General features: G+C 42.7%; 1 protein-coding gene across 2 annotated transcripts; it reads left to right on the top strand.

Moving 5' to 3' along the window:
* The first annotated feature begins 44,618 nt into the window (after nucleotides 1–44,618).
* CHRDL1 (chordin like 1) lies at nucleotides 44,619–71,870 on the top strand. 2 transcript variants are annotated; one of them, XM_066334042.1, is made up of 11 exons: nucleotides 44,619–44,792; nucleotides 46,488–46,600; nucleotides 50,434–50,527; nucleotides 60,276–60,418; nucleotides 61,168–61,261; nucleotides 62,695–62,762; nucleotides 63,476–63,650; nucleotides 66,917–67,111; nucleotides 68,747–68,914; nucleotides 70,021–70,110; nucleotides 71,359–71,870. In XM_066334042.1, exons 1-11 carry the CDS (start codon nucleotides 44,696–44,698, stop codon nucleotides 71,487–71,489), a joined length of 1,368 nt encoding a protein of 455 aa, XP_066190139.1. In that variant the 5' UTR covers nucleotides 44,619–44,695; the 3' UTR covers nucleotides 71,490–71,870. The 2 variants fall into 2 exon arrangements, with proteins under 2 accessions (XP_066190139.1, XP_066190138.1); XM_066334041.1 differs by having other exon boundaries at nucleotides 60,273–60,418.
* Nucleotides 71,871–72,089: the final 219 nt, after the last annotated feature.

Raw genomic sequence — 72,089 nt, 5'->3', positions numbered from 1 at the left:
GTCAGCTCTTCCACCAGTTCCTGGGACAGAAAAGTCAACTCTGCCTTTCGAATTCCAATCTGCAAAACAAAGCCACCCCAGCAAAAATAAAAAAAAAAAAAAATCCAAACCAACAAAGAGAAATAAAGGACTGAAAACAAGGAATATTCACCTTGTTCTTCCACTCTCCTTACCAGAAAAGAACAAAAATCACAACTGGTTTTGATCAAGGCCCTGTGGCTGAAAGTAGTACATTTGAGGGAAGGAAAAGGCAGGCAGATAAATGGTTCTAATTTTGGCATATCCTGCTTACAAATGCACCACACAGTGCATCACTCCAACCAAAGCAGACCCGGACCTGGATCATGAGAGCAACCCTGAATCCAGAGCTGGTTTCAGCACCTCCAGCAGAACAAACATGGCTCACAGATGTCCACACCAGTTCCCTGCTTGGGCTGTGCCCACCTTCCTTTCACCTTCCCCTTGCTCGTGTTTCCTGGCAAATTCCATTCCTCACCAAAAACCCCAGCCTGCTGAACCAGAAAACTGGAATGTTTGCTGAATGTGAGACAGAGAGCAAGTGTTGCCTCTGCAAAGATGAGCACTTCCCAGCAGAACTAATTCCAGAAGCCATTTTGATCCAATTAAGGGGGTGAAACAAAGTGTTGCTAGGCCAAAGGAATCTGCTCAGCCAATCCATTTGGACTTGGTTTCCGCAGCTTTCAGGACAAGGAGCTGGCAACACCAGTTCTTTTTCCTGAAATCAGGAGGCTGGCACAAGAAATAGCCTCTCCTGGATCAAAACCACACGATGGCAACTGTTACTATCCAAATTACACAGAGCTGGACAAATACAGTCAAGCAAATGATGAAACTAAACCTGCTTTTAAAAATAATGGGGTTTGCTGGATGCAATCCTGTTCAGATTACAAATCCTTAAGAATTTGTCACAAGCTCCATCACACTTTAAAAATAATAAAATTGAGGGAAAACACTCGACAGAAACAACAACAATAAAAAAAAGAGAATGGAGAACTAATGTCTTAAATAATAAGAGTTCTTCTTTTAAATAATAAGACATGTTCAGCTTGCTTGCTTGCTTGCTCCAGTCACAGCTTAGCATGTGACAGGCAAATCTTGTTGATAAGCAATGGACAGAACCTAGACCAACCATTTCTATCTGAAGTAAAGTTGCTTTCCACATCACAAGTATACTAAATTTAAAAACCCTGGCCATGAAGCTCAGCAGGGAGATCCCATTCCTGCTAGTGCTTTTCCTGCTACAATTTGTAAAGGCCTAGGAGAGTCCCAAAAAGGATAACAAATCTCTTCTCACTCACCTATGCATTATAAGGAAATGCTTAACAGTCTGGGGTGTGTGTATGTGATTGTATCACAGAACAGAGCAAGAGCTTGCCAGAGGAATGTTGTGATTCCCTGTGGTGGTTCACTCAGCCCAGCATTAAGGAACAAAAGTCCATTTGCACTGATCCCTTGCAAAGTTTGAAGATTTAGCTGAGTATCTCTTTTGCACCAAGCAATCCAGGTGGATCTTGAACCCTTCCCACATCTCACAACAGAGAACAACCAGCCCTAAGCAGCAGGGACTTCTGCTCCTAGAGAAACTCTTCCCTCAGCTTTTACACCCCTCCACCCTGTAAGGACACAGAGAGTCTGAAAGATGAGCCTTGTAATTAGCAACCCAGTGAAATGAGATTCCCACTGCCTCTCCTCCAGCTCAGCTCTGCCTGCAGTGCTCTCTGCAGCTCTGGTTAACCAGTTTGTCAGTGTCCAGCACTCAGAGGAAACCCCAGCAGCCTCTTCCCTGGTGGCACCATCAGCCTGGATGCTGCTGGAGGAGCCAAGGAGACAAAAACACCCAAGGTGCCTCTCAGCAGAGCTTTCTGAAACTCACACCCTTCTCTCGTCTTCCAGCCTCCCTCCCTGAAAGCATCCAGAATACAAAACATATGAAAAGCACGTGGGGAGACAGGAGTGGAAGTTAACATTGCTATAATGAACAATTTTTCAAAGCTCCTTCTCTTTCTGTTCCTAAATACAAAAAAATGGGAGTAAGGAGATTGATTTTCTTGCTTTTTATTGTCCTCTCCCCTTTTTTATTTTCTACCTTTCCAAGCCTCTCTAATTTTGGCAAAGTTACAGAGTGACAAAATTACACAGCTGCTTTCTTCTTCTCAGTTTCACTCCGGAAATTTTAAATAGAATGGGTTTCTTTGGGTTTGGGTTTTTGGGGATTTTTTTCCCAAAGGATGGGGAAAGGAAAATGCAAAAGAAAATACCTATACCTAAAATGATCCTAAGCTTTCTTTGTGCAATTGTATTAGGAGTTCTGAAATGCTGTGGGTGGTGGAAAGGAGCATTCAAAAAAGCCCAAAGGAAGGGAAAAAAAAAAAAAAAAGTCAAACACAAAAGAAACATTTTCTTTCCAAATAAAACTAGAGTTTCGATTGCTTTCCACCTCTCTGTCAAAGAATAGGCAAGTATTTCATTTCAATTATGCATAATTTTTCTACCGAAACCTTTTGGAGGGTAATAAAAAGTAATTTTCATTCTATTTTTCAAAGCACAACTTGACATGCCTCATGAAAGGTGCCTGGTAAGCCACTGCCATGGCTGTCCACTGTGTTACATGTTAAATGTCTGTCCAGTGCACTCCTGGCTGGAGACAGCCTCCAGTTTTCTTGTGTCTTGTGAAAATCATGGGACTAACAAACTGCAAACATCCCTGTCCTTCTCAGGTACACAGAAGTGACCAGTGAAAAATATTGATGCATTAACAGTCTTTGCCCAAGTGCCTGAACTCCAGTGAAATAACCAGTTCTGCACTGGACTGCTGAGCACACAGGTTGTATCAGACTTTGTAACCAAGTCAAGATTTTCAAACAATCCAGGGAGCCACTACGGAAGGCAAAAAGCAGATTGAATTTTTAGATCAAAAAATCCTGCTCTACACAGGAAAAACTTTATTAGAAACATACTGACTTCCCTAAAGGAGCCCACACATGCCCTGACAGTCCACCCTGAGTTAGGAAATTCCCTTTCACCAGCACCCTGAGCACATGTGCTGCTTGTTCTCATCAAAAGAAAACTCAGCAGCCAGGAAAGGAGGGGGAAAGTGTTGGTGTTAGGGGAGTTTGTCAGCTGCAGAATCAGAGTAATTTCTAAAAGCTCAACACTTGAGCAATAAATGTGCATTCCCCAGGAGGTGGAGGCCCTGCCACGGCCTCTCCATCAGCAGGGAGGCCTCAGGAGGATAAAGCCACGCTTGCTGAGGACAACCAGCAATGGGAATTCACCTGGCAGAGAGCACCAAACACTGCAGCTACACAGGACTGGCTGTGGGGACAGCCTGGGGGTGATGTCCTCACCTGGGCACTCTGTCAGCCCCAGCAGCCAGGGGCAGGGCAGGGCTGGCCCCACTCTTGGGCCACAGCCCAGACTCTTCCAAGGCAAGCAGCCTCCCTGCAGCACTCACACAGGGCAAGGCACAGAGTAAAAAGCCTTGCCAAGTGAAGAGTCCAACAGGGAGAGCTGGAAATGGAAAGCAAAAGCCAGGCTCCCACTGAGGATTTGTTTGTGATGTGGCAAGCCCAAGGCAACCCTCATCCCCTGCTGCTGCCCCTGTTCCCACACCTCACCTCCTGCCTCATCTCTGCTGGAAGAGCATGGATTGCACAGTGGAGACACCTCTGCTTTTCCTGCCTCTGCCACAGCACAACAGCCTCCTGAAAGGCAGCAGAGAACCAAGCAGAGAGAAACGAGCTTTACTTTGCCCCAGTCCTCACTGCCAGCATCTCCTGCAGCTTCACACTCCACCCTGGGCTGATCCCAAGTACCTCAGCCTCAGCCAAACCCCCCTTGGCTCTGGGAGCAGCCTAAAGCTTCATCCTCAGGGAGTTTTCAGCTGAAGACCTGATCCAAGCCTTTCTACACAGGCAAAATCAGATCCAAATGAACCCCCAAAGTCAGCCCCACAGCCTGTGCTGGTGCGTGGGAGATGGATTTGCAGAGAATTTTTAAAGCTGCTGTGGCATCCAGGTGTGACAGGGGCTGTTTGGGTCCAGGCTGCCTCAGCAGCTCCTCTGATGCCACAAGTGACAAGTCCACAACTCTGAGGAGTTGGTCTGAGGACTTCCCTTCGCTGACCAGAGGGGGTTTGCAGCAGGTTAAGGGGTCAGAAAACAAGGACCTGGACAAAGGAAAATGAAAATCAAATGACAGTGAAACATAGAAAGATGGGAAGAAGGGAGACATGGGATGCATGACTAGCATTTTATAATCTCCACCTCAGTTTGCTGTCCCCAAAGCGCCCCAGTATGGCAACAAAGCCTTTATGGCCCACTCCAAAGCTACCAAGAGCAGTGGGAATCCTCCCACTGGGTTTCAGGGTTCAGGTTCCCCAGGCAGCTCAGAGATGCCTTTCCCTGAGGCTGTGGGCAGCACTGCTGCCACATCTCAGAACCTCACCCATTCCCCCACTGGGGTGCTGGAGGCACAACTCCCCAGCAGAAGCCTCATTATAAGGTTCTCCTGGGATTGGCAGATCCATCCCTGAGGATGCCCTGGAGCATGGACTACCCTGCTAACAAAGACATGTGTTTCTGCTTGAGACATCCATGGCATTTCCCAGCAGTCCCTGTGTGGCTCAGAGCAGTTACCTTTCCAAGTAATATCTTTTTAATTTGCTCGAGAACACTTTGTGGTGCCATTAAAGTTTCTCTCCAGCAAACAGGCTATTATACAGCTTGGAAACTTAATTAATCAAACAACATGTAGGATTTCTTTCAGCAGGTAATGCAGCACTGAGGAAGATGATCTGCCACACTCTTGGTTACTTCAGTGCCACTTCCAAGAAGCTCTAAAGTCTCTGGGCAGAGAAACAGCCTGGCCCTGACCTCTATTACACCTCTTATCACCATGCAGAAAGATGCTGTGCAAAAGGAGAGCCTCTCAAATAGCAGATGCTGCAGCCTACAAGCCTCACAACTGACTGCCCTCCACATCATCTTTGCTTCAGAGCTGCCAAAGCTGTTAGCACTGGTAAAATTTTACTGTGTCCTCAAATCCCATTATGTGGTTTTGCTTTGTGAAAATGCCTCTTGGCAGATAATTCTCATAGTCCAGGCCCTTGTATGCAATAAGGTCTTTCCATTGTTACTCATGGCACACTTTTCAGTTTGAATTCCCCCCTTCTTTCTCAAGATAAAACAGAGAAGGAAAGAACTGATCAGGTTTTCTAATGGGATTCTTCAGACCTCTATTTCTCTGTGAGTTTTAAAAGCAGGCAATGAAAAAATGAAAAATTAGCAAACTGTAGTTAATTTGCCACATTTTTCTGAGACTCTAAATACCAATTTCCATTTTATCCTCATTTGGATTTCTCATAACATTACTACAAACAAAGGGTTAAACTAAGTCACAGTTCAATCCATTCCCAATTAGATTGCTGAACAAAAAAAAATGGTCAGTCTTGGAGGATCAATGCTTTGCTTCTGCAGCACAAACAACTCCACTCAGTGGTTTGCTAATTTATCATCATTCATTTAAAAAGAAGCTTTATTGGAAGTGGAACAATACCTTTCAAACAAGGGCTTGCCTTGCCTCTCCTACACAGAGTGAGAGAGAAGAGAGAACAAATCCACCCAAAGTGATCTGACTGCATCAGTGTTACTAATAATACTTCAATACAAGCAGCTCCCTGATTGTATCACCAGCAGAAGTCACTGATAAAAACACCAAGAGGAAATATTCCCTGTGGAGATTGGGAGCATCAGGTAAATTCCTTCATTGTGCTCTTAAGTGCCACGGGTTTATCAGCAAAGCTCTGAGGACTGTGTTACCTTGTCAGGAAGAGTCTGGAGCAGCAAGGGCAAAAAGACAAGAGAACCATCAGAACTGAGCTAAGTCATGAACCAGGAGCACAGTGAGTTGCACTCCATCAGTCACACAGGAGGCTTTCCTCTCACTGCTGGAGCTGCTGGAGAACTCACCAGTGCAGGATCTCTGCTGGGATCACACAGCTGCACCTCACACCACACACAGCCACCAAGGCAGATGGATTTAGCAGTCACCTTCGCCCACCTGATGAGATGAATCCAAAGAAAAGTTTAAAGTCCTTAAGGCTCCATCTCTCCCAGCATCCTCCCTCGAGTTTAAACAATGCTGTAGTTCAGCAAAAGGCACAGCACAAACCGTGTCTGTCGTGAGCAGGAGCAGCTCCCATGTGCCAGGAGCAGTCCCCAGCTGTCCTCCCCACCCTCAGAGGGGCTGGCAAAGCAAGAAATCTTCCTTCCTCTTCTGGCAACAAGCTCTCTGCCACAAACCCATATTCCAAGGACCAGGGGGAACAGTAATTAAAGGAGCAAATATGCCCTGGTTTAGAATGTGCAGGGGGCTCAGGGACACAGGCTGGGTTTCCAACCAGCTGGCTCCTTGTGGGGCAAACAGCTGCTTGATTTTTCAGGCTTCATTGCCTGTCCAGCCCAGCACACTGAGAGCCTTCCACCAACACATGTGAGACTCCAACTTCTCCCTCAAGCAGGCACATAAGCCATCCCTTTAAATGGGGTCAGTGTTAATTAACCCACTTTAAGCCCCTTTATGCAGGAAAAAAAAGAGAATACTTTTCACTTTCTGTGGACACAGAGTTTCATCTGCCAGCCACCATTATGTTGTAATAACAGCCCTCTGCTTCCACTTGCAGGGAGAGGGGCTTTGTGCACCCTCCACATTCAGGAAGATCCCCAGCAAAGAGAGAAAGGACTTCTGCAACAGCAGAACACAGAGGTGGAACTATCAGCTTATTTCACTGGAGAGCATGAGGACAACTGTGGAGGGAAAAGCACTTCTTCAGAGTACTCTGTTAGTAAGGTTTTGGTTTGGTGCTGTTCACAAAGGGACTTCTGGGTTTGGTGTATATATATTAATTAGAAAAATGAGCAGGTGGAACATACAGCATGCACCCACAGTAAGGACTCTCTTTACTGCTATTTACACACATTTCTATTGTCTTCACTCAAAAACCAAGTCATTTTCTTTACCCCTCAAAAGACCTGAAATGCCCAGGGAACATGCTGGAAAAAAATTTCTATTGCAGCATCTTTTAAACATAAAAAGTAACTCAAAGCAAAGACTAACCATGTGACTTACTAATTTGTTGCCAAAACCAGGCTTACCTGTAAAAAAATACAGAGAAACAAAATACCCAAATTCCCAAAAATTTCTGTTGGGAAATTTCTCCCCTTTTACTTCTGTTTTATGATTTTAGGTTATTTTAAAACTACAGAACATTCAGAGCTTTGAGTGCTTCTGTTATCTCTGGTTATTTATTGGCCTTGAACCTGCACTTTCAAAAAAGCCTACTTTCACTGTAAGAAGAACAAAAAGTGTAATTACAGGGAAGTGTTATCCTCAGATGAAAGTGTAGCAGAGATGCAGCACTGCCATCCCAGCCTGGAGTAAACTCCACTGGGAAGGTTCAATCAGTGACCTTGGGATAAAAGCTGGAATATCACCGACCCCAGCCACTTGAAAATCAACAGTCAGGATTAAAAATAAATACACCCAAACAGCAGTCTTGGGGTTGGGGACAGGGAAAGGTGTCTTCTCTTTGGTTCAAATCTCCACTTACTCTTCCATGGATGGAGAGTACAGGAAATCACTTCCTTATGGATGCTGAGAGATACCCCTGAATCCAAGAGCTGAGGCCTTAAGGACCAGCAACATTTGCAATGAAATAACACTCCAAGATGCAAAATTAGGACTTTGCACGAGTATCCACACACTCCCTTTTCCAAACAAAGATAAAATTCCCAATTCCCCCAGTTTTACTTCAGAATATTTCCTGGAGAAAAATCCTCCTGACTTTGCTATCATGTTGTTTTCCTCTGCTTCCCCCTCCCTTTCACCTAATTTGTTCCTTAGATGTAAATCTCAGCTCTGCTGATTTCATAACCAGTTCATAACATTTCACATTAATATTTTACATTCTGAAAGACTGTATGAAGAGGCCTCTACTGTTATTTCTAGTTTCTGCCTAAGAGACAACAGTGCTGCTCAGCACAGTGTACATTTCCCACACTGCAGGGCAGGTATGGTACAGCTCTGCATGTGCCCTGCATCTGCATTTCTCCTCTCCAGGGATGTCTGACTGCTGGACCCCAGGCATGATTTTAATGGGTGATTTTTTTATAGGAGTGACAGCTGGAGTAAAGTACTTAGCACTTGAGAAAATCAGGTCTCTTGGCTCTAAAGCCAACCTGAGCAATCAAAAATCATTACTCAGATCCTAAAAAATAATGAGATTGGCTTACCAATAAAGATGGGCTTAGATATTAAAGGTTTTATTTGCCTTATGGTACATCTGCCTTTTGCATCTTCTAACCTCCTTTTTACTTTTTTTTTTTTTTTTCCCTCTCAGCAAAGAGAATTAGAAACTATTTTAAATGAAAACAGAGAATCTTCCCATAAATCACCTGACTTCTGGAGCTTGGATCTTAGGAAAAATATACAACCTCATCAGACTGACAGTTCACAGAAGTGATTAGCAGCATCTATCCCCATTAGAAGCACATTTTCTTGTACAGGTTCCTTCCAGGCAGAAAAGCTGTCAGAATTATCTTCTTCCCTTGTGGATAATGTTGCCCAGTCTCTCCCAGTTATCACAAAGGGGACATCTACATTCAATAAACAGACATTTGCATTTGGACTTACAGACCTACACAAAATATTTTTCAGAGGAAACCACTTCTATCATCAGAATTGTCACACTCACTTCATATTAGATATGAAGATATTAGAGGATATCTGTGCCCTTTGGCTGGATGGGAGAGACATCTAGGCTCTCCTAAAAGCACATCTGCCCAAGTTTGGGAGGCAATTGATCATCAAGAAGTCTGAAGCCTGGCTCTTCATGAGGCCTTGATCCAAAAATTTCCAACGCTCTGGGGAAAGTCTAAGGCAAGATTTTGCTTTGTGTCTTACTCATTCTGAGGGTGGGAGATGAGGGAGTAGAACATTAACTGTTATGTATCCCAACCCAGCAGCAAGTCTAAACCAACTTTGTCCTCCAACACTCCCGCACAAAGCAGGACAAAGTAACCCTAAGCTGATAAAAGCCCGTCAGACATCAGAGGGGCTGAGGAGTGGCACAGTATGGATGGACTTGCAAGCTCCCTCTGGCATTAAAAAATGCAAATAATCCTAGAGAGAGGGGGAGATTTTAACATACATTCATATATTTCAGACTTGCCACATCCTTTGAGTTCTGTTGTTGAATTCTTTCCTGGGAGAAGGGGATGGCAAGGTGTACAGTGGTGTATATAATCAAATACAGGCTTGCCATGAGGCAAGAACTCCATCCACACCCTCGAGATCTCAAACTGGAAGGAAGGTCACACTTCCATCTCCTCACTTACCCTTCAGAAGTGACAGCTCTGCACTGCTCAGCAGTAGCCTGGCCAAATGGCAAGATTTGGTGCTGCCACATCACCCAGCAATGAGCACCCAACAGGTAACTGACCTGAAAGCTTTCAAGAGCCATCATGGATGTTTCCAAGCCATTCTTCCAAATTTACCTCCTTTTCCAAGAAGTTTTCCAGGAAGGAGAGCAGCAATGTACCATTACCATGATGATGCAGAGGCCCACAGACCAGGCATCAGGACTTGGCAGCTCTTTTTTGATGCTTCACTTCCAAAACTATAACCAGAGTCAGTTTTGGCTGGAGGTGGTAGAGCTAAGGATTAATCATGGTCCTACTGAAGGCCATGGAAATGAATTTCCCCACCATTTCCAGCTGTGCTGGATCACTTAAGGACATCCAGCTATCAGCGCAATCAGTGATGGAGTCATAGAAAGGTGGAGGAAATGGGATGTACGGCCACTCTGAAAAAGAAATAAATTCAGGAGCAAAGACCATCACAATCCATCCTGCTTAAGATAATTTGAGAGGCCTACATTTATGTAACCTGCTTTGGGAAGAGAGAGATGCACTCCCTTTCCTCCCTGCAAAATCCCCATGCTGCTCTACGGAGAGTATCCCAACAAACTAAACACACACAGCTCTTCCAAGAAGGCATCAATGCCCTAAAATAAATAATCCTTTAAACCCTCGTGCATTGCAGCACTTGCTGGGCCTTAGGCAGGGAGAAAACAAGACAAACTGCAGCTGTGAAATGTGAAGTGGGACAGGAATGAGAAAACATTCCTTTCTCCTGGGGAAGCAAGTGTTTTGATCTACCAGTCGAAATGAGGCCTTGCAAATCAAGGTCCTTGTACCCGCACAGGGTGAGGAGGAGTCTTGCTGAGCACATGCAGTATGGGCAGGAGATGAACAGAACCAGCAGCAGGTAAACAGCAGCACTGCTCTTCCCAGCTCCTCCTGTTCCTGTTTTATTCAGCTTTTTCCTTGCCTGCATTCTGCCATGATCTTTTCTGCTCAGAAAGGAACCATGACTGTGCACAAAATGCAAGATTATAAATCACTTTACAAGATGTTTCTTGAGGTTTAAATAGGTTTTAATCTGCAGGTATAAGGTGAGAATTATATACTTGTGAGAATTCTGGGAAAAGAGAAGCTGGTGATTTGAGAGCACATAGTTTAGCTCTCATTTTCCAGCCAACTCATCCCAACATGGCCAGGTACACCCAGCTCAGGTGCTCTATTGGAAGCACTGGTTTTGCAAGGTAGGAGGAAGGCACTGCCATTGCTGTTATAATTAGTAGCTTCCAAAGCCCACCCACTGTATCTACTTCTATGTGATGCCTGAAAAAAGGTGCAAGAACAAGATCCAGCTTCCTCGTGCCAGTTCCTGGTTAACTGTGAGGCTTTGAGTCCCAGCTGGGACACTGCACCCAGCGGCAGCAAATGTCACTGTGATTAGAGAGAAGGAGAAAAAGACCATTTTTCAAAATATTTGTGTACCACTGATATCTCAGCATATCCAAATACCTACCTAGGAACCAAGTATCTTGTTCAGTTTCAATCAAGTCAGAGATCCAAAAACAATTGTAAGCAAAACTGAGGCAGTGTCAGCATTCAGTGTCTCTGAGAGCCATCCCTGTCCTCTGGCCTCCCCAACTGTCCTTCCTGTAACAAGGGGAACAGAGGACAGCCAGTATCTGCTGCCAAGGGAACAAATGGAATATACTGTGGCACTAAGATAACTCAGCTCGAAGGAAACAATATTAAGCATTCCAAAAGCAAACAATTACATTCTCCCTAACTAAAGCTGTCACTCCAGAGAGTCTTGCACAGAAGAATGAAGACTTGCTCACTGCAGTAATGTCATCTCTGAATAGATCTCTCTTCACAATTTATTTTTAACTTCTTTGGAGACAAACTTTCCCTTGCTGTTGTTGTGTCCAAGTATAAACAGGGCCTTTTTGAAGATGGAGACTTCCAGGCTGTGATAAAAGCTTGGAAGGTTGTCTAGCACTGCTGCAGTCTCTCCAAGAGCTTATGCATCCTTTGCAGACATGTTACTTCACAGCTTTTCAAAGAACCTCAATAGATTTTGACAGATCTCCCTACACCTCACCAGCATGCTAACAGGACTGTTCTTCCCACCCAGTCAACAATGAAAACATAAGGAACACTGCACTGACATGTGCAGACACCAACTCTTAATTTCTAACAATAGTTGCTTCTGGTCATTTCTGATTTCCCTCACTCATCAGAACCTGGTTGTTGCTGTAACTTATCTTCCAGTGGAGCGGCACATGTTATTTCTAGGGAAGAGACTAAAAACATATTTCTAAAGTGTTCAGTCAACCTTGTCAGTCTCATATCTGTCTGAGAAGAACCAAGTGGGAACACCAGAACTTCACTTGAAAGGTTTACTGTTTCACACCATGTGCTGCTGTAATTATCAGAGTGTACAGGCAAGGTACAAACAGAGCAGAATTTTTTTGCCAACCACTAAACCACTAAGAGATTGGCATTCCAGATGATAAACATTTCTTTAAGTCCTCTCTGCTGTGCATTTACACATGCCCTGCAGGTACTCTTCAGTCCCACCTTGTGTGACCTGAAGGGATTACATACAAGACTTGAGAAGAACACAACTATTTTGCTTCATGGCACTTTCTGAAGCTTCAGTAATTCAGTGCCTCTTACAATGAGCTGAAAACATATTCGGGTATTTTAATGCAGCAAAATAATTCTGAAGCATCATCCACTTTTAAATGGGAATCTTTCCAATGAGGACAGGCAAACCCAGTGATTATTGTACTAAGCTGAGATGTGACAGGTCCAAACACTGGTCCCTGATGTGAGATGATAGTGTCCTGACAGAGGAGGGACTCTGAACCTCTCACACCTGGTTCAGTGCTTGCAATAGCTCTGCATGGCTCTACAGGACCACACTCATAAGCAGGTGCACCTATGTGCTGAACCACTTCCATGTGTGCAGATGCCAGAGCACAGCTCTTGGAGCAGCCTGGCAATGCTCCTCTGGTCAGCAGGGCTCTGCCTCACAAGGATTTGATCATCCTCAATCACTGAGGAACTGAACAGTATCTGTGAGCATGTCTGATGTACTCAGATCTCTGCCCAAGTTCAGCACTTCAGCTGAGGAGAGCCTAAGGGGACATCGTTGTCAGCTTGCCCCTCATCATTCTGTAGAATGCCACATCTCCCCTTTCTCCATCTCTGTTTTATTCCACTCAGTGTCCTAAACAAGAACTCAGAAAGTGAGGAAGATGGATTCTGTGATTGTTACCCAGAGTGATTTCTAGGACAACCTTCCATATCCCAAATGTTCAACTTAGTCCTCAAGATACATTTTTTTTTTCCTCTATGCATGTGTCAGGGACTTCCTTCGAGATTTTACAGCAAAAACTATTGAAATACAGATTCACCCAGAAACTTTCTGGAGTGCAAACACACACTCCTTTCTAAAATACACACATAATATGAGATCCACCTCTGCTGAATTACACTTGATCTTGGCACAACTTACACAAATGCTGACGCCAAAAAGAATCCTACTCCTCATTGCCTTCATTTAAGGGAAAGAGGTCCAGCTTTGTATTTTCAAAATAAGCAAAGGCTAGCACTAAAGAACTCTGGTGGCTCTGCTGTACTCTCAAGCCCCTGAGACAGGGATGGGAAAGAACCAGCACTGTGCAACAATCTCATCCCACAGTGTAATTAACTCTCATTTTCCCTGGCCCTGGAGTGCTTGTCTCCTTCAGCCATAACTGAAAGAAACAACAGAAAGCTCTGCAGGCAAGGGAGGGGACAGAAGTAGCTGCTGAAAGTTGTTCTCCCTGTTGGCTGTATTGCTTATTAGGTAAGTGGTTAATTTTTTTTCATCACAGAGGTCATAATAAATAAATTATGCACACAGATCAAGCTGAAACAGAGCAATCAGGAGAATTAGGAGAGTGAGCCCCCAAAATTACACTCTCACTGGATCATCCAACAGCTTTGGGGGACTTGTTCCAGACCCATTCTGCCACAAAATCCTCTTTCAATGGGATACCACATCAGCTGAGACCACAGCCAGTCACAATGTTCTCCATGGCCTCCCCACCTCCCCACACCCCAAACAGCTCCAGTTCCCCCTGCATCCCCACTGTGGGCATTTGGGGCTGAATCTGGCACAGCCCCAATGCTCCCAGTGCACACAGAGCACAGCATTGGCCATACCCACTTCTCTCACCTGGAAAAGGGAAGGAAGCCAAGAATTTATTTCCTAGAGAAGGCTGGGGAGTGGATGTCACCTCAGGAACATCCCCTGACAGGGATGGAGCAGGAGGAGGGCAGGTTCTCTGCCTCTCAGGACCATGGGCCCAAGCAGCAGGGCGGAGCACGTGGCCACCAGCTGAACTGTCCTGACTTTTACCTGGGGAACTTGGCAACGAGCAACGTTAGGTACTCACAGGAATTGTCTTCTAATTTCTAATTAGCCATGCACACCAAATGAAGAGCCATAGAGCTAATAAGCACAAACAGAATCATCATTTGATGAGACTTTATTAGGTACTTGCAACTGAGATTGTAGCTGTTTGTCCTGACAATAAGCTTAGGCAAAACTGATGCATGGTGTCCTTTAAATCTCAACTGATTTAATTAGACTAGTTGAGGATATTTGATAACCCAGCCCTTTAGCCCCTCTAAAAATAATCACCTTGTATGTCCTATTTATTAATATTTATTTATATCAAGATACTCTGTTTCTCTAGAGAGCATTTGCAAAAGTTAAAATGCAGAGCCAGCCAATAAATCCATCCAATAAATTTACCGAATGAAATGACCTTCCAAGGAATTAAAACCTCATCCCCCTAAAAAGCCGGAGAGGCCTTTGTTGGATTTGCTGAAGGTAACTCCAGCTTGGAAGATGGCATCTCTGCCTGAGAGGTTGGAAAAAGTGGTGGCTATCATGTTTGAGCGAATTATTGAAAGTGACAGTTATCTCTGTACGCTTACAATTGGAACTTCTGATTTCACAGACTACAACAAATGCACTGCTGCTGCTCTGAATGGCCCAGCATTAATAAAGCAAACCAATTTGGAGTGCTCAAGGCTGGAAGCTCAGGGACAGCAGATGGTGCCCAGGATACCCATTCTCACATTAACACAGGGACAGCATGGAGTGGGTCACAGATTGCCTTTAAGCAAGCTTTCAGTTGTCCACACAGGCTCTGCTTCCTACCAAATGAGACACCACCATTGTTTGGGATTTTTAATGTAGGTAATCAGTGCTTCATGACATTAAATGGATTTCACAAACGCGGCAAGAAATAAAGAAATTTATCTCCTTTGCAGCTACTTGCACTCCATAAGCTCCTTAAACAAACTTTGCACGTGCAACAAAAGGAAATGAACACTCCTTGTTCACATGTGTTATAACACTTGGGACAAATCACTTAAGAGATCCTAAAATTAGACTTTTTTCTTCCTAAAATTGCTTCTAATTTTGTGTGCAATTACAGCTGTAATTTCGTGTAAGCACAAATGGCAAATACATTGATTTCCAACTTGATGCTCTCATTGAGAATCAGAGCAAATCCCAAATAGAGAATTGGAAACTGTGCCTCAAATGCTTTTAAAAGAGTATGAAACCCATACTCTTACTTGGATTAAAATTAAGACTGTCCTGATTTCAAAAGAGGCAAAACTTCACCCCATTCCTAATTTTTAAGCCTCAGAGTTAACTAAAAAGACTGGAAGAAGACTGGACTCCAGAGAGAAGCTCAGAGTGAAGCTCAGGGTATCACATGCAAACCTTCATGAGATGTTTTGTCCTTTCTGGACAACAGAGGTAAGTTCCACTTTAAATACAATCTCACAGAATATGTGTTTGATATCTTAACATCAATAACGAACAAAGCCTTGGTGTTTACATGTCTGTCTTCTTGGCTGAGTTAATGCAGATTTCTGAAATAATAAATTAATAATTAACTTCTGATTTCTGAAAATATAACTCTGTAGTCCTCATATTTTGTGCTACTTGGACAGGGATCCTCAGCTGAGTTTGTCTCCTGGCTGTTTATTAACCGGCAAGAGAATGCTTCAAGTCTGCTCATCATACACATCAGTCAAATCAAATCTGGAAAACCTTGAGGAAGAGCCCCATTTTTGAAAAAACAACACAATAATTGAGAGATTTTTTACTACCTCACAAGCTCTCTGCAAGAAAGATACAGAAGGGCAGAGATATTTCTTTTTTTTTTCTTTTCCTCCGTCCAAGAAACAGGAAGGAAAAAAAAAGGGGTGTTACTTCCACTGCCAAACCTGAAGGATTAAAGATGAGTTCAAACAATCCACACACGTTTTGTGTGCCCACACACCTCTTCCTTAGCACTTGCTCTGGAAAATTGCAATCATTGCAATCAAACCTGCTTGGACCCCCCTTGAAATCCTCATGATGGGAACTTTTGAAGCCAAGACTGGCATTAAAAATCTGCAGGGTGTCCAATGGATGGCCAACCTCATTCCAAGTCCAGAGTGCAGAGCTCCAGCGGTGCCAGAGCCATGGATTCCCCGGAATGGATCTTGGCAGCTCAGCAAACCTTCAGCTGCCCAAGCTGCTCTCCCAACCAGGAGGCAGCAAAGGCAAGTCACTCCTCACCACAGGCACAGCCCAGATTCCACACATGGCTGATGGGAAGGCAGCTGAGAATTACAGATTTACACACAACACAGACTGGCACAAGGAACAGACGAAAATCTTTTGTTGATGTTGCTGTTCTTGTTGCTCGTGGAACACAGTTTTCATTCCCTAAAGCCAATGTACTGATTGCCAACTGAAAATAACTCATCTCATCATCTTACTTGAATAAATAGCAGTAGTTCTGGAGCTTGACTGGAAAACTCAAGAAGCCATATCTGAACATTAAAGCAAATAATTATTTCTGTATCTTGATCAGCACCATTTCCTTCTCTATGAATGACTTGAAAATGATGATTCCTCTAGAAATTTCATAGAACTAAGGAAAATTTTTGAATAAACTGGAGGATATTTTGGGTCACAAGATCACTGGACTCCACTGAATTATGAGGTTTTTTGCCTGCAAATCTGCTCTCCATCATATTTCTCATCTTTCACTCCTCAGTTCCCAAGATACTAGAATTTCCTCAGTTCTGTGGTTACCTGGAGTTTTCTCAAGGAGAGGAGCCTCGAACACATAATGAAGGAAATAAACAATTATTAGAAATCCCCTAAAAATAATCTTTCAGTTTATTATTCCCTTATTCTTCCTGTCCAGGCTCAGAGCCAAAGACACTCAAGCCACTGCTGAGGAGATCACTGGTAAACATCATTAGCTGTTAGCAGAAAAAAAATTTAAAATAAACAGGTCTTCAAAGGTATATTTTTTCCCCTGATAAACATTAAAGAGGGGTGAAGCCAACAGACCTCCTTATCCCCCTCATCATTAATTAATAATATAAGCACTAATCTGAAAATGAAAATGGACAGTTTCTTTAATCCTATGAGAAAGCCCCACAAAAGAACCAAAAGGCTCCTGCCCCATTTGTCACATGGCTCCACGACTCACAGGTGGCATGGCAGAAATGAAACCCCACACTCTGATAAAATCTCATGTGAGGATGTGCTCTCCCAGTGCACTCTGTGCTGGACAATGGCCTGGGCAGACACCTGTCTGAAGTGCCTTTCTGAATATGCAAGAGAAGGATATTCCATTTCAGTTCTTGCAGCTATTAAGGAGTCCCAGTGAAATGGTTATTAAAGACCTGTCAGGCCAAAATGTGCTGCACTTACAGAGTTTTTATATGATTTGCCTCTAGCTGACTGTGAGTGAGGATGATACATAGCATCCTTTTTATAGAGATCTCAAAGAGATAAATAAGAACAGTTTTCTATCTGGAAGATGCAAAGTGCAGGTGGGTTAAGTGAAAAACCCAGTCTCACACAGCAGGGCAAGATGAGAATTGGGGACAGTCCTGTGACCTCAGCACTAAATGGGGATCTTCCTGTATTTACAGCCTCTTTCTCAGAGAAGTTTGGTCCTGCCAAGATCTCCCAAGATCTGGGAGTCCTCCTGCAGGAGTTTGTGTGGATGAGCAGAGAAAGGTCCTTCAGTAACAGCCTTTGCAGGGCTTCTTCCAGAGCTCAGGGATCTTACTGCCTTCTTTGGTTTGGGGCTCTTCCTGCCTTTTAATTTCATCTGAAGGCTGTGATTCATTGTCACTCAGCAATAAACTGTTTTCCTTAAAACGGCTAATCAAACTTTGATGAGGCCCTTGAGCAATGGAAGATTGATGAGCTACATTAAAGGTTAGGTGTAGAGCAAAACTGAAGACCAGAGCACAACCTCCTATTGAGTTCAACAGAATTATGAACTGCTATTTCTACACATATCTTTTCCCACTGCTCTATCCCCTATTTTTATGTATTTGTGTAACTACCCCAGCATCCTGCAAGAGGGAAATGGTCACCTCTACCATGCTTTGCTTAGCTCCACACCCTACACCCTGTGACTAGTGAACGTGGCAGAAGAGCTGCAGCACCACAGGCTCTGCCCTGTGCTCCACATTCACCCTTAGGTGGGATGAAAGGGATATTTTTGATGGCAAGGGCTGGGAGGTCAGCAAGGAAAAGAGTTTGCCCTGCAGACATTCAGCAGTGACCACCTATGTGTGAAATAGAAGCTGTCAGCAATGTTGAACTGATGGTGCAGACCTGAATCTCCCACCAGAACACTTCTGTCCTCAGCAATGCTTGCTTTCTTCCTCCCTAAAATCTTCAGCTGCATCCTCCCTAGGCAGCCTGTTGTAGAATTTACTGTCCCTGTTGCTGGAAAGTGTCCTTAAATTGATAAGGATAAACTTCTGGAAAACATATTAATTTATATGCTGATCTATGAAGGCAAGAAAATGAGCTACAATGTGGGGAAATGAACTGACAGCAAGTTCCTGTTGCATGGTCTTTCTACTGTCACCTGAGCCACACAGGACAAGTCATACCAGGCTAGAACAGCAGAGCAGGTGACCTTCAGAACTACTCTAATACTGCAGTCCTTATGCTACCACAAAAATAAAACATTCACACCAACCACCAGACAGCAGGTCAGTTCTTCCAGCTGATCCTCTGTCTTATTATGTAAGAGATCATTGTTTGATTATTGCTCTCTGCTAACCTCGGCATAAATCAGCCCATAAGGAATAGAACAGAAATTGTGACTGAAAATTCAATCAGTGTTTCACTGACTTTTTAGTGCACCACCATCAAAGTGTACATCAAAGTGCATTAACCTGCTTGAGCCTATTGGAAAAGATTTTTTTCACTAACTCTGTACTACCTAACAACAACATATGAGAAAGGAGAAGTGGTCCAGGACTTGGGAGGGATGGCAGAAGTTAAATACAAATTTCTCAACTTCAGAACACATAAATGGTATATTTAGGAGAGGCCGTTATCCATTATTTCACTTACAAAGGTGTTTTTATTTCCTACACAGTTTAATTTCCATTTTGCTTTGGCTGACACATGTTCATGGAATCACAGAACCACAGAACATCCTGAGCTGAAAGAACCCACAAGGATCATCAAGTCCAACTGGCCCTGCCAGGACAATCCCAGTAATCCCACCACATGTCTGAGAACATTGTCCAAATGCTTCTTGAGCTCTGTCAGCCTGAGCCTGTGACCATTCCCCTGAGGAGCCTGTTCCAGTGCCCAACCCCCTGGTGAAGAACCTCTTCCTAATATCCAGCCTAAACCTCTCCTGACACAGCTTCAGGCTGTTTCAAAGTCCCTGTTTATGAGGTCTAGTGACATGTGAGCACAGGTAATCCACACCTTCCCTTTCCCTTTCCCTTCCCTTTCCTTTTCCCTTTCCCTTTCCCTTCTCCTTTCCCACAGAAATTTATAACTCCCACTGTGTTTGATGTTCATGGTCACAAGCTGCCTTGCAGATAATGCTGCCACTTGATGGTAGCCAAGGCTTAAAATTTGGGAAGCTGCTGACACTGGTCAGTGACTTTGCTTGGGGCACATTTGGTGTCAGGGAAGGAAATGTCTTACACCATACAAAATGCGACAGGAGGGATCCACCCCAAAATCAAATTCATCCCTTGGGGGAAAAACATGCCAACAAATGGGTTTCATTACTGAAACGGCAAGAAGCTCCTGGAAAACCCCACAGGTAGAAAAAGGGACAAATTAATTCAGCACTTCATCCAGTCCAGTGACACAGTCCCCAGTCTGTCACATAATGCTGCACTCAAAGGCAGGATTTAGGAGACAGGTTCATTGCAAGGCTACAGCTGTGACAACCTTAACTTCACATCAGAGTAAACCACATGGAAGATCTTAGCCTTAGGAAAGCTGCCTGTAATGAAAAGCAGCTATGAAAAGGCCCTTTTCACATCTCTTCTATCCTCACTCTATATATCAACCTATTCATGTATATACTTTTACCTACCAAGAAGGTATAGAAGAGGTGAACAGCGAAAGGTAACAGACACAAACTGAAACATGGGGAATTCTGATTGGATTCTTTTTTTTTTCACGAGGATGGTGAAACACTGAAATTGCATCAGAGAGGCTGTAGGATCTTTGGTTTTGGAGGCATTGCTGATTTAACTGAACCAAGCCCTGAGGAAAAAAAATTGGTTCTGCTTTCAGCAGCAGGTTGGACTATATCAACCTCACAAGTCACATTCATCCTAAATCGTACTGTGATTTTTCTCAGGTAAAGTTGGAACCAGACTGTAGGTCCTTAGTAAATATTAATATATTTCTATTATATTAATAGACCCTCTGCACTGATCAAGAATGGAGACAGGCTGCCAGTACTCAGCTAAAAGGAATAATAGCACTACCCACAAAATACCCACAAGGGCCAGCACCCACACTGGAGAGCTGTGTACTCAGAAACCTCCTCCAGTGCACTCAGTGAACATTTCATCCACCATGGATTCTATACATACCCTGCTGTGCTCAACAGACCTGTGACTCCAGACCCCTGGTTCCACAGTGACATCTTCCAGAATACGATGCACTGAAAGAGATTACTGGGGAGTTTAGAAAAAAAAATCCTATAGGACCTCAAAATGCATCTTATTCTATCTGAAGGGCTAAGGCTTCAATTAGGATAATTTCAAGGTACTCAGTCTTAAGACAGCACCGTGAGAGACTGAGAGTATTTACATATACTCAAACAGTTATGATCTGATGATTTAAAGTGCTATCTATTGATGCCCAAAGGTATTTTTAAGCCCATACTTTGTTCACTGACTGTTTTTATGTAGTTGTTTGCCAACTACTGACAAACTGTTTAGAAATATCAAGGAACATGAAATCTGGAGGTGTATCAGTGTGTGAGCGTCCACTCCAAAACCTCTGGGAAAATAACCTTCAGGGATGGCAATCAGCCAGAGAAGCAGTTTGAAGCCAGGCAGCTAAGATAAGAATAAATATTCATGGCAGCTAAGGATTTTGCATTTAATACCATTCTGCTAATGCAGATAAATATTCAGATTTCCCTGGCTTCTGGAGAGTAAACCCGGTTTTAAAGAGAAATCCACACAACAGTTGCATTCAAATAACATTACAACTGCTGATGAGGGTTTTGGGGGACATGTTACCCTAGTTTTTACAGCTCAAGATGAAATCTCAGCAATTTGAACATCAGACAACAGATGCAGAAGGATTCATGCTCTGCATCACTGCTGCCTGTGGCAGAGGGATGGCTCTACCTGCACCATACTGTTCACCACCATGTCATTCAGAACTGTTCTTCATTCATAGGTAAAGCACCTCTCACTTATTTTGACATCTTTGCATTGAACAGTATAATTCAAAGCTCACATTTTACTACTTTTACTCCTACCCATTTGTCTCCGTGCTGAGGCAAATCTTTCTGTGGGATAAATCCCAAGCTTGCAGTTGAGTGTAAGCGACTCTGAAGTGACAACTCCCTTCACAAGACTCAGTTTGCAGGGAAGGCACACAGCTGAGTTAAGAGTTAACCATGCTATTGCAGCTGTCAACCACGTCACAGCAGCACATCTATAGAACCACCTAACCAGGCAGCACCTTCCTCTCCAGCTGACCAAGAAGCCAGAGTTCCATCCTGTCCCCGCCACAAATTCAAGGCACATCACAGGCAGAAGAGAATTCAGAATAAATTATTCAAAGGGAAGCAGAATGAAAGAAAGTTATTTCCCATCCTCTGCAGATTCACAAGCAAAAGAATAATTGTGTTCTACAGTCCATTATTAAAACTCTTCACAACTAACCACACCATGAGACACTTGCACCCCAGCCTGGTGTTATGTGAGGCTGTGACTGCAGGGCCACTGAGAAGTCACTTCAATTTCTCACATATAAGTCAGAAGCTTAACTCACATGCTTCAGAACATGAACTTTAAACTGTTTTCAATGCACCTTCAGACTTCATGAAAGCAAATGAGCAAGATGACAGATGGACCAGTTGTTTTTTATTTTTTTCATAGATCAGCTCTCAGACTGCTTTAGCTCACTGCCTCTCATTCCTTCTGTGCCATACCTTCATTTCTGGATGTCTCTTTAGACTGAACACTCACACTTTCTCTTCTCTCTTGTGACCATAGTTCCTGTAAAAGGTTCAGAAAGAAGGGCAAGTAGCTCCTAAACAATTCTAGCTGTCACACTTATATCTGGACAAAAGGGGGCAAGAGGAATGGAATTGGAAGGGGAAGTGCAGTCACAGGGCAATAACAGGACAGTGTTTTTCTTCCCCAGTCATTCACTAGTCTTAAGCAAATCACTTCCCTTATATACTGCTATATATTAAAGTAATATTAAATTGTGCAGGCTTCTGGCAGCATTTCCAAAGCACAATGCTCAGCTTACCAGTGTACAGGTTTGAGGCATCAAAGCACTCTGGAATTCAAAGTGTTCAGCTCTCTTAGACATCAAACACAAATTTAAAAAGAATGAAGATAAATATAAACAGCATCAGCACATTTATGATCCCTAGTTAAGAAGTCACCTTCAACATCAGAACTACTGGAATAGCCCTACCTATTCAGCTTGCCTCTCTACCTTTTAAAAGTATACCAGAGATCACAGCAGTCAATCCATTTATTCTCTCATTTAACATATACTTATCCTAACCTGAATCTTTGCATGATTCTCAGAATTCTCACTCCAATGAAAATGACTTGAAGACATACAGACCACAGGTTTCACCTTTGTGAAGAAAACTATGTACATGCAGGGGTGCAATAGTTCACTTAGAGCAGTTACTTATTTAAAAATAATGGGAAAAGAGTGTTCCAGCTGCCAGTAAGTCATTCCTGCTGGGACTTCTGTCAGTGTTAGACTTTGCTGCAGCAAAATTTTTACAGGATCTCAGTGCTCACTATCTCTGTTGGACAGAGTATGCCCAGAGTCTGCCAAGAGTGAAAACCTGAATGCTGCACTGAAGTGACAGTAACAGGACAGAAGGGAGCTCTGCACCCAACCTAAGGGGAGGATGGCTAATTAACCTTCTGTCCTGTTTCAGCAGAAGTCCACAGTGCTCATCTCCACTTCTAATATTGTATTTACCATTACCAATCTCTTAAACTGCTCAGCCAGCTGATGGTGATCCCTTAAACTCGGGCATCAGACCCAAACCGGGAATGGCTAGATAGGCAGGTGGATTATGTCACTGGCAAAACAAGGAGTTTTAGGCTGTGGTTGGCTTCCAAGGCAGCCCATTCCAATTACTGTCTCCTGTGAGTCTGGAAGTGACTCGCGTAAAGCCACTCAAGACCCTCCTGCTGAGCCTTCAGATTAAAAATAACAAGTCCAAAGTTGGGAAATGTTTAACACGTGAAAAGTAACGATCTTAAGAATGAAAAGTCACTGAAGGTGCATCTGGCGTGCGCAAGTGCATCAATGGCACTGAACTTGGCCCAGCGGGCAAGCAGCCTGGCTCGCTCCCTTCCAGCCCTACGCCAGCTTTCCTGTGCCTCCTGCAGCGCCAGCCGGCAGTGCCGCATCCCGGTCCCGGGGCATCCCTGTCCCGGGGCATCCCTGGCCGAGGGCATCTCGGTCCCGGGGCATCCCTGGCCGAGGGCATCCCGGTCCCGGGGCATCCCTGGCCGAGGGCATCTCGGTCCCAGGGCATCCCGGGAACCTCGGCATCCCTGGCCGAGGGCATCCCGGTCCCAGGGCATCCCGGTCCCTCGGCATCCCGGTCCCGCAGCATCCAGGCCCAACCGGCACCGCCAGGCACACGCCAGAGCCTTTTCCAAGGAGCCAGTTCTCCCTGAAACCTCCAATAAGCAGTCTGCCAGCCCGAGGACAGGGGTCGGGGCGGTTAGAAGGCACAGATTCGGGAATTCCGGAAGACAGCCGGGCGCTGACAAAGAGCTCGGGGCTGTCCCCAGCCCGCCGCACGCCGCAGCCCCGCACGGATCCCCGGCCGGGCTTGGATGGCCGGCTGGCTGCAGGAGCCGGCCCGGGGCACGGCCTGCAGCCGGGCACGCTAGGTACAAAGGCAAAGCACAGACCTTCTCCCTGGCCTCTCCGCGGGGAGGCTGCCGTCCTGCGGCCGCGGTGCCGGCGGGGAGCTGGGGCCGGCCGCGCCGCCTCAGCGGCTCCGCATCGATCCGGCAGCCTCGCTGCTCCGCTCGGCACCCCTCCTTCCAGGGCGGCAAAACCGGGGCTGGGGGGCGTGGGGGACGGGGACCTTTCTGTTATTCTAATATATTCTGGGGGCTTGTGGTTCCTGCAGCCAGGCGGAAGTGAACCCGCTTTCGCCCCCCGCCTCCTTCCGCGATGCTGCGGGGCTGGATGCGGCCGGCGCTGCAGCCCGGGGCCGCGCTGCCCGTGCTCCCGCCCCGGCTGGAGAGGCGGTGCCGGCCCCGGCAGGCACAGGTTACTCGGGAGGCAGAAAGGAGACAATCATTCTCTCCGCCCCGGCGAAGCGCTGCCCGCTGCCCGCGGTGAGGAGCGGTCACAGCGCCCAGGAAAGGCGATACAATGCAGCGAAGTGTCAGGTGTCCGCCGGCTCCGCAGTGACATCCCGTGGAGCGGGGACACTACTGCCCATGGGGCACGGGCTCCGTGCGGAGCACCGCCGGGGGGTTCCTGCACGGCTGAAATCGGCGTCGGTGGCTGGGTTTTAAAGCCGCCTTGTGCCGCCTTGTGCTGCGGAGCCGCTCTGGGGCACTGCGGGGATTGATTTATTTGTGCCTTACGAACGCGTGGCATGTTCCGCAGAACTGCGGAGAGCAGCGAGGGCTCCGAGCTGAGCTGTGCCGCTGGCCTCGCCTCGGCTCAGGGGCAGAGACACGGAGTGAACATCCCTCTGACGAAGGGAAATGGTAATGTCTGAATTCAGCATGTGCCGTCATGTCGAATCAGACTTGCCGAACGTCTCCCCCAGCCAAGAGGCACAATAGGGATGAGGTGGTGAAACTCCGTCCCTCCCTAAGCCTTTGCTACTCTAGAGAGCTCTCCTATCCACCTTCCCTGTCACAGGCTACAGTGGGATGCTCTGATGGCCTGTGGCAGAAAAGAGAGTGAAAAAGACCTGAACTCGGGGACCAAAGCACCACAAGCTGTCCACAGACAGGAGGAAAGCGTGAAGTCAGCACTTCGGCACAGCTGAGCTGAATGGATCCCAGCTTACAGTAATGAGAACGTGGTGGCCTCAACCTCCAAATGTCCCCACAGCCCCTGGCAAGCTTGCTAAGAGCCAGGCACCGTGTTTATAAAGCTCAGGTTGCCTAGACCAGAAAGGTTAAGGCTAGCCTAGGCAGGCCTGAGCACATACAAACTGAAACTCTTGCTAATTGTTCTGTGGCCTGTGGGTGCAGGGTTGTGTGGTTGTAGGTGGGTTGTAAAAGGTTCTAAACTCTCCTGCAGGAGTAACTCACATCAGATGATGCATGTGCTCACAAGAAATGACTGGGACACTTTACTCAGGTCTCTGTTGTCCCCAGAAACCAACTGCTCTCAACATCATGGTGGAACTTAAACTCTGTCAAGTTCTGTCTTGTGGGAACAGTGAAATGGTCAATGAAGCTGGTATCTCATTGGTCTTGTTTAGGACCTGCCATTCTGGACTGTGCAGACTCACCTCTATGCTGAGTTTTGTGTTAAACATTTCCTTCACATCCCAACAGCAGCAGAGTTTCTTAGTCAGCTGCTGCATCTGCCTCGCAGCCTTAGGGTGTCTGTGTTCTCCACATCACCAGTGGATGGCTGAACAACAACGTCAGCAGAAATTCCCTTTTCCAGGTGGGACTGGCCAGAAGATTGCACCTCATCCTAAGGAGTGCACGCCTGGACACACTGGTGCATCAATTGTGTCTTGCAGCTTAATTACTGCAATTCTCTGTGCTTTGAAATAAGCCACAGCAGGTGTAAAATACAGCAGATGTCTGCATAGCAGAGGAGAGCAGTGTGGTGCTTTGCTCACCCTAGATTCTTACTAAGTGCAGACTTTGGTCTTCTTGTCTGATATTCAAAGCCTTTCGTAATCTTCCACAGCCAGCTCCTGCTGGAGCACTGCCACCATTGACCAAGGGGTGAGAAAAGACTGTGGGAGTTTCACATTTCCCAGGCAGTATTTATGCACTGTGGAACTTAGTTTGCCTCACAGAGATAGAAGTTATTTCTGAATTCAATCAGAGGCAAATGCAAAACTTCTCTCCTGAGCTTCATTTCTTCACACACAGTCATGCAAAGGAGGCTAGTAGCCAGCCCAACAAATACAATCCCTGTAGTCTAATCGAGCTGTTCCTCTTAGTGGCTAGATAGAAACCTGAAGAAAAGGCTGTTTTTCTGTTTTAAAATACTTGGGAGGAACACCAGTCCTACAGAGATGGGAACCATCTAAATACATATAAAGACAGTGAGATGAATTAACCCATCTGTTGTAATCTAATAGTTAAATAAAAGCAATTTTTAAAAAGTCAACAGTTTCATAAAGCCACGAAAGCACTATTTATGTTCTCTATTTTTTAAAATTCTTCTCCAAAATGTATGAATGCAGGAAATCAACCATCTCCTGTCAGATTCTTGAACTGCATGAAAAAGAGCATGGCTGTGCATGAAGCTGATGCAAACAAATCCTTGGTGTTATTAAAGCAAATTGCCACTAACAATCTAACACAGACTTACAAATTGCTCCTCACACCCCAAAACACATTGCTGATTTCCATGATATGTCAGCACACACATCCATCACTATCCTTCCACCCCAGGGATCTCAAAGCACCTCACAGATGGTGCTTAAATGAAGGCCTAAAACACCTTCATTCTTTTTCCACTGTGAGCACAGAGATGTGCTCATCATCCAACAGGAAAAAGTATTAAAATGACTGGAAAGATGAAAGTGTCCTATCTGTACATATGCCTTGCTCTCCTAACCAGATAGCACTTCCAGCACATCTGCTTGGAATTAGAGAAAGTTGTTCCCTGGAAGGCTGCCCTGAGCCATCCACTGACAGCTTTACAGGCTAATCAGGGCACAGGAGCAGCGTTTTGAGCATCCCAATGGATGATGCCATTCAGTTCTGTGTCTGAAGAGCCACACAGCAGCTACAGAGCAGCACTCAATAGATTGTGAATTCACACAGGCTTTTGTTGGTTTCGAATGCTCATCTTTTGGTACAGCCAGGTGACAGATGTGGGATAGAGTCAAAGGTTTTCATACATCAGGGGGTCCTAAAAAACATACAGGAAGAGAACATCAGCACCCAGTGTATCAGCCACCATCTCACAGGCCTGTTGTGTGTGCTCTGAGAGCTCCCAGCAAAGCAGGCTCAGGTGGGAAAACAAATGTGCACTGGCCAGAGAGCTGTAGAAGGCCAGTGAAGTACCCTTAGAAGTGTTTTCCAATAAATGTGCAGGCAGATGGAGCTCCCTCTCTTCCCTTTCCTCTTCAATATACACACACACCCCATCTCAATGTGATTTATGCTGTCATCTTTCTCTGGCTGAACCTCCATGGCCCGAGTACAAGCTGAGAGCAGGAGTCTGAGGAACAGGCAGCACTGGAGATTTGACAGTTCAGCCCTGAAAAAATGTCTCCAGTTAAATTACAGAGATACCCACAGACCTCAAAAGGCTACCAAAACACACTGTGCATGAAAAAGGCACCAGCTGTGTTCCTCCCTGTGTTTGGTCACTCTCTTGCTGAGAGACAAGTGAAACTACCCAACAATCAGTCCCACAGCCTCAGTGTGAGGGTTTGTGTAGAACATCACATGGAATTTGAGGCTACATGTGGCCATGGGCATCAGGAATGTCAGAACAAAAGAGAGTTGGCCAGAGCTGGTCACTTCTTGAGATCATGTCTGGGTTTCCTCTGTAACATCGTCTTCTATGTTCCTGGTTTTGAGTTTTTCTTCTAGAACTCAGTAACTGATGTCTCACTGTTAATATCAGTAATACTGTCAGTGTCTATAAAAAGTAAATATTTCAACTGATAAATGCTACAATATGAAGAAACAGTGTGCTGTTAATAAAATGCAGATGAATTCCCAAAGGAAAAGAATGGTCTTAAAACCCACAAATTTGAGATAAAAATCCCTTCTGCTGCATTTCAAGTAATTACAAGAGAAAAATGATGAAGACTGTTTCTTCTCAAAACTTGGCATTTTTTATATCATGCTACTATATTCTTATTGAAAAATGGTGCTTTTTTTTCACTACCACGTTTTTTACTTTGGCCAGTGCTGCAGCCAAACATCTGCTTGTTAATTTAGCAGAGTAAGTTAATGGTTAGTAACCCAGTAGTTTCCAGAGAAGATCCCCACAGATATTTCCTAAGGAAAATTCTTTTTTAAAGCTTTGCAAGGATGCACTTAGGAGGGGGAGAAGACTGAAGAAAGAGAAAGATCCAAACGAAGCTTCCATATGATTGTTTGGATAAGTTGGGCTCTTCTCCTAAAAAGCTTCAGTGGAGGATTTGAGACAAGTTTTCAGCTGAAGAAAATGAAAAGCTCAGTGTGCAAGTTTCACTCTGAATATGCCACTGTGACTGAAGAAGGCTGGGAGTGCAGGAAATGAGGCTAAAAGCAATAGTGAGGTATTAGCAATAGTGATAGTTCACTGCTCACAGGATTCCTTCCTTTCTGTCTTTAGAGAGCCACAGAGAAAAATTAATCATGATTATTACAGTTACACATTCTCAGCCTTTTCCTGCTCACATGTTAACCTACCTCTATACCAGGAAAATTCTTAGGAGCCAGCCCAGCTTCACCTAATACATCCCAACAGACAGAACCCTGTATATCTAGGATTTAAGAGAAAATCCCCCAAAAGCCCACTGTCTAAGCAGATACAACCTAGGCAATCATCAGCAAGCCTCCCTGGCTTACACTGCATGCTGTGCCAGGGAACTGGAGCAGTGTCAGGACTTGGCACCCTCCAGGAGCAGGTACAAAAATGGCAAATTATATTGCTGCACTTTAGCAGCAGCATTTCCACCAAATGCCCTTTTGTTCATATTGTTGACAATCAGTTATCATGTACCAGGGCTGAGACACAAAAATACTGCTGGCAAAAATAGTGTACTGACAGAATGATTTTTAAAAGATCTGAAAGAAGCTGTGCACACACGTGTGTAAATAGCCTTACTATGCTTACAAGGCAATTACATCTGTTAAACTGAACAGATAAATGCAGAAAAGTCAAGTCCTCATTTTTTTAAGTGATACTGAGTTTCTTGCAGGCAAACTACACAGCTCTGGAGACTGAATTCTCAGACTATCCATAGACCATGGCTACAGAGAGCAAAAGGAGCAAGTTTCTCCAGAGCAGTGCCTGAAGGCCAGGCATGCCTTCTCCCAAAGGCAGTGAGGAACCTGAGTGCCAAGAAGAAAAATTACATGGTTTTCTCTGCCTGTGACATACCTGCCCAAATGCACGCCAGCTTTTTTTCATCTGCACTAGGAAGTGAAGTGTTATTTTCTTACAGCGTAAGGGTGTCACACAGTGAGGTCAGGACCACTGGTGTAAAAGTGAGGCACTCACTGGGGTACCAATTACATTGGGATCAAGCTCTGTACTTTTCACCCTGTTCTGGAAATAAACAACTTCTGAGTAGTGCTGGCTTTTTTTTCAGACTCCATTAGTTAATGTACAATTCCAGGAGATAAGCAAAGGCTTTGCACACCTTATGCTGCTTTTAATTGCCAGCAAGAGACATTCACTACAATGTTCACAGCACGGTGAACAAGCAGTTGTGCAGCTATTTCCTAAGCAATACTTCCTCACCACCACTAAGGGACAGTGTTCCCTACATTTCCACTAAAAAGAATGCCATAGCTGCAAGTTCAATTTTAATTAGCAATGGTTAATGCCTCCATTTAGTGCTTGAAGAGTTTTACATTCTCTGTTAGGTTTGTTTAATCAGTTAGTTCTCCACACTGCAGTGAATTACAAGCCCATTTAATGTACTTTCACTACCATCGATACATTGAAAAATAAAGTGTATTTAGAGAAGGTAATTCCTCCTATGAGCTGCTAAGCCTAAGAGGATAGCCAGTCTAAAATAAATGATTAACATTAAGGTGTCAATCAAAAGCTTTTCAAAACACATCTACTTTTGCACAGTTTTTTTCCCCAAAATACATAATTTGTGTCTGTGAAAATCTCCTAAACTGCCCTCATCTGTGTTGGCAACGCAAATATTGGAAAATCTGCAGCATTATGCTCTTTGATAGGTACTGCTTCCTATTCCTCTACCAGAGACACTTCTGCCACTGACTTCACTCAGAGTGAAGATAATATCTACTGTATTCAAAGGCAAAACTTCACTAGCCGTCCCACTTCTCCTGGCATATTTTGCCTTTTGGAAAACAGTTTAATCAGGTTGAAAAACTCTGCTAAATAATCTTCCCTCCAACTGTGCTCCTGAAAAATACTCTGAGAGTCCCACTCTCACCAGAAAGTAATTTAAATACAGTAAGGCAGTGGCTTATTTACAAAAGGCCAAGTTTTTTCAGGACAATATAGCAGAGGTACCTGGTTATCCTTATTTTCACACTCACACAAATAAGAAATTCCCATGAAGTAGTTGTTACAGTGATAACAAATGACTGTACCAAGCCCAGTGCTGTATGATTTCAGGATCATGTTCCAGTACCTTTTTTGGTGTCTCAAACATTCAAATTTGTTGGCTACGAGATCAACAACTGTACACTAAAGCTGACAGTGTAGTGAGAGAAAGAACAAGGCACATCATATCCAATTAATAAAGGGCAATTAAAAGAAAAATCACAAGTCCCATGAACAGAAGGCTCCCTGGATTATGTGCTCTTCTGAGCAGTACATCTAACCTTATCTGTGCAGATAATCCAGTGCAATTAGCCTCCACTGCTTCTAGCAGGCAACAGTGGCATAGCCAAGAAATAGATATTTTTAGTACCCACCTTCTAACCCTGCCCTGTAATTAACTGCAGAGCCCCACAGATTTCTGCCTGATTAGCTGTTCAGCTAATGAGAGGGTCCAGGCTCAGCTACCATGAACCTTGAATTACCTGCCATTCACAGCCCACTCTGTGTGACCCCCAGAGCAAAGCACAGGTGCAGAGCTGTGCTGCAAAAGGGACACAAAGAGGAACAGGGGCCCCCATGCAAAGTGTGCACAGCTCCTCTGACTCCAGTCACACATATTGAATGTTTTGGATGGTTACACACATGGGAGCAAAACCTGGGAATTCCTGTATGGTCATTACCCAAGATATAAAATGTTTGGCTTTTAGTTAAGATCTACCATATCAATGTCACCAAATGAGTCTGAAATTACAAGAGCAGAAGCTGATCTGATTGTAAAAAAGCTCAGCTATTCAATTGAAGGCCAATGCTTGGTCATAACCAGAGAAAAGTTGAGGTCAGGAGTCCAAGTTCAGGAGTGGAGAGAATAAGAAGCTGAAGGAAACATTATATCCTCCAATAATCTTTGTAGGAGATATGATTTCAGCATGAAAGGATGCAGTCCAGCTTTCAAGTCTCCAAGCAAAAATCACTCTACTATAACTCTGCTGTGAGATAAAAGCAGACATGTGATCTAGTAATACTGGCCTTTCCCCGGTGTTTTTATTGGTGCTGCCCTACATATTAAAGAAAACAAACACTCTGCTTTTAATTTTAAAGACAACTCCAACAGGTCTGCTTTAGAGAGCTTTTCTGTTTTAATCCATGCCTTGTAATATAGTTAGCCTTGTGTAAGTTTGGAAGGTGGCCTGTTAAAATAAAAGTAAGCAGAAGACTGGCTTTTAAAAAAACTTTTACCCAGCTTTTGGGGGCTTTGGTTTGAGTTGGACGTTTTTTCAGTATCAGCTTCTTCTCCTTTCTCTTTTAAAGGGTCGTGGTAGGAGAATAAATAAGGTTGTCACCTCCTATGTGGTTCTCCCATTTCTTAACTGAGGAACAGGGAGATTTGAGTCCTCCTGAGCTCTGAAATACCGAAAGCAAAGTGAGCAATTGCTGATGTTAATGAGCTCAAGTAAGTTGAACGGATGCTTTCCTGCCTGCTTCCTCCAGCCTTGAATTTGGCCTGCAAAATGTCTCATGGCAATCAGTGGTATAATGTATCTCTGGATGCACAGAACAGGGTGGAACTCTTGGAGGATAGAATCAGGACAGAATTCTCCCCTCACAAAGCCTGAACACACACATATGTCACTTTTGTTATTGATATAATTCTGCCAAGAGTTTAAGTTGTTGAATGTTATTGAACAGAAAATGAGGAAGTCTTGTTAAGAATGCTGGATGACAGTGTCAACACAAGAAAAGAAAAGGTGTATTTGCTGAAACAGAAGTTAGAAATATCTTAATTTCTCTTTTTGGTGCATGTTTGTCAGCTGCTGGTAACAATGGGCATCACGACTTACATCAACAATGGATACTTGGATGAGCTGTAGCACAAGGCAGGATGTTGCTGTCCCCATCATTTCTATGACCAAAGCAGGTCACACATATCTTTGCAACATTAAGGACATCCAGCTTCCAGTTTTCCACAATGGAGTCCTTATTACTGCCTGAGGACAGAATTGAACACTGTGCATTTGCCATCATGACAACAATCCGGGGAGAAGGCATCAAATGAAAAGTGAAAACATGGAGGAAACCATCTCTTCTTCAGTTAGAGTGCCACAGCTGCTGCCCAAACCATCTCCTCCTACAGGAGGGAGAACAGTGGCCTTGGCAGTTAGCCAGACATCCAAACCTTCCTGGGGCACTCCTCCTCCTGAGGGGCACATGCAGATCAGGACAGGCTGTCTAAACACAGCAGCCTCCTCTCCCATGCTGGGTTATTTTCTTTCTCCCTAGGGGAGCTCCAGCCAGGGGAAACTCTATAACAGAGGTGCCTTGGTTTCCTCCCTGTTTTTATAGCAAGAACAAGCTACAAAGGCACCCTTTTGATAATGTCCAGTTCTTCAAAGTCAAGTTCCCTGCACTACAGAAACATGTGAAACCTCAGGTCTGCTTTCACTGCAGTTTTATCCAGCTACTGTATTTCTAACACAGCTGGAACACCAGTACCCCAATTTGAAATGTACAGATGTCAAATAGCAAAAGACACCCTTATGTCTCCAGACCCTCTGCTCATTCCAAGGAAATGCCTAGATCCTCACTCTCACATCAAATAATGCATGTTCAGCAACTCAGAGATGCTACATCAGTGGTGACTCAAGACCCAGTCTGGGCTTTCCACCTCTAGGACGGACAGGGAGCCAAAGGAATAAAGTTCTCACCTCCTGGGACTTGGGCTCCAAGCAGCTGAACCCCTGCTCACTGCAGTTCAGATGCCAGGCCTGAAGGTGCTTACAGGGAAACTGTATTGGCATTAAAACCATCAAAATTGGATTATATTTGGACACATGCTGGCTAAGTATTTGCAATGGATGCAGAATAGCTGGAAATTGGCCACATCCACATAATATTCCTAAAGTTGGATAAAATTTAACAGCAGTAAATTAGGAAACTTTGCCAACTCCAAAGCACTACCTCAAACTTGGGCCAAAACAATGCACAGGAACCCGAATGCTCTAGAGGGATTTTTCCCTTCTACCAAAAGCTGTTTATCAGATAAAAGCTGGGCTCTGGACCACAGGGATAGGAGATGCTGTTTCTGAAAAAGGCTGGGCTTTGGAAAATAGTCTTTTTGGCAAAAACTAAGGAAGTTACAATCAAAACCCTAAAATATTTGCAGAGCTCTGTGTAGAGAGCAAAGGATTGTGGCTGCTGAGGCAGGTAGAAGTGTCAAGGAAGAGCCCTCCAGACCAGGAATGCCCTCGTTAGCCACCACTCTTGTGTCTCTCCCTGATGAGTCCTTTACAAAGGAAAACAGAAAACTGAATTGTTATAGTACATAAAACAGTCTTTTCATAAAGATGTTTGGAGCACAACGAGAGGTGGGAGGGAGAGGAGACAGAGAAAAAAGGGGTGAGACAAGCTGCTCATACCTCTGGTTTTTGTAAGATCTCAGCCTTAGTGTGTGTTGAGCCAGACTGTTGTAGTGGTATGAAAGTAAAACGAGTGAGAGGCTCCAAGTCAGAAATACAATTTAATGAGAAGAAAAGGGAAAAAAGGTAAAATAAAATAAATGCAATAATACAAAAGACCAGTGACAGAGTCAGGATACAACCTGAGCAGGGTGATGGAAGCTGTCCAGGCGAGGTGATCTTCCTGAAGCAGTGATTTCATAGAAAGGTCTGGTACCTCTGGGAATCCAATGGGTGAGGGCTGCTTCTACTGTCCCAAATCCCAGTTTATATCCAGGTGAGAATGTTTGGCTCCTCCCCCCGGGCAGAGCATCTCCCAATGGGATGATGACTCATGCAGTGGGTCCTTGATGGCCCATTAAAGAGAGATAACACCCGGAGGGAGTTATCTGTGAGTCATGGGCAAGGCATTGATGAGCATTAACAGAAGGCACCCCAGAGGGAGGGGGCCTGGGAAGACACTGCTCCAACAATTGGATTCATCACTTCATGAAGATGGGGATAGAATACTTTGTGCACATCCTAGACTACAACCCAGGACAAGAGTGAAATGTGTATTTCATGACCGAGCTGGGGGCTGCTCTCCCACAGTGCCCTGCCTGCCCCTGGCCCCCCTCAAACCACGGCACCCTCTGCAGAACCCACCCTGCAGAACCCTGCCCTCCAGCTTGTGATTATCCACAGCGATTTTTAAAAGCTTCTCCTCGTCTCTTAGAAGTGAACGGGGGGGAGGATCTGTCTGATTGTATCCGTGACCCTGGCAACTCTTCACAAGCAGAGACAGCTGAGTCACTAATATTTAGAAAAATAACATAATTGACTGTATTCAGGCCTGCGGAGGACCCCTGCTGGGTATTCACAGTTAAGCATTAGCAACTCGGTCATTGCTGGCAGCCTTTGTGAAGGGTTGCCAGGGCTGTACATTCAATTACATGACCTCTGACAAACTGATTTCCACCGCAAATATCTTAAAAAAAAAAAAAAAAAAAAACATTAAATCCCCAGTAAATACAGTGAAATTGGAGGAGACAGCCCTTCCTACCTCATTGAATGTCCCAAATCAGCCCAGAGCCCCAGCTAGAGGCTTGCTGGGATGTTCTGCATGCCCAGGCTCTATTATCACTGCTGCCTAATGTGATTTAGCCCTGGCTGTGGATTGCACTCCTTAAATCTGAGAATGTGACAGTGTCGCGGTTGGATGCAGATTAGGATACAAAATGATGTTGAAAAGGTAAAAATATTTTCATGTCTCTTTCTTTTCCTTGTCACTAGGCAGGGGTGACAATTCTTTTACCACTATTTTTTATCTTTAAACAGTTTTTTTTCCCGCAGTACTAACCATTGAATTATTTTGATGTAAGAAGAACTAAGATGACTCAGATCCAGTGTTTTATACTACCCATTACAATATGCTGCAGTGGTACATTACACTAAGCTGGATATATTTATTTTCTTCTCAGTTATCTATGATTCATGTGCCACTAAGGCATCTAGGAATGAGATTTTTTAATTCTGCCTTATGCATAGATAAGCCTTACAATAAAACAAACAGTGTGGACACTGTTTGTTAATACTATCATAATAAAATCAGCTAACACCTAAATTACACTTTGTAGTTGCCTCTCATAATGTCAGCCCTCTCAGACTCCAGGATTTAATTTCAATCAACATATTCCGCCTTGGTAAATTGCTTCTCAGCCCAGCTATTTGTTTGCTGCTTTTCTATCCTAAATAACTACCAAACCCTAATTTTTCTTGCACTTATCCGTATTTGAAGAACTGGAAGGAAACAGAGCAGTGCTGGATTCTCAATATGTCCCTCCAGAGAGAAGCTTAATGAAACAATGTTTTAAAATAATGTATCTTATTGTTGGGGTTACAATGAGATATTAATTCAGTAGCAAAAACTATGTAAAAGGATAACAGCTACTATGAAATTATCATCCAGAGAGCTGTCTGCATAGCCAACAAGCATTTTCTCACATGGCATTGTAATTACTCTTTCTACACGATGCAAAAGAATAAAGTAAGGGTGTTTACAGAGAAGAAACTTTTCTTCACTTATAATGTAAATTGGTATATGGAACAGAGACACTCATGGAGTGTCATGATTTTTTTTCTCAATGTTCCCTGCTGAGCAGTGCCACAATTAATCAAGCTTTCTAGGTTTTAGTTAATTGCTGGACTCCAATAAATTGGTTTGTACTGGCACTGGTCCAGGTCTGATAATTTCACAGCCTTGCAAACTGCTGCATGTTCACACAAGAACCTTGAATGCAGGGAGCTGGGATAAAAAAGAATAAAAGAAACTCTTGTTCTGTGACGTTCCATTAATACTTTAAAAGCCAGCCCACTAGCAACAGTGTCTTCACTGTTTGTTTTTCTCCATGTATTTTATACTGATGTTTTTAATGATGAAATGAAGTCCCCCCTTTCCTCACTTTAAACTTTATTCTGTGGCTGGTTATTCACAAAGAGTCATTTCAAATTTTACCATTATCCTCATGGACATTTCCACTGTTCTCATCGTCTGTTGAAAATTCCTTGTGACTTTTTGACACAGCTCAGCTATTTTTTTTCTGTCTCTCCACAATTTTGTTCGTGTGAAAGGATCACCATCTTCTGGTGAAGGAAAGTTCAAGAGTGGCTTTATGAGCTAGATGAGAGAAAGGAGTGGGGTCCCCCTCTGGCCTAACTCAGTGCTGGTGAGTGCTCTCACAGTCAGATTTTCCTAAGCCTGGAGTCAGAATCGAGCAGGCTGGAGTCACAGTTCAGTGCAAGTCAACACGTTAGGGACTGTTAGGAGTAACCACACACCACTGTTATCAGAGGGAAAGGCAGCTCCACAGCTCTTGGTTCATTTTACAACTGAGCTCAGTTACACCTCTGTGTCCTCAGCTCTCACTGGTAGCAATGGGATTTGCAAGTCCTCAGCCCCTGGCAGGCTCTGGCTCCATGCTGGCACATTTTTGACTTTGTTCTCCTTAGAGAAGAGATCAATCATTTGGCAAGTTCAGTTTTACTAATGGGTTTCAAAAGCACTCTCAGGCCCAGCAAATCTCTAAGCAAAAGAATTACATAATACCCGAGGTGTTCAGTAACGTTGTTATTGTCTTTGGTTTACCAAGGTGACATTAGCAGCACTAATCACGGTGTGTAAAAGTGTATTTGAATTGCAACTGGAGCCTCATTCAGCCTGCCTTGACTCCTTCTGTTCATGCACTGGGAGGCAGGACTGACTGGGTTTATCTGGTGGGGGCCAGCTGCAAAGAAATGCCTCAGCAAGTGGATCTTGATCACGGTATTAATCTGTAAGATTTGTTCCGGCATTTCTTGTGCATAGCAGGACTAAGAGAAAATCACTGGGATTCTTTTAAACCCCTGAAAAGTTTTACCAAGTGTGATTCTAGTTAACAACTGCAATGGCAAGAAAGAACCTATGTTGTTTTTTCTGTGAACTATGCCACCTTCTGCTGTTTTCAAGAATGTGTGGTAGTGAACAAACAATGAAGGTGAAGCTGATCCCAGAACTCAGAAATAATCACTTATACAGACTCCTTGTTGTCGCTTTTCAATTGCTGAAAATAGTCCCTGAGATGCTACTGCATGTTATATTGCATGTTATTGCATGATTTATACTTTGCTGGAAGTGCCTGCCCAGAAAACACTGCCCATACAGGAATTATAGATGGAAGTTAGAGCTGAAGATTTGAACTTGGCTATTCATGCATCTTGGGAATATACCAAAGAAATCTCTATTCCTACAAATTGTCTTGAAGTTTTTGACACAACAGATATGAAAGAGAATGATAGGATCATAATTGCAGCTACACACATACTGTGGTGATAATAGGTATCTTATAAATATCTGGGATAGATTAGAAAAGATTAATTAGATTAGATTCGTTTAGAAACATCTGCAGGTGAACACTTGGAGGAAGTTATGAGCACATGCAAAACACAGAGAGCCTCACCTCTGGGTACATATATTTGTTCTACATCTTGGGCACATTGGGATCCTCAGCACCCCACCTAGCAAAGTGTCATTTACTCTAGGATGGAATGAAATATTGTGTGGTCTCCTGCATTTTCATTGCTGCTGGCAGGTTTTCTGAGTCTCCTCTCACTTGTGTACTTGGAAGTTAAATTTAAAGAGATCTATTTTATTTGCATTTTTTTCACAGAACAATGAAAGATTTTCAGCTACTCTTCAGCCCCATCTGAATATATCCACAACAAGGTAAGGAGGAATCGGGTTGTAGTTTGATATTTTACATAATGCTGTTGTTGTTTAGCAAACTGCATTGAAATCTCAGGCTCACTACATCCATCTGTCTCACTGGCAAATAAATAGATTAATTTCTGCTGCTAGAGGACTGACAACACACTGTGGATGAAGTCCATGCTACAGAGAAAACAGGAGGGTGGAAAATGTTCATGACCATCCTATGCCATAATCACAAAATCACGCACATCTGAAGCCCTTTTTGTTGAAGAGAATATGTGAAGCCTGCTTGGTGAACATCCAGATTGTATTCCCAGTGTGATAGCTGGGGGGGCTGATCCAAACCACAAAAAATAATTCAGAGATTTTTATAAAATCCTGGGAGTAATTTTTAGCAAAGGGCTTCACTGAATTTATGGGAATGCAAAACCCAAAAGAATTCATTACACTAAGAATTTCCTTTCATACATTTTTAGAGTGAAAATTTGACCACAGATCAACAGAAGAAAAAAAAATAGACAGGGGTGTTGTGTTGTGTGTCTAATATCTCTCAGAGCTCAATGTCTGTTCCAATTAAGAAAACTCCACATGGTGTGTAAACATGTTAGCATTGGCATGAATCTTTTAGCCTGGTTTTTTTTTTCCCCTCACAAGAACTGAGAAATAATAGCAGGATACCTACACTGTGAGGCACAGCACAGGGACATGGACTTCTGCTGGCAGTGTCACATTATTGATCTGCTTCATTTCCATTATCTTTAATGAGAATTGCATGGATAGACCTCAGTGCTGTTATAAACTTAGGGCATCCTTCAATCTTTAATGCTCACTATCAGGAGCAATTCTTTCCTGTCTGGACACCAGAATGGAGAGCGTGTTCGAGCAGTGAGTTCTGCTTGGCAGCATGAGGGGTGACAACTGCAGATCTGATGCTTCTCCAGAGCTCTGTGTCACACAGGGCAGCAGCCCTGAACTTCACAAGCTGTATTAACAGCTCACTGCTGAGCAAGAGCCAGAGCAGGGGTTTGCTAAGTCACCGGTGCTGTGGTCTAAGGGGTAAGACAGACCACGGGGCTGTGTCAGGTGTGAGACAAGGAAAAGCATAAAACGTAGTGGCTTGTCCTTGTATTCTTGGTGAGACTTGAACAGAGATGGAAGAAAAAGAGCAGCTGGAGCACAGGTGGAGCACTACCAGGATCCAGGGGCACTGGCAAACCTTGCCAGCTCACAGGGGTCACTCACCAAGAGGCCACATGGGAACATTCCATTCACAATGTCCAGTACGTGCCACCTTACCCTTTGGCCTAACAGCTGCAGCCCTTGGTGCAGCACTGTCCCATGGGGAGATGAAGGACAAGAAACAGAACATTGTGTGTGACCAAGAGAGGTGCCAGACTGAATCATCAGTCTTTAAAAGCTCTCAGGGATGTCCCAGCAAATGATGAACAGTTTGAGCAGCAGGACCAGGATTGGGAGTCAGACTAGAGCCAATGGAAGTCTGGGTTTCCACCAAGTTGCCAGTTCAATAAGTCCCAAAACCTCACTGGAGAGAAAGACTCTTTCAGCCAATTCTCTACAACCTAAATCTGCCAGAGTGTGAAAAGAACTCCAGTTGAAATATCTCCATGTTCAGCAAAGGTCTTACACCTGAATTAGTATCTCCAGAGACCATCAGACAGCAGCATCTCCTGAAACAGTCTTACAGAATGCAGTGGAAAGTGCTGGCATCTATAGCAACTTTCCCAAAGCACTCTTCAGGCCAAATAAGGAGTTTATTTTCAAAGAATCCCTTTGCAAAAGAATTCAGGTCACACAGTCTATAGAAAATATTTCACTTCTCATTACTACTACACTGACTAGGCATAAAGAGTACTGCAACAATTACTGTTGTCTTTACACACACTGGACTTTGTATCAGCACTGAGAAGAAAATACATGGAATAAATGCTGTCTAAGAACACTGACACAGCTGGGTAGCTGTGTTGGATGGATTGTTCTGGAGGATGTCTCAGCCCAGGCCCAAAGCTGGATTTTTTAAAGTCATGTAGCTGCAATCAACCCAAACTGTTAAGCCTGTCTACAAAGACCTGTGGATTCCTACTCCCAAAGATTTGCAGTAGAGTCAGTTTAGTCACATATCTGAGTGTTTGTATTATTCATATGGAATTTATCTCACAGGCTGAGCTTGCATGGTCTAACCCAGCACAACATCTAAAGGAACAACATTACTACAGCCCCACAATTTAGAAGCACATGCATGTGCTTCTTCACTGCTCCATGAGCATGGATATCCCTCTGTGGGACTGGAGCTTGCACAGCAGTTTCTCTGCTTTCATGTCCAAGTTATACTCATACTTCTGATTCACAGTTACCATTTCTTTCTCCGTTTGCCCATCACTGTTTCATACAGTGACTCTTCCAAAATTCTCAGCCTGCAGCTATAGGCATCACACTGGGGACTAAGAGCTTTTAGCAATGGTTTTTCCTTAGGAACATGGATTACTACCTGTGCACAGCAAGACACAGTGGCAGTGACACTGAAGTAGGCATGGAGCAGTGTTTTCAAAATGGTCAGCTCCAGAACTTTCTCTTTTCATTATTTAATATTAAAATCTATATAGTTGCATTTGACTGACACACAGCCTTGGTTACTCATAAAACAAAAGTCTTAGTAAGTCATCTATCCTTTCCTCATGCTAGTATGAGGTTTCACCATACCCTGTACCTTCAGTGTTTTGTCCAGCTAAGGTACAATGGAAGAAACAAAAGTTCTGCTCAATTTTCAGCCTTCTGAAAATATCTACTAAGCCTGAGAGGTGTATGACCTCCCAGCAGTGCTTCCCAAACACCCTAGTCCCAAACTATGGGAAATAGGTTGTAATTTGTTGCTCCACATGATGTCTTTTCATATCTCACCCTTTTTCTCAGATCATTTGTCAAGAGTTCACTGATCTCTTCTTATTAGTTACAGGGGCTACAAGAAGACAGAAAAAGAATGTTTGACCAAGCATATAATGAGTCATGGGTTTAATTTAGTTCCACCAGAATCTCAATGTGACCTTGAAACCTTCTAACACAATAAATCAGACCCGAGGGTATCAGCAGAAGGTGGCTGGCAGATGCCAGTGGATGCTAACTCCGTCGGATCTGCTTTGGGGGGCACCCCGCCTATAGGAGAATTCATTAAAGAGCCGTTTCGGGGTGGAGCCCGCTCTCCAAGAAACCCACGCGTGGAGCTCTGTTCCCGCGGAGGAAAACGCCACGGTCACCCAACCCGGAGCTGGTTTGAAGGCAGCGGAGCACGGCCCCGGCTGCGGGCTCCTGGGGCGGGCGGGCAGCCCCGAGGGCAGCGCCGAGGGCTCGGAGCCCCGCGGCCGGGGCGGCCCCTGTCCGCGGCCCCGCGCCGGGCGGCTCCTCCCCGCCGGTGTCAGTCAGGCCGGTGCCGGGCGGCGGGCGCGGGCCAGGAGGGGCCGGGGCGGAGGCGGACCCGCTCCCCCCGCTCTCCCCGCCTCCTGCCGCTCGCTGCCGGCGGGGCTGCGGGGCAGGACCCGCCGCCGAGCATCCTCCGGCCGCGGGCCCTCGCTGCGCTCCTCGCCGGGCCAGCAGGCGGTGGCAGGTGCCCCGGCCCGGGACCGTGCGGAGCGCCCGCCCCGCAGCAGCCCGGGCGTAGCGGATCCCTTCCGCTCCCGTCCGTCAGTCGGGGCTCGAGGGCTGGCGGCGGCAGGACTCCGTCCGTGCCCTGCTTGCTGCCCCGAATCGAAGGAGACACCCAAAGCCGCGGGAGAAGATTATGGCAACGTGAGCGAGCAGCGGAGCCGCCTGGCCGGAGCCCCGCGGTTCCCGCAGCCCCAGCGCTGTTGGCGGCGGTCTCCGAGCGGAGCAGCCCTGCCCCAGGTTTGTGAGCTTCGCTGTCCCAGACGAGGCCCCGGGAAGGCGCGGTCCCGCTGCCGGAGCGACGCCCGGCACAGACAGCGCAGCGCGGGGACTCGACGCCTCCCGGGCGTTCCGTGTGTCCCGTTTCTCCGCTCCTCTCGGGCGGCCCCGAGCCCAGCTCCCCTCGCGGTTGTTGTGTCAGAGCAGCGAGAAGAAGCGTGCGGACAGAGCCGCGGGGACACCGCCCGCCCGCGGGGACGAGGGCTCGGGCTCGGCAGGGTTCGTGCTGCGGGTGATGGAAGGGGCAGCGCGGCCGTCGGGGCTCTGCCGTGCCCGCCGCTGCACCACCGCAGCCCTGCAGCTGCCAGCTTTGATTTTGCGGGGCTTTTTCACTAATCGAGTTTGTTTTTTTTTTTTTTCGCTGCCTCTTGTTAGTTATCAAACCGGGCTCTTTGGAGAGCGAGGCGTTAAACAGAGCCCCAACGGCTTTATTTCGCTAAGTAATTCATGTAAGATATGGATCGCTGGAATTGTATATACAATGCAGAAAATGCACCAATAATTAACAGGTTAATGCTAACTGAGATTATTTAAATCCAGGAATATTTTTAGGACATTAGCCCTTGGGGAAAGAAAGGGAGTGTGCTAATAGTGAAAAGTATGTGTTTATATTTGGAGTAACAACAATACAGAAATTAAAGAGAATTAAGAAAGACATCAAAAGTCTTTCCCATTTCTGTTATTAACTCCTCCATCTCACATTACCGTGCAGCATTTCTGCGAAGAAGCAGTCCAAGTTTTATATTGTTCTTCCTTGTGAAGACCTGACACTTAAAATGGGTGGATTTCTGAGCCTTTCTATTCCAACTCACCAACCTAGCTAAGAGATAAGGTGCTGCACAAAGGATAATTGTGCGCCATTTATAATTATTGTTTGCTTAAGCAATCCCTACGAAGGCTGAAATATTTAAACATTCCCATTTCTGCTAGTCCCAATGATGTGCTACTGTTGTTTTCAATGCATGCATGATGTCCTGAGACTGAATTATGAGGTTTTAATCTTAAACAGGTTTTTAAAAGGATGTTTGGCTTTAAAAGTGTCCTATGTGATTTGAATATGTTGAAAGGGAAAAACTACTTAAACTCTTCTTCTGCAATTGAAACATTATTCTCAACTTGCAAAATAAATGGAAAGTTATGTTTTGTTACTGAATAGGGAGTGTGCTTTAAAGAATGTTTTTTTACAAAACATTTTCAGAGGCAATTTGCATTGTTTTGAATGAGCCTACTGAGTACAGAGTAGTGGCACAGGTTTAGTTAGTTAAGGAAGATGTCCATTGTGGTTGTGGTTTGGGAATACAGAGAATTCTTGAACAGTGAAGCTGCTGATAAAATCAGATCACACCCCCTTTGTTACAGTATTCTAGGTCTCAACAGTCTTAATTGGAAGATCTTAATTGTAAGGATGTCTTAACTTACTGTTTAGTTTCTTCAAGTTATCTACTGCTTTACTTATACATATATAAATTACTATTTTTGCTTCATCTGTGAGTTCGAACATATTTATATACAGTTCTGTTATTTACATGAAATCTGAAGAGGCCAAATTAGTTTATAAAACAGACTGTTCATTTTCCCAATAGTCACTCTTTTTTTTGGGTTTTTTAAACATCTGTAAAACTAAGAGTGAATCCATATCAAGGCTTTTAAAATCACACCCAAATCTTTCCAACACTGTAAATTATAGACAGAGTGCACTCTGGGAAAATAAGACTTTTGTAATGAATGCTCATAAACACTGGAGCATCAAAATATTAGAATCTTAAGTTGGCTGTATTAAAAAGATATGCTTTAGTTAATTAGTTAATTATTTCCATAAAATAATTCACTTGTTAAAGCCCAGAAAAAGATAAACAGAGTGGCACATGCAGCAAGCACCACACAGAGAAGAATACATTAAACTTTGCCTCACGTGCAGGATTTTGACAGTAAAGTTCTACAGGAATGAAGATGACAAGTCATTCTCCCATTCTGCTCTCAGCTGTCAAGGCAGCAGAAGGGTTAACTGTAGAAAAATTAATTATACACAGTTACCAGAACAATAGTGGTTGGAAGAGGGGCAAAGGGGCGAGCTGAATACCGGTGGAAACCTTTTAGATGTGAGGGAAATTCCCACTGGTGCAGCAGGGCCAGAGGCTCAGCCTGAACAGGGATTTCCACAGTGCAGGACCTGTACTCCACAGACGTCCAAGACTCACTTTAGGATGAAGCAAACACGTTACAACTGACACCAAAGATACAGCCAGAAGTGATGCTCTACAAGGACGCATCCTAAACTTGCTTCTTGGGAAAGAGGACTTTTAACAATTTAGGTTGCTTACTTGCCAGATTGCTTGGAAATAAAATAAGGACATTATTAGAAGGAATATCCAATTCTCAGCTTTCATGAATAGGAATGTGGCCCCTTTTCCAAAAATTAAATGATCTGAAGGCAAAACTGTTTCCATGAAAGGAAGATGCATGACATGGACTTTTTTTTTGTCCTGGCAGTTTAGGATTTCTATGTGCTGGATGAAATCATTGAGTATCTTACAAGATTTTACTTTAATTAATTTAGTATTTTTTTCCTAACAGCTCAACATTGTCTTCTGAGAGGCTCTTTCTTTTCCTTTTGACGATAAAGATGAAAAGAAAGTGGATGTTGGAGGATTTGCATTTTATCTTTTTTGGTGTGCTCTGTCTCCTTTTCATAGATGGAGGTAAACTAGAACAAGTAAAACGTAAGTAGACTTCAAACAAAACCATCACATTCACATAAATTGGACATTTTCCTTCTATTTTCAGATGTGGCTCAGAAAAGGATGTCCTAAACTTTCTAACGTTCTTCCTCCTTCCAATCCTGTATTTAGTAGAATCAGATCATGCCCACATTTGGGGTACATTTTCCTAAAGCTGTACAGGTTATAGTGCATCATGAAGAACATAACACATCAGTTGGAGAATCTGTTTTATTTCAAATATCTTGAGTCAAGAGTGGGCTTAATTCTATTTAGTAACCTCTGTAAACATCTGACAGATTAGCTGGACCTGTCCCATGTGTAAGAATATTGTGCTGAAGTTTTCAGTAGTGTAAAGCTTCTCCAAGACTGTTGGGTTATGTTGTAAAAACCACCTCATATGAACCGGATTAGGTACATCCTTTGAGAAAATTAAGAGTCTCCCTCTTAAAAGAAACTGTCAAAAATTTGATGAGAAGATTTGAAAAGAAGACAAACAAAAGCAAGGGAGCATTTCTGCAAAGCCTGTCATCTGTGGGAGATGTTAACACATTTCAGCAATCATGGCAGGAAGAATAGCTACCCAAATAAGTCTTGGAGTTTTTGACTGCTTCAGCCTTGTCACCAGGTGTCTGGAATGTTCTCCCTACCTGCACAGGTTGGCTTTTGGCCTCCTTCTTAACAAAGACATTATTTGCCCTTGAGAAATATTTTTTAGCCTCAGTCTCAGCAGCTTCTGCTTTTAAGGAAGTAGATGGGGGGAGAAAAAAAAAAGAGAGTTGCAGAAAGACTGCCCCACTGAACCCACTCACAGGAAAACCATGTGCAGGAACCTTGTTAAAGAAAGAACAGTGTGAGAAATGCCCAAACTCCAGTTGTCTGCTTTTTCATATCCTGTGTTTCATTTGTCTTGCTTCTGTGTGGAGTGAAAGCAGATCACACTTTCTACTCACAGTCCCTAGCTCTGGCTACTTTCTTCTAGCCCAGTAAATGTGAGCACTGTCCCTGACTGGGATTATCATCACATGGAAGATGGGTATTTTGTTGAGATATCCTGAAGTATTATGTACTGTGGGTAATGAATTAAACTGAATTTGGATATCCTTAGAATAACAGAAGAGCTCTCCCACATGGAAACACCCCTTTTGTTGTAGATTGGAGGTTTCAGTGTGAAACCATAATGGGACAGGAAGGGACAGGACAATAATGTCTGACAGGTATGTGGGTTTCTGCAAATCTGTAACTGCAAGATCAGAAGTGCTTAGCGAAGAAAGATCTTAAAATATTTTGAAAGCTGATGCATAAATGATTTCAACATCTCTCTGCAGTACAACCTGGGATTTTCCTGAGTTGGACCAATTGCTTTGGTTTTGCAGTGAAGAGGTTTTGCTTCCTATTGCCCTGTCTGAGTGATCAGGCACTTTAATTTTCTTACTTAAACAGGTGAAAGGGTAAACTCACCTGTATGAAAGCCATTCTATCATCATTTGCAATTTGGGAAAAATGGGAGGCCGTGTCATTTAATTTGGTTTGGGAGGTTAGAAGAAACAGCATGTGGAATTAAAGGTCTTTCTGCTGTGTAATTCTCCAGGAAAAGCAAAAGTAGTTCACAGAAAACTCTGCACATTTAAATATATTTCATATACATGGGATGGAAGTTTTCATTCATAGCTCTTTCAATTCTTTACTGTTTTACAGATTCAGACACATACTGTGTGTTTCAAGAGAAGAAGTACCATGTAGGAGAAAGATGGCATCCTTATCTAGAGCCCTATGGCCTTGTGTACTGCGTTAATTGTCTTTGCTCAGAGGTAGGACTGCTGAGTTACTCATCCTACAACTCCTCCTACAATTTGTCAAATCCTACAATTTGACAAAGCCCAAACCTGTTTTCACTACTGGGTCCTGGTTATGCTGCAGGAAATACAGGCAGGTGATCTTAGTGAAAGGCAAATACGAACAGAGGAGGCCAATTACGGCAAAAAAAGAGTTGCCTAGCATAGACAAAACAACTCCTTAATTAGCCAGAAGCTTTGTGTATGCTGGGCATTACATCTCAAGTGATCAGGTCCCACTGCCTAAGTATAATCCTTGCAGTTCCACCAATATGGGTGATTCTGAACCTGAATTTGGTACTTGGATCTGTGTACAGTGCCAACATCTTCCAGTCAAAGCATAAAGTGCTGAAGGAGCAGGCTTAGATAATCACTGTTAGTAAAAGTCAGTCAAAGAAGAACGAGATGATGAAACATGAGAAAAGGTTATGGGGAGCAGAGAGGATTGGGTAGAACATGAAAGGGCTGCCATCAGTTGATGGCTGATGCAGAAACACAGAAGTCAGAGATCCCCATAGTATGTCATATACAGCTGAGAGGAGGCACAAAAACGAGGGCAGTTTATGTCCCTAAGAGCACTTTAAAATAAACAATAAGGGATCTTAATCACTAACACATGAGACACTCCAGATGCTGAGTTCTGTCTGCTGTATTTAATGCAGAATAAAGTATTCCTCACTGTTTTCCCTCCTTGCAAGTGTAAAATATTGGGCCCCTGTGCAGCATTTGCTCTGAGGGAATCTGCTACTACAATTCAGTGCAGAGGTGCAGAAACAGTAGTCCCACAAGTTTAGCTGCAGAATGCAGCTGCGAGAGAAAAAACAATGTAGTAGGAAGGAAAGGAAAAGTTTGTTTAGAGCAAAAAGGAGTTGCCACTCAACTTTTGTTGATGTGTATGCAAAGCTGAAAACTTTCCTCAGAGTTTGTGTGGAGTAAAACACTCATTAAATCACTGGAAGAATGTGTCTTGGGTGGGGAAAAAATTAACTGGAAATCCTAGAGATCTGGACACAAATAAATGCTTGATGATTTTTAGAGAGGTGTTAGACAGTTTGGAGGGAAGGGAAAGTGCCTGGGCAGCTCCTCTAGACAGCAGCATTGCTGGGACCCAGGCACACCCACACACTCTGAGCCTCCAAAAAACACAGTCTGTTTTATTTTTTAACTTGGCTGTGGAAGACAAAGTGATGGTTCAGGGCAGCAGGTTTAGTAAAGAAGGAAACTGCTTATGGTAGTTCCCAGTACATGCAGCTCAGAAGTGCATCGGACTCTACTCCCTTGTTTGCTATGTTTTACCTTTGGTGTACCATGAGGGTGCAAAATGTGACCTGGGATCATTTCAGTGGGATCAGCAGTGAGGATGTTGAGGGATCTCTTGGATGTGCCTCTTGTTGTCTAGAAGGAAGATTCCAAATATCAACGTCCAGCCACTCATTTGAGCTTTGTCCTGGCCAAAATCATGCCCTCAGAGCATTGACCAACCATAAAAGCTCCTGAAGCTTCATCAGTTTCATGGAGTTTCCTTCAGGAAACTCAACAATTTATAATTTTAACAAAATAAAGGCATTAAAAGCACAGGCACAGACCATAAACCAAATATGACAGCATAAAAGATCAAAGTAAAGCGTGCCTCAGATTGCAAATAAGACAGATCATACATGAACCATGTTGGATTCCCTGGCAGAGTCTGATGCAGAAACTGATTCCCTCACACTGCAGAGAATAGCAAAAAAATCCCCAGGGGTCTTTATGTCCAGTGTATCAAAATGTCTCAGAATCTGCCCACAGACATTGATCCACATGATGTCTGCACAGAACAAGCCAAGCAGCAGAGAGAGGTCTCTGCTCTGTCTCTAAACAGTCTGTCTGTCCATCCCCCCAGCACACACACGCTTCTGATGCTAAAGAAAAAGGCCAGGCAAATTAACTAAACAGAGGCCAAGTTATTCAGCCTGGCATTAAAAAAAAAAAAAAAAAAGAAAAGCTTTCCTGTTTTTGTGTGTATATAGTATTGTATTTTTACAAGTTATAATTTACATACTTAAACCAGAATAAAACTAAACATAATTCAGTGTTCTCACCCTGTTCCCCCTTCCTTTTACAACCCTTCCTCCCCCCTAGCTCATAGTGGAGCCTGTTGACTGTTACTGTCAAGTAAAATTGAGCACTCAAAATTTGTTGGATCATTATTTTACTCCCTAAAATGCAGGGTTTTTTTTGCTTTTGCTTGCATTTATAGTCATATTTGCAGACCTCAGGCTAAATGACTGCTCTCCACACTCAGCACTGATAGCCCAGCTCAGGGACAGAAAAGCATCAACACTCTTTGGTACCTGATGCAGAAATGTGACCTTGGCCCTTGCTTAGAGAGACTGAGCAGTGCTTGAGTCCTGCTCTGAACAGTCTGGGGCTGTTCTCCCAGATATCACTGGGGATAAGATCAGTCTCACTAAGCACAAGATGAGTTCAGGTAGCTCTGTCCTGCAGCACACAGTGGATAGAGTCTGGCTGGCAGCAATGTTTGCCTGCAGAATTTTATCACAGCTGACCATGCACAGAAAGGGAACATTGACTTCAGGAGATCCTGCAGGACTTAGAATGAAAAAGAGTGAGGTCACAGAACAGGAGAAGTCAGCAACATGGGGCCAGGTCAGCAGCCAGCCTTTCTTCCTCAGCAGTGTTTCCCAGGCTCCCAGGGCTGCTGGGCCAGCAGCTGTGCAGAGCAGGGCTAGTCCCTGTTCTGGGAAGATCCTGGAGTCTCAAATTTGCTCCTCTTCTACAAAATCAGTATATTTCACTTCAGTTCTTATTGGAAACAGATGGTGATAATCATTTTTAGTGTCTCTTTCCAAAGCAGATGCACAAATGTAGTTTGTGGATAGCAGTGATCTAATAGTAGGATTCCAGCCTGTGGTCTGCAGATATTCGTCAATGAATTATTTTGAAAGAGATGACTGGAAAGGCCTATACATCTGCTGTCTAGGGAAGTCTGCACATCCACTGAAAACATTCCAGTGCTCCAGAAAGCATATGAAAATAAAGTGGGTTTAGTCCTGACACCACCTAAAACTACAGTCATAACTTAATATCGATGTTCATGGTGAAAGATCTTTCTTGTTATAAACATGAGCAACTCAGAGGTAAATTAAGAGGATGAATTATAGATGGGAAATGGGAATTTGAAATGGATAGTCTTTTCTGGTTACACACACCAGAGAATGAAAATTCCCTATGTTTTAATTATAAATCAAACTTAGATGTGGTCAAATAGAATATTATGTTAATGACATGAATAATGAACCCTATTCCCAAGACTTAACTCATATTTCTTAAAAAAATGGCTACTTACCATCTGGGTTTTTTTGTCTACTGGGAAAGCAATAAAATGAAAACAAAAGACTCTCCACAGTTTTCAGGAACAATTACAGACACTATTGTCTCTTGTGGTCTTGAACTAACCCTCAGCAGGGGATATCTCAGAGACCTACCATTTATCCATGTCTTAGTTTTGGAAGTGCAATTCCTAAGCATAATCTGCTCAAAAGAAAAAGACAAATGGAAAGAAAAATAAAAATGGAGAACGTTGCTGTCCATTTTTATACACTCCTCTGATTTTAAGGTTTTTAAGGATTTCTGACCTCCAACAAATTCAAAGGCAGTAGAAGTATCTGGGCATATCTTGATGTGAGTGAAACCAGAATGTTGTAAAAAAGGCATTTTCTAAAAAATGTTTGGATGTGGAATAGAGAACACAGAAATTTGTAAGAGCACATTTCATTAAAATACTATGTACTATGTTCCATCTGCAGAATGGAAATGTTTTGTGCAGCAGAATAAGATGCCCAAGTCTACACTGTGCTTCCCCTGTGCATGTACCACAGCTGTGCTGCCCACGATGCCCAGGTAATTCCTATTAGTGACAAATAGTTCTTTCTGAAATAGTCATTCAATATGCTGAGTAACAACAAAATTCAATATCTGTGCTGGGAAACTTCTGTGAAGTAAACATCCTCCTGGATCCATTTAGGTCATGAGAGGCTTGTCCTACAGTAAGTTACAGTATTTCCCGTGGTGTTTTCTGTTTAGGAAATCAGAAGTACAGATGGGTGAAGAGATCAGGTAAACTACCAAGTCCAATCCCCTACAATCCAGGCAGAAAGCAGCAGTTGTTTCATTGACTGTCCATTCCAGACTCCATATCTCTAAACTCTGTCACAATAAAACACTGTCCTGCAAACTTCCAAGCTTTCTGGTTTTGGTGCTTTTCACAAGAGCAGACATATACAGTTATTTGCAATGGCTGGCTGTTAACAAGCAATTCAAAATTGCTTTGGCAAATGTGCATTTGTGTAGTGTCACTGTACAACCAGTCTGGTAACGTTTACCTTTTACATCTCAGGTCCAGGCATAGCTTCATAATTAGTAGAGACTGTTGTAAATCATAGAAGCAGTGCTGTAGAAGTTTATGACTGTATAAATCCAATTGGATACTGTATAGTAAAATCTCCAGACTGTACATTTATTATATGCTCATTATTAAGAGCCACTGTATGAAAGAGACTAATGCTGTTCCAGCATTCCCGACATGGCCTAATGGCTGGGAGGTTTGACTGGAGCTTTTCCCTCAATGTCTGTCTTAGTGGCACCCCACATTTCCATTTATAAAAGAGTATTCATGCAGCATCATAGAAAGGGGTTTTATTTGACTTTCTCCAGAGTTTAATTGTCTGAGGAAAACAGCTGTTCCCTGAGCAAAAGCTGTCAGCAGGAGGCAGTGAGTGCACAATGGCAGAGGGACAGGAGTGCACAAGGAGGTTGCTGTTCAGGAGGGATGGATGTGTTCACTGCATTTACTGGATAATAAATGCTATCCACACGTCAGTTTTGGGTTGGATTCATCTGCCCTGACAATTATACACACTCTCTATCAGATGTGTGTATCAATATCTGATCTAGGTGTCTAGAATACTTTTTTTAACCAGTGACAAGGAAGAACCCTTTGGAGCTTCTCACTCATCTGCTGTGATGCTGCTTTTTTGTCTTAGGATTGAGACTGAGCCCATTCCACTTTAAATCCAACTCTTTGGAGTTGGAACATCCAGCTGATCACTGGAGTTTTCTCTACAATGGTCTGTGTAGGAAAGAAAATTTCTAAGGCAAAATGCTTTCTTTGGCCAACTAGAACTTAATAAAACAGTAAGGTGCTGGGAACACAAACCTCTCTTCTGTTTCCAGATCAAAAGAAGGATGTGTGCTGGTGTGCCCAAAACCTGGTCTGTTTTTCCAGCTAATCTAACCTTCAGTTAGGAAGACAATATCTAGACACCCTTTACAGCTGTTGGAAACATGAGGGTGATTCATCCTGTGACCCAGAATGGGAAGACTTTTTTTCCCTGAGGATGCCTGTTTGTCACTCTCTACTGATTATTGAGGGAACACAAGAAAACTGGGTGCTTACTTTTTGACAGTTTTAGTTTAATCACAGGAGTCCTACTCAATAACTGGCAATTGCAGTCGGGAACTTTTTCTGTTATTTTTTAGTAACTCTGTATCCTATTTACTATAGAAATATAAATGTTTCAAGATTGTTTGGTTTTGCTTCAAGTGCTTCTTGGCATTGAACTGTTTGGGCTTTTTTCTGTTCATGAGCTTGTAGATGTCATGATACCTATGAAGATTTTAAAACGTTCTACAATGGTCTAGTAAGGAAGAGTAAGGCTCCATGTAAAGTCTCATATCCATTTTATCAAATTAAGTTCTCCCTATTTATAGTCTTCAGCTGGAATTTTGTACTCCATGTTTAAACTGATAAATGTGGAAAATTATCAGAATGAGCCTTTCCTGAATTGTGATCTTATCTTAGCTGCTCCTAAAGTCTGTTTGTAATCAACCTGCTACAAATGATGGGCCATTATATTGCTAGCTGTGCACTATCTTATTAAAAATGTGAGTCCCACTAAGGTCTGTTTTTCCCCTAATTGAATCTGTAACAATGTTAGGCAAAAGAGAACCAGGAGTCCCCTGTGATTCCAGGGGTTATTTGCATTCTGCTTTCTGCAGTGATTATGTGTATCATATTTGGTGCTCTTTCTTCACTGGTAATTGTTCATGCCTGATCTAAGTAGGTATCTCAGGCATTCTTGCAGATCTTATGCCAACTTTCCATTCCTATGTGTCCATGCAGGAAATTTACTTTCTGGTTTTCCTGGTTATTTTTTAATGGAACGTGTGTGAGCTCTGGCCATTGGCCATCCAGGGGAATTTCTCTCATAAATGCTCATTATATTCTGTCACATATGTTTCCCCTCCATTTCTCAAGATGCATTACAGAAATGAGTAATGCTAGTCAGAGTGACCTGGAGTTCTTCTCTTGCCTCTCTGCAGGCCTTGTAGAGTGTAACTGCACAAATCACTGTCTCCTTATTTAATGAAGCAGAGGTAATGCCAGGAGGCAGCATCTTTCATTGGACATTGAACTTCTTAGCTTCACTTAGGTGAAAGAGCTGTTGAAAGGATTCCTTTGAGAAAAGCTGGCACTACTCTCCCCCTGGAATTAATGTCTTCTGCATCCATAGTGACACTGGACTCACTGACACAAAGAGATGCAGTGTTTGTATCCTGTCTCCCTGGCACCAGACATCATGAATCTTAAGTAGTTTTCAGACATATGTTATGAAGCATCTTCTACTTCCATCAGTGGTTCACCAGCTTCTACCGCAGATTCACTGCTAACCTTTCTTTTTTTAAACATGTTCTTTCTGGCATTGGCAAAATCCAGACCTTGTTTCTCATACAGATCTGGATATTCCTTTCTTTTGTAGCTCTGGAAAGTATTTTAATATCTGAACTGTATTCTTCTTATCATCACACATATGGAACAAAAAACCTAGGGTCACATGAATTGGGACTCTTACACATTAGTGAGACTCAAAGATTATCACATGCATCCCTCCACCTCAGGATTCTCCAGGCATCATCAGAAGAGAGGTGATTTGTAGTCAGGGAGAGAATTCACCATCATTCTTAGATCTGGATCAGCTCTTGGTCTAGAGTGGACTTCAGAGCTTCTGCTTCCTGTCATGAAAATAAACTTCATGTTCAAGTCCTTTGAGCATTTCGCTGTGGCTGTTCATGGCACTTTTATGGACAGTGCCTTTAAAGCTGGAACATTTATTGCAGATTGTATAATTTCTACATTCAACAATTATGAATCAAAGTATTTAGAGTCTCGTTAAAGATCAAATATGTAAACCTAAGCAAAGCTTACATCAGAAGCAAAAATTCACAGTTGCAGGATTTAGAAAGGGTTTCCACATGCCCCTTGCTGGTTTGATGGCTCAGCAGATAAGGCTGCACGCTGATGGATGAATCAGCCCATCTGGCTCCAGTGTTTTTGAAGCTTGCTGCCCCGACTAAACACACTGCCTTCCAAGAACATTCATTATTAGTAACATGTTTAAGTTTCAGCTCCTTTGGTACTGTGGTCTTTCTTTATCAAACTCAACCCACTTTTCTGATGTACTTTCTCTTTAGATACAGAGATGCCAGGTGGCACCTTATCCATAGCTGGTCTAAAGATGAGCTATCTCACAACAGTGGGCTGAGATCATCTCCTAAAAATAACTGAGGCTCTGTCTGCATGGTAGACTGCAGCACGACCCAGTAATACCTGAATTTCTGAACCAGCTATTTTGGATCCTGGGACAGCACAGAACTCACTGCACTGTGACACTCACTGAAAAAGCAGGAAAAATGTGCCTGCCATGAGCTCAGTTCTACCTTCACTCAGTCACTGAGCTTGTCCAGGTGACACCCTGCACTCTGCAGTGTAGATTCAGACCCAGCTTTGCAAGGTGCAGGGCATGTACAGCACCCGTTGACCTGACAGACATTTTGTAAGTAACTACAGATTGTGTGTGTAATGCAGCACATCTTGCACTGACTTACAACCAAAATCTTCAACCCTGGCTGTTGGAATGCTCTGCTGGAGGGATTTTTCCATTGCAGAATGCACAGACGTTAAACCATTTGGTGAAGAGGCTTTGGGTTCTACCCAGCTCACACAACAGAGCTCCCAGTTCTAGTCTTATCCTTCCATTCATGAACATTTTTGGGATGGAGGAAGGGATACTGTGCCCAGCTCTTCCATTCTCTATGCAACTCTTCTTTGCTACCACCTACTCTTCTCATATCAGCAAGTGAGAGTTCTAACAATGGGTAGCTGTCAGATAGTTAAAATGAATTATTAATTGGGAAGCAAATTTGCTTTAGAAATATAAGGGTATAGGCATTACAGGGAGATGTCTCATTTTTTCCTCTTAATGTGTGCTTAGATAATTTGATTTGGTTTGTGATTTGCCTCTGTCACTATCTTCACAAGGAACGTTTGCTATCACAGCCAGATTGAGGTTATTGCTTGTTTCCATTCTGCTTTTTTTACTATAAAAAATTTAAAAACATCTATCTGTATATCAGCATCCAAAATGCATTGAAAAAATACGTATCTTCCCACATGGATGACAGAACTTCAGTTCTTTGGACTGACATGATAGGATAGGATAAGCTACTCAGAATTTTTCCAAGATAACTTCCAAAACCTTCAAAGAGACTTCAGAGAGGATTCAGAATGCACCAAAGCTTCATTTAATTTGTTTCCTTGGCGGGAGAGTGATTGGTGGATTCATATAATATTTTAACTTGAGAGCAAGAATTAAACTAGAGCAACCTAGAAAGTGTTTTATGAGCCCTTCAGAGTTGCTGGGCAATTGATAGGCAATTTTTTATGCAACTATAAAAGAAAACACAGGAAATTAAGCCACAGAAAATATATTAAAATAATGTGAAGAGCTTGACTTTAGCCCTAGAAAGCTAAAACACAACCAACAGCCTTTTGAATGTTTAAACTGAAACTCCATCTTTCCCTTGAATGTGGATGGAAGTTCAGAGTGCGTAGATAAGGTGCTACTAGTTCCTTCAAGCAATGAATTTCATACACTTTCTACCCTCTGACCATATTAAAGACTAGCTGGGGTGATTAACTCTGAATTACCCTGGAGGTTTTAGAGCTTAACCTGGTCCTTAAAGTTATTTTAATGTAAAGCATTTTGTGGCTTAATATCGTTGACACCTGCACCTCCAAGAGGCACATATGGATTTTATTTAGAGCTTGTGTTTGCAGTTTTTGGATAGTGCACAACTTTTCCATCCACATTTATTGTCAGCCTCCACCACTACTTTAAAGATAACATCATTGCACAGCTTTGGTTGTTTTTTAAAGGAACCTTCACACCTTCATTTTAATTTGTAATGTTACAAATTTACAAAACAGATTTGTAATGATTTGGATTATGATGCATGGCTGAGGGAAAAGGCTAAATGCACATGGACTGAGGCTTGATCCACTTCCTACTGTAGTCAATCAACAGATTTCTATTAACTTTCATAGTTTTTGGACTCAGTCTTCTAATAGAACAGATGCAGTTACTGACTATGATACAGTCTTTCTCTCTAGAAATACTAAGGAATATGGTGGAAATATGAGACAGAAGATGAAAGGGGAAACTGCCTTTTTGCTGTGCCACACAGAGTAGGTGTTTGGGCCAGGTTCCAAATCTATTTAGTTCAATGGACTTCAGATCAGACCTTGAGGTGACACGTTCATGTAGAGTGGAAACAAAAGTAGAGGGAAGAAATTAAGCAAAAGAATTTTTAGTAGGAAAGAAATCTATTTGGTGTCATATGCTGTGCTACAATTCCCCAAGGACCTCCAGCCCCAAAGAGTGTTTAAAATAATCCTAGCTGACCCCTAGAAGGTAACCCTACACTGAAACAGTGGGACGGGTTTTGTGCAGCTCCTACCTGAGCAAAGAGTTTTCCAAAAGTAGATGTCAGGTAACGAAAGTTCTGCCCACTTGTTTTGGGCAGTTTGGGTGCCTGAGCTAATTCAGGTTTCAGAATTTCAATGATCAGCATTTTCAATAAGCAAAATAGGAAGAAGTACTTTGATACTCAAGTCTCGTTCCTCTCTGGCATTAGAAATGCTTGTGGTCTGCACATTTCCAAGAATTGTGCTTTATTTCATACGTGGTCTTTATGTGTGGCTTCTGAATAGGTAACCTATCATTCTTAGGCAAATTTTAAGTGACAAGGAAAGTAATGCAGCCTTGCATGGTGCTGTTACAACTGGAGGTGTACAGAAAGCAGTATGTGAGATCACCGGTCAGCTGGTGTCCAACAACAGTTTTCTGCACCAGGACACAGCCCAGAGAGCTCTAGAGCCCCTGGTGCAACTGAACTGACACTTCCAGTTGTGTACATTAGGTAGCAAAACTCACTGGGAATGCAAGGAAATGTGCAGAAGGGATGTCAGTGCAAACAGCTGTCCTGGAGTTCCAGCAGAATCCAATTGTTTCTCCAGTGGATGTGGTTCCAAAACCTCAGTGTCCTGGTCTGTACATGCTTATGCTCTGGGTTGATTCAGAAAACATGTTTCATAAAATCTCCTCGAGATTCAAATTCATAATCTATCATCTGTCTGCTTTAAAAAAACCAGACTATCTGCAAAACAGTTCCCAGTATGGTAAGTTTCTAAAGGCATTAGACCTTGTGATTAATTTCATATTGTTTAGCACTTGATTGTTTTTATAAGGGTGGTTAATAAAATAGACAAACTTTAAAACCCAAGCCAGGCTGGGCACCCAGCCTTTCTGCTGGACACTAAAAGCCTATATTTATCATTAAATGACACTAGGTGATCCTGAATGTGGCAGTTTAAAAACAGTTTCTAACTCAGCAAGCCAGGAGTCTGTAGGCTTTTTAAAAAATGTTCTTTGCCAGATGTTCTGATACTAAAATAAGCAATAGTGAGAGTGTTAAGTACTAACACAAATGGGCAGAATATTGTACAGGAAAGCACCTCAGAGGGATGCAATAAAACCCTCAGACCCTTCCTGAGGTGCTGTGCAGGGTCCATTTCAGGAGGACACTCACCTCAGCCTGCTGCTCACTGCACACAATGACTATCAGAAAGCCAAGAAAGCCAAGCTGTCTCCTTGTCCCCAGTGGCAAGGACTCCCCAAAAGCAGCTGATTTTTTTGTCTTTCAGATGTCACATCATAAACAGTTTACTGATTCTCATGCCATGGCTGTACTGATTCTGAGGTGTTTCTCCCACTTTGTTAGGTAGTGTCCTAAGTTGTTCATTAGTAATTATACCTGCACCTCTTGTCTTTATCCAGAAAGATCCAAGTTCAGCACTTGATTGTAGTAAGGCCTGGATCCTAAAGCCATTCCTCAAATAAGTCATCCCCCATTTCCCAAAAGGTCAGATTGCTCATAGCTGGTTACTGCTTTTCACTCTGCACAGAAATAGTTTTGCTGAAGTTACCAGTGTTTCAAACATCAGGAACTGCCCATAGAATTTCTCTAAGCTATTCAAGGGATTAGTAGCAAATAACTGATGCTCTTCTGCTTCATATCCAAGTAAGGATAAAGCATCTCAGGACCAAGTTTTTATAGCAATCCAGGAAGGAATAGAAATGTAAACATAAAAAGCTGAAAGATGGTGTTTCCAAAACTGTCTGTGATCCATGTGATACAGAATCTGTTTCTCCCAGAAGACTGGAAACCTGGTTATGTGTACATTTTTGACTCTTCCCTCAAACCTTGATGCTACAACATCTTTACCCTATACATTGTATGTTGCTTCCACTGACATGTTAAGAATAGCAGAAAAAAACCCTGAGATTGAACCCAGTTAATTAAAAGGATTCACAGAGATGGTTTGCTTGACACTTTACAGAGGCAGCTGTAATTAAAGCAATGTTAGTCAGCACCATTAAAATGCCAGATAAAGCTTTGGGAGCAGTCTTGTTTAGGAAGCAAGGTTTTTTGTGCCTAAATAACCTGAATTTGTCAATTGAACCTTTTGCTGATGACTTTTGAAGGATGTCTTAATTAGAGCATACATCTTTGCATTTCTAGCAAATCATACAGCAAGCGCCAAAAGCATTTCTGTGCCAAACACAGGTGTGGCCAGGTCTCTGTACTCCTTATAAGAGTTTGGAAAGGTATCATTTGACACTCCTGATTGCAGTAAAATAATGATGTATCCAGTGCTTCAGTTGTGGAAGTGCATATATCAAATGTGTCAGGCAATGAAATATCAGGCCAGGAATTATAAATTAGCTGACTTCTTCCAGTTTCCTACAGAATGGGCTTTGATGACCCCATACCCTCTCAAATACTGTAGTACATGTATGTACCCCAGACAGATTTGACATTTACCATTTAAAGTATTAATATTTGATGGGCCAGTGTAATTAATATATGCTTTTATGGCAAACTGAATGACAGTGTTTAATGGCAGTGCAAAAAAAGCAGAAACCTGCTTTTTCACTTGAGCTCACAGCTGAAAAATGTACATTCTGTGGTGTCATGGTTTCACAAAAAAATATCTCCAGGTTTATCTGATAGGTAATGAAAGGGACTATAGGGAAACCTGAATTTTCAGGTCAGGTTTCTTTTATGTGAAAGCCCAAACCCACTGATTGAAATTTCAGCTGCATTCCTAGAAATTTACTGTGATTTGGGCTCCAGAGAACAAACACTCCACTGTTACTTCCACAGAGCCCTTGTTTGAAATGTCTTTTCCCATGCTGAGATGCTAAATTCATGTGAATATAAATATGTAGTGCCAGGTTCACTGCCCAAGCAGTATCAAGTAACTCACATTTCATGGATAAAGTGTAATCCCTTTGCACAGTTTATCAACTGCTATTAGCTAAACAATCTAGGGGATGTTTTAGCATAAGATATGGATAGTTTGTGTCTTAGAAAAACATTTAACCCATGTGGTGCAGAACTCAATATGATGCTGAGCTGAAGCAGGAGGTTTCAGACTGGAATTGGCACGGCCATATCACGCACTTTGTCATATGCACTGAATTCTGCAAACAAAGTTCCCTCATGTGCACGTCTGACATTAAAAAGTATGTCACAGAAAAATCAACTTTTGGTTAGCTTTTGGCATCTGCCTTTGACAAATTTTGCCTGTTTTGAAGACGACTAGGAACAAGCACTTAGTACATAGCTCTCTGTTGGCAGTCCCATCATCATTATTGCTGCTCCCCTCCCAAAAGGTTAGTGCCTATGGATGGCAGGGAATCATCCACACCATGTAGCACAACTTGCTGGCCTGCAGTTAAGTTCTGTCTGGGCTATAATACTAGAAATAATTTTAAAAAACCAAAAATCAGTACTAAGAAGGGGGAAACCCTGCTAGAAAACTGCTGTTGAGAGTGGGATTCTGTGTGCATGCAGCATCTGATGCCTTTTCCATTAAAGCATGAAAGAGCCATGTAACAAATAGGCACATAAGGGAAAACTGCAGCCTGAGAAGGGCCATTAGTGCTGGCACTGCAGCTGCTCATCAGCATCCCAGCATTAACTGGGACAGTCAACTCAAAGTGTGATTAACCAAAGTTCAGCGAGATAGTAGCTTATCACTTGGACCTTGCAGCATGACAAAACTTGTCTTTCCATAATAAACAGGAATTAGGGAGAAGGGAGATTTTTCCTCCCCTGTGTTTATGACATTGTGAATTATCAAGAACATTTGCATGAAATGTTCCTTTCCCCTTGCTTCCAGAAGACTCCCTTTTCTCAGTCAGCAGCAAAATCACTGGGAAATCCTGTGAATACAATGGCACCACCTACCACCATGGAGAAATGTTTGTGGCTGAGGGGCTTTTCCAAAACAGGCAAGCAAATCAGTGTGCCCAGTGCAGCTGCTCAGTAAGTAACATGACTTGACAGATCCCTGCTCTGTGTATGCTCCAGTTCTCCTTTCTAGAAGATGTGACACTGAAATATAAGCAATGCAAAGCAAAGGCTGGGAATTGAGAATTAATGCTGAAACTCAGGAGAGTGCTCAGAGCTCATGTGCAGTACCTGGCAAATAAATGCCAGATGATCTCTTAAACACAGTGCACAATGCATACCCTGCATCTGCTGTAACTGAGCTTACAGTGCAGAGGCAGCAGGTAAAATATTGCTGCTTGGATATATGGAATATTTCCCGTCAGCCTGACTGGAAAATACAACGCTAAACCTATGACTGATTTCATTTAGACTGAGCTGATAAGTAAAGAGCTCCAAGGCTGGGAGGGGACAGCTCTGAACTGGCACTGGGCCACAGAGCCATCCCTGAGATGTCACAGTTCAAATCCAGTATATTTGAGCAGTCACCCAGTGACTCCTCAGAGCCAGTGTCTGAACTAAGACATCCCTCTCAATTCAACCAGCTCTTCACTATCAACAATTGGCAGCTCTCTACTTCCTCTTATTGAATCATGATCATATTCTTCATGAACTCAGAATTTCATAGGCCAAGTACTGAATAGACTGTTCTTATCTAATATTCTGCTTTTCCATGGAGTAGCATTTATGTAAACACAGATTTAAGCATGTCCATAAAGAAATGAATATGCAGTACCAGACAATCAATCACTCCTCCTAAATGCCCTTTTGTGTTTTACTGGCAGGAAGGAAATGTGTACTGTGGATTGAAGACTTGTCCCAAATTGACTTGCTCAGTCCCAGTTTCTGTTCCAGAGTCCTGCTGTCCAGTTTGCAGAGGTAAGTTCAAGCACAGTCACAGAAGGGCTCTGAATTTACTCCTTCCCTTTCAGAGCCTTGTCTGTGCACCAGCACTGTCACTCAGGACTCTGCAAGTCTCCCATGTAAATACAATCCAATGCATGTTGGAAAGTTACCCTGCCAGTGCCAGCAAGGCAACATTGCTACTTTTTTTTTCCTAAATTGAAACAAGGTGAGAATGCTCTGATGATAAAGTTGCATCCCCCTAATGAGGTAAATCAAGGTTTCAAATGATGTATTGAAGTAGCTGCCATTAGTCTGGGTAGAGAAGCCTTGTAATAAAATATGAGCTTCTATGTGACAAGGTACACTTGATTCTAGGGGCTTTCCAAGCCTCTCTGAATGTCTACACCTAACTGTCTGTCTAAAAACCCAAAATGTCTGAGAGTTTCTAAATGTATTTTATCTCATTTATTGGTATTATGGCACTTGAATCACCACTTCCAGGCTATCTAAGCATCCGTGGCCTGTTCTCAAAGATGCAGATAAGCACCTAAAAGTCCCTCTGCTTTCCAGAAGTGTAATATTGTTTTCCACTTGTAATATTGGTAATGCCAAAATGCTTTGAAAAACTCTCCTGCTTGCACTTTTGTGCTGTCTTTTGATATTCTGCTTGTTTGAGCTCAGTACTTGAAATAAATCTTGAAACTTTTTGCCAGGCAAACTGCTTATGAAGCCACAAGCAAAACAAGCAAAGTGATATTTCTGTTTCCAGGAAGAAATACAATGATACACTGTTTTAAATGTAATACATTGACAATTAATTAAAGTAAATCCTTGTTAATTGTCTGATGTCAGTTACCAGGTAGTTATTTGAGCTCTATATGAAACCAGCCTCTTCTAGGTCCAAAAATCAATGTGACTTTTAAAGAACAAAGTATCAAACGTAGCTATACAGTTGTAAAACAGCCTTACACTGGAGAAATCAATCCCCTCAGACACAGCCACTAATGAGAAACCAGTTCATTAGCATTTCCATATGAGAGGTGAGATTACATCAGATTATGCACTCGAGGCAGCCCGCTGTCTGCAGCTCTCCAGGGCTTTTTTCATATATTATCCTGTCCACTGGTCTTTTTTAAAAATGCAAAAATGATGATTTATCTCATAACCTTCCTTGTCCTTTCCAATATGACAGAAGCTCTCCTATCTCTCCTTCGTGTTTTCTATGAAATGCAAACCTAAACAAAATATTTGCAAAGATCTAGCACAGCTCATGGAGAGGAATCTGTGAGGCAGTTTCTGCTGCCTGCATGGCCAAGTATATTCCTATCAAAATGTGCTGATTTTCATATTCATTCCTCTGCTACTGACTAGACCCTAACACAGCTGTAAAGCCAGGTGAGACTTTTCCCCTCTGTATCTCCCAAGGTGTTACTCTTGTAATGGATCCTGCTCTGCTTCATCTGCAGGAGATGGAGAATTATCATGGGAACACTCTGATGGAGACATCTTCAGGCAGCCAGCCAACAGGGAAGCTGTAAGTGGCACTTACAGTTTAAAGATGTTTTCTTGCTGTGCTATGCATGGCAGTACATTGCGGTAAAAAGAGAAAAGGATGATAATGGGTCTCAATACCTCCTGTCTCATCCTGGGTTCTGTGAATCTAGCCCCAAATAGGTTTCTTTCACTCAGCCTGAATTCATGAGTAATGCTGAATTAGAACAGGAGCTCCTGAAGTGTCTGGATTTGGTTTTTTTCTGTATATGCTCTATAAGAATAAAATTTGACAGTATTTGTTTGCTATGCAAGAATTGCTTTTAAATAATGATTGCAAATACTTGCTTCCCAGTTCACATACACACATGTATATTTAGTGTAGGGCTTCACTGTCTTTGGTGATAAAAGTATCCAATAACAACCTACTGCTCAAGAGATGATTTTTGTAACAGTTTTTGGAGAGAATCTGAGGGCTTTTAAGTATTAGGTGCTCTACCTAAATACATGAACCAGCAGATGTTTGGATGAGTGGGAAGAATCATGTCTATAAAATGAGGGATGTAATATGAAACCTTCAGGTTCATGGGCATTTTGGAAAATGATTCTCTGAAAAGAAGCAGTGTTTCTGCTCCAGAAAACATGCTGTGCACTACTACAGCTACTTTTAGTCCAGCAGTGCTCGTTCCCTGCTCATAACCCTCGTTCACTGGAATGAGACATTTCCTCTGCTGCTTTCTTCCTGTCTCCAAACAGAGGCACTCGTACCACCGCTCCCATTACGAGCTGTCAGCCAGCTCTGCCAGGCAGGTGGTGAACATGCCACGATTCCCCAGTGCCAGGAGTAACCGTGGAGTGCTCCCAGACCCCCAGCAGGCCTCGGGAACCATCGTCCAAATCGTCATCAACAACAAGCACAAGCACGGACGAGGTAAAGACAAGCACTTCTCCCAGTGGTGCTCTGGGTCAGGAATCAGCCACCTAGAGCTAAAAAGACCTCTCAAAATATACAGCAGAGTCTTGGAGTTTCACACTGGTACTGAGAAATTCAGTGCTAATCAGGGAGGCAAAAGCAATAAGCTGTTGAGGATATGAAATTTCATCTTGACGGAGATCAGCTCTGCCAAAATGTACCACAATGCATTTCACTCTGCAAAGGCAGTGTTGTCCTCTGAGTTACTTTGTGGGATTGGGCCCCAGAATTCTGAGAGCTCGTGTGGTGGCTGCCAGGGAATTGAGTGCTTTGTGCCGCTAAGGACACCACAATGCCTTTAGATTCACTAACCTGTTCACACAGTGACTTGTCCTGGAGGAAATTGTGGTTATTGCCATAAGTCTCTCCTATTTTGTAATTTTTATAGCTGCAAACAGCTTATATCTCAACTGCCCTGCAAATCTCAGACTATAAAGCTTTGCCACAGCATCAGGAGGTTTTCTGCCTCTGAGACTTAGCAAATTATTCTCATGAAAGACAGTCTCATGTCTTCCCCCACCTTAAACAAGTTTCCTGAGGCAGTGGCATACAAGGGATGATCTTCCTCCCCTGTGACTGACACAAGAGCAGAGTAGACAATTAGCCTGCACTGGATGCCTGAGCTGTACAAAGGCAAATTTAACCAGTGTAATGAATCTAATTCCAAGAATCCTTCAGTGCCTTTTGCTAATAGAATATAGGACATGCCACATTTTGAGGACAGCAGAATTTTAAGCCTGTGTGGCAAACCATACTCAAGTCATATTTCTCATGCATTACAGGAAGGACAAAAATAAAGGGATATCCAGTTAGTGGGACAGCAGGTTTTGTACAGTAAAAAGGGTGGGATGCTCAGTTGCCACAGGTGGTGCACCTCAATGAACAGAGGTCTGCAGGAACAGGCCCAGGAAGTTATAAAATAAATAGCTGTAAAAACACATGCTCAGAAGAGCATCTGGCCCCAAATACCAGTCAGAGTACACTTAGAAACTACCCACAAAGAGTTAAAATCCCTTGTATTAGGGCCAACTAATCTTTTAAGGTATTAACTAACAGAAGGAATGTTGGCTATAGGATCTTTATTATCCACCTGAACAAGCATGAAAAAGCATTCAGATCATGCCAGTGTTTTATGGTGAATCTAGGAGCAGGAATCTCCAGGCAGTGCAATGTCTTTGACATGTAATTCACACATGAAGACATCATCAAAGCACTTTCTAACTGACTTGTCTCAGCAAATAAAGGGCACAGAGACGAACAGCAGATTTCTGGATGCACTGTAACTTCAGACACTCACTGCCTGGAGAGTGTCTGAGAGATCCCCATGATGGAAACAGGAATGCTGACCATGTGTTTTCTTTTGTTCCTGTGCAATTAACAAGTGTTTTATTAATTAATGCACATTGTCCCTTGAGCCACATTTCAACAAATTAAAAAATAAGCACGCAAACTCCTCTCCTGACATGCAAATATTGTGTGGTTGTGTGGATACAGATTTATCATTCTGAGCATGAAGAGCACTAAAAACAGGGCAACTAGAAGTTATTTGCCAGTATTTGGCTTCTACTAGAGACTTCATCTGCTACCTCAGAGTATTTATTTAATTGTTCTGTGTCAAACAACCCTTAAAAGACAGAGAGTGTGTATCCATACAATGTCATGTATTATCCCTTCCCCTGTCAGGGAGAACTCAGGAAGTATTTATGTCCATAAAGGATCTGGAGAACTCTGGCTGGGGGAAAAGAAGTCCATGTAAGCATACAAACTAGCAATAAAATGCTATTTAAGCATGTAAGAGACCTGCTGAGCAGCTGAGTACTTACCAGTTTTTTCATTTATAGTTTTTTCTTGCATGTTCTTGATATACAGATAAAACTTCCCTTTTATTTGGGAAACAAAACTGTTTCCTACCTCTAAAAAACCCCGTGTCTTAAGAAAGAGTTAAAAAGTAGCAAATTATAAAGCAAATGATAGCATAAGCTCACAAAAGACATTGCAAAAAACACTCCCCATAAATCTGAGTAACTCACTAAAGTATAAACCAGTTGGTTACATCTGTTACCAGTTAGATATAAATTTCAGATTACAGATAAAAATTAAATTGCTTTTGAAAGTTACAGGCAAAATAGGAACATATTTTACAAATAAAAACATTAATAAAAAATGATGGCATATTAGAAGAATTGGAAATATTTACAACATATCCCAACTTCACTTTTCTGGCTTTTAGAAATCAGGCAGTGCCCTTTCTTTCACCTTGTTAGGATTAGTTTGCATTTTTCTTTGTGTTTATAAAATATTTAAAAAGAAAGAAGTAGGATTTATAGGACAAATGGAAACATGGTGTAAAGTGATTTAATTCCCATCAACTGCTGGGTGACCCAAAGTAGCTTCTACCAGGCATGGATTTTTCCACTCTCTTTGTGTCAGCTGTATTTCTCTGACTCCCAGGGGCTCTGATGAATAAATATTCTGAAGTTCTTAGAAGCTTTTGGAACGAAATTTTAGTCCCATATGCATCTTTTCATGTTTTCTTATGATTCCAAAAGCCAAATGAATTTATATACCTATTGACATTCATATTTCCACAAAGGAATTACCCTTCATTTTGCAAGTATTCTGTGGTTTGTTCTGTGTGCTGTGTAGCAGAACTCTCATGAGCAAGGCCCAGGTATCATTAATCCATGCACTGACAGCATTGCTCTCACTGCAAAGGCCAGGTTCAGCAAATGGCTGGAGCTGAGCAGATGACTCAGTAGCAAATGACATGAACCTCTCATCTGCCAGTTTGATTCAAATGCAACCAAAACCACTGTAGCAGGCTGTGTCCTGTGTGTGGACTGAGAAAACGAGAGGAAGGAGGGAGATTTCTAAGCTGGTTAATGTGTAACTGAAATGCATGAACTGGTGGGGAGCTAGTCAGACACTTTGACTCACACCTTCACTGTTTTCCTCAAAACACAATGGACATCAGCATCAGCAGAGTTGGCATCAAGGAAAAACTACTCAGAAAAGGGTAACCAAGGGCTCAAACTCATTTTGAGTAAAGGAACTACAAGTTAAAATTATCAAGCAGAGAAATGGGCCTGAGATGCTAAAAATGATGTGAGGACACATTACTTCAAACAAATGTGCATGAATCAAATGAGTATTTATAGCTAGGTAGCCAACGAACATACCTTTTCCAGCTGTACTTTTTCTTTTCTTTTTCTTTTCTTCTGTAGTTTGTGTTTCAAATGGCAAAACATACTCACATGGGGAATCTTGGCATCCCAGTCTCCGGGCCTTTGGAATCGTAGAGTGTGTGTTGTGCACCTGCAACATCACCAAACAAGAATGTAAGAAAATTCACTGTCCAGAACAATATCCCTGCAAATACCCTCAGAAAGTAGAAGGAAAATGCTGTAAAGTCTGTCCAGGTAAAACAAAGTTGATCACAGACCACCTTTTTGCTGTGCATGTTGAAGGGCTTGGCTCAAGCCTCCTGATCACAAGCTCTGATGTGAACAGCAGCAGCTGTGCCATGTTCCAGTGTGTGACACAGGCACAGCTGCCTGGCCACCTCTCCTCTTGCTGCTGCTCCTCACACAGGGGACATGCTGCTAGCACATGTCCTGAGCAGTCACTGCCTTTCTCTCTGCTGTTAACACGACTTCCTGATGCTCATTTCCAAAGAGAGTATTACAGAAATGTATACAGAAAGTTCATTACTGCCAAAAGATTCCCATTCTTCCCCCACCACAGTGCCCACAGAGACTTCAAATCATTTTCTAGCTTGTAAAATCCACATGGAGTTAACATCATTTCTGCTTTTTAAAATGCACCAGAAGGATTCAAAACTCTGATTGGTGTCAGTTACATAACTTAATCCTTAAAATAAATACTAACTTATCACAGATTTAACATTGTGTCTATGCTGCACTAATGATAAAACTTACGTAGACATTACTAAAATAAATGCTTACAGCTAGTGAAAAATCTCCTAAAAGGATTCTGCTGCTGGTTTGCCAAATGAAAAGCCATGTTTCATGTAATGCAAAAGGTAAAGAACTGTCCAGTTCCCTTAAGTACCCATTTGTGAGTTTGTTTGGTGATGCACTGGGCAAGAATGCTCTGAGGAAATGAGCTGCTCAGCCATGTGTAGAAACATTGGTAGAATGCACACTTCCCATCTCCTGCTCGTTTTGCTTACTGGGAAAAAAGCAGGATGCAGTGGCAGTAGGCAGGCAGGAGGTGTGTATCAAGGTGTTTTGGATACTTTGAAGCAGAGATCCACAGCTTTCATTGGAAGAACAGCCAACAAAGCCTGGCTAACAGGCTTTAATAGAAAAATTAATGGTGAAAAGGAGATTACTGCCTTGGTTTTTGATTTCCTACGTGCCCATTTTTGTAAAAGCTGAACCTTCTCCTGCAGTCTGTCTTGTATATGTGGAGATGTATTAATTATTAGGTGTTTCCACCTGAAACCTCTGAGCCTCTTATATTCCTGTCCAACTTCCAACTGGCAAACAGAATAATTCAATTTCTATTTATGCTCTACAAGTTAACCAGGTGGGCAGGAGATAATGTGTTCTGTGGCTGGCTCAGGCTTGCACTGGCCACATGGCTGTTGCTGAGAAAAATGCAAATCTCATAAGATTCTTTTCCTCAGCAAAACATGAATTCAGGTCTGTTCACTCTAATCAACCACCAATCTTCATGTAGTTCTTTTATTTCCCTGAGATTTCTAACATAATTTTAAATATGAAATGTAGATAGCAGGCTCCCAGCTTGTGAGGAGTCTCCCAGACCACATTATTGTACACAGCTCATTTCCTTAGGAAACTGGATTACAAATATAAATCCTGTCTTGTCACCATGGACAGACTACCAGAACCTGGCAGAGCAGAACACTGTTAAGTGTCTGTGTTAACAGCTGGAGATGGATTTGTGTGGCCATACAAATGAACACTCAACTTTCAAACTAACCATTCTTGGCTATTGATGCCAAGGAAATTCTGGAGGACTTGATTATAGCTGTAGTATGTGTTCTGTCCTTTTTGGTTTTTAAACAGAAGATGTGCCAAGTCAAACCTTTGACAACAAAGATTACTTCTGTGGGAAAGAGACATTTCCTGTCTATGAATCCATTTTCACAGAGGAAGGAGAAACCATCAGGAAAATTGCAATAGAGACTGAAAAACCACCTCAAATAGAAATACATGTGTGGACCATTAGAAAAGGTGAGTTGAGCAAGTTCTTTCTTTAAACAGTGTATCATCTTCCATTAAAATCCCAGGACAGTTTACAGGTCCAAGCATTTTGAGACTGCTGTTCTTTTGGCTCTCTAGGATATCACTACTACAGCCACTTCCAACAGACTTGAATTTTTCTGTACAAAACTCATTACAAACACAAAAAGCTGTAGTTCTGCTGACTCCTACCCTTCATTGGGAGCAAAAGCACAATGCCAAACAGGTTTTCAGTATTACTCTGTGTAATTTACTGCAGATAAATGGGTAGTAGGGTTTGAACCAAGTGCCTGAAGGCTCTTGCTTAGGATGGACCAAAAACCTTCCCATTGAAATTAGTCTGCCCTAGTGATGACAAACCCTTGATGGTACATAGAGAATATGGGCAAAAATTCTGTTAAGGATGGAAACAATATCTTTTACTAAACTAACTGGTAAAATTAGAACAAAATAGAGAAGCCTTCAGAAGCCCAAAGCGAATTGTGAACTTTCAGTGCAATAAAAGTTATCTCCAGCCTCATAAAAATAATTTCTATCTGCTTTAAGCAAAAAGCTTATGATCCTCATAGGAAACCCTCACATAGTGCACCCTTTTGCATGGAAATTATGTATCTCAAGATGCTTTAAAGGAGAAAGCCAAGGCCAAAGTGGAGCAGAAAAGAAATCACAGAGCATTGGAAGGTTCACAACTACCCTGTGTGTTAAAAAGCCACAAAGCCTAATAATGATTTGACAGTCATGTTTCCTGCTGGCTCCAAATGGTATCTGACTGCAGAATTATGCTGTTTTTCTCCAAGACACTGGGACTTTTGGCTCCTATTGTAATTTAACATTTACTCATAATGAGGAGTATTATGAGTATTATAATTTCCAGTCTTTTGGAAAAAAATTGGCTAATTCTCACACCCCTCACAAATTCACTGCAATCCCAGTTTCACAGTAGGATTTACAGGGGAACAGAAGAAAAAACAGGGGGATGGAGAAACAGAATTTAAAAAAGAATAGACTGATAATTTTACAAAAAGGCAGGACAGCACTCCAGGCTTAGAACAATGGCACATTTCCAGTAACACGCACTTCTCATTCCTTTGCTGAAGGGCTTCTGCGTCACTTCTACGTTGAAAAATTGTCCAAGAGAGAATTTGAAGGACTTCCTTACTTCAAGTTGATAACAAGGACAACCCTTAGTAAGTAAAATTCTGACTTGTTGAGGTTTCTGCTCTCCATATAATCATAGCCATGAAAAACATTCTCTGTTACTCAGCCCAGTCTAATGGATACACTGAATTTTCCTCTAGTATATGATCACAATATTTGATAAGTTTAGATTTAAGTAATCAAAATACAGCAATTTAAAATATAGATAGATACAACAGTAGTTCATGTACATGCTGTCTCAGTCTCTGTGTTTTGATAAAGTACAATATAGGATCTTTTCTGCCCATGCTAGCATAAGTCTGAAATATGACTAATGTCAGCACAGCTGCAGAATTTGGATTTATTTATGTAACATGTCAAGTTACCCCAGTGTTTTCAAAAGCAATTTAGAAGGGAAAAATTCAGATATTTTTAAAGGGGTTCTACATACACTTATGTTGTATTTGAAAGATTACTTTCCTATGTTCTTAACAACATCTTTATTATTAAAATGTGTTTTATGAAAGAATAAGTACTTCTTTTATCACTCTTGATTCAGTTTGGTTTTTGTATTTCATCCAGTTTGGGATTGTGACATTAATTAACAATTACTAAGGCAGCTATTTTGCTAAATGAATTAAGATGTAGATATTTTTAATTCCTAGTTCTTTTGCATTACAACTTCTATTTTTTCTAATTTTTTTCCTAGTTAAAAAGTCTTTTTCCCAGAAATAAAATATTCTTAATTGTTACAGACCTATTGAGATACAGATATGTTTTCATATAAAAAATTCCCTAATTCTTTGCTATTATTCTTCCATAAACTTGTCATTGTTATCTGTAATGTAGTATTCTGGTTACCAGGACAACATGTATCTCTAATACTATCATAAATGTGTAGAAATATTAATTTCCATCACATATTGTATTACACACAGGTAAGAGGAGTTCACAGCACATGAAACATTTAGCTGTGTTGCTTCCCAACTTTTAAATACTTTGGTTTACCAGAGTGTCCAGTGTCATAAAATGGTTGAATAAATAGAGCCAACTTACAGGACTACTTAATTAAAGAAAATAGTAATATTCTGATCCATATTTCTTTTCTTAACAAAGTTATTTTGCATGGAATATGTTATACGGTTGAAAGATGCTTTGAATATTTTCCATGGGAGGATTGGCCATTCCCTCCTTGGCCATTGTGAATCAGTTGGTTTGTAGAGTTCTTGTAAATGTCTTCAAAGTCCCTGTGCCCTTTTCTAAGTCAATATCTGTCTCCTTTGTGTTTTTGTTTTCAGACCAGTGGAAAATATTCAGTGAGGGAGAAGCTCAGATCAGCCAAATGTGTGAAAGCAGAGTGTGCAGGACTGAGCTCGAGGATTTGGTGAAGGTTTTGTACCTTGAAAAATCTGAAAAGGGTCACTGTTAAGGGAGACAGCACTGGAGGGAAAACCAAGAAAACTTATGAAAACTTGGATCTGCAGCTGGACTGCAGGCTTATTTTGCTTAAGTCAACAGTTGCCCTAAACCCCAAAACTATAATGCAGTAATTATTCACATCATGCACAGCAAATTTGCTGCTTTATGTGTAGTGGTCTGTGTCAACTACTCAAATATCTCCTCCAAAAGACTAGAAGGCTCTTGTGTTCCTGGTGGGGGAAGGAGGAAAGACTGTGCTTCCCTAGAGTTGCATTTCTTTACAAGTAAAGAAGAGAAATCAGAGCATTTTTGCAATTATTATTTGGCAAGTTATTTAAACTAATGAAAAGAAGGACACCTAATAAATGTGCAGGAGCTGTGGTGAGCATTATATCCTGTCCTGAATTGATACCATTTCTGGTGTTAAAATGACTCATGGATTTCTTGTAGCAGTGGAGGAAAAATACAAGTGATACAATACTCGTGTTGGAGACATAAAAAGCAGATTCAAACTAACAGACTCCTTAGCAGCCTGCCTTTGGGATGATGTCTTCTGGTTGAGCAAACAAAGTCCATAAACTGAACAGCAGGTGTTAGTGGCAATCACTAT

The sequence above is a fragment of the Sylvia atricapilla genome, chromosome 21, assembly GCF_009819655.1.
Source record: "Sylvia atricapilla isolate bSylAtr1 chromosome 21, bSylAtr1.pri, whole genome shotgun sequence".
In the NCBI taxonomy this organism is placed as follows: domain Eukaryota; kingdom Metazoa; phylum Chordata; class Aves; order Passeriformes; family Sylviidae; genus Sylvia; species Sylvia atricapilla.
This window is presented reverse-complemented; position numbering and strand designations above follow the sequence as displayed.

What these genes read in the sequence shown, in the direction of transcription:
- CHRDL1 (XM_066334041.1), top strand. Translation starts at nt 44,696, where the DNA reads ATGAAAAGAAAGTGGATGTTGGAGGATTTGCATTTTATCTTTTTTGGT. An exon ending in GTGCTGCCCACGATGCCCAG is followed by an intron (nt 50,528 to 60,272) that starts GTAATTCCTATT and finishes CCTTGCTTCCAG; the next exon opens with AAGACTCCCTTTTCTCAGTC. An exon ending in TGTGTGGACCATTAGAAAAG is followed by an intron (nt 68,915 to 70,020) that starts GTGAGTTGAGCA and finishes CCTTTGCTGAAG; the next exon opens with GGCTTCTGCGTCACTTCTAC.